Source organism: Leptinotarsa decemlineata, unplaced genomic scaffold (genome assembly GCF_025532065.1).
Source record: "Leptinotarsa decemlineata unplaced genomic scaffold, Ldec_3_MD MMD2_tig00004433_RagTag_RagTag, whole genome shotgun sequence".
Classification (NCBI taxonomy): domain Eukaryota; kingdom Metazoa; phylum Arthropoda; class Insecta; order Coleoptera; family Chrysomelidae; genus Leptinotarsa; species Leptinotarsa decemlineata.
The window spans coordinates 1,352,366-1,424,454 of NW_027412608.1; the positions used below are offsets into that span (position 1 = coordinate 1,352,366).

At 33.1% G+C, this 72,089-nt stretch overlaps 2 protein-coding genes and 1 long non-coding RNA gene across 8 annotated transcripts; 1 reads left to right on the forward strand and 2 right to left on the reverse strand.

The window, feature by feature from the left end:
- Window positions 1-400: 400 nt before the first annotated feature.
- LOC141484122 (uncharacterized) lies at window positions 401-6,444 on the reverse strand. 2 transcript variants are annotated; one of them, XR_012466486.1, is made up of 3 exons: window positions 5,738-6,444; window positions 5,134-5,339; window positions 401-1,118 (listed from the first exon to the last, which is right to left on the reverse strand). XR_012466486.1 is itself a non-coding variant. In XM_074179197.1 (2 exons), the coding sequence occupies exons 1-2, from the start codon at window positions 6,355-6,357 to the stop codon at window positions 1,029-1,031; spliced, it is 1,314 nt and encodes a 437-aa protein (XP_074035298.1). In that variant the 5' UTR covers window positions 6,358-6,444; the 3' UTR covers window positions 401-1,028. The 2 variants fall into 2 exon arrangements, 1 of the variants encoding a protein (XP_074035298.1); XM_074179197.1 differs by having other exon boundaries at window positions 5,134-6,444.
- Window positions 6,445-9,591: 3,147 nt separating this feature from the next.
- LOC111507063 (mitochondrial translation initiation factor 3) lies at window positions 9,592-53,949 on the forward strand. 5 transcript variants are annotated; one of them, XR_012466487.1, is made up of 7 exons: window positions 31,858-33,361; window positions 37,952-42,574; window positions 42,894-43,157; window positions 43,308-43,372; window positions 43,504-43,572; window positions 44,230-44,325; window positions 44,390-45,167. XR_012466487.1 is itself a non-coding variant. In XM_074179200.1 (5 exons), the coding sequence occupies exons 2-4, from the start codon at window positions 42,434-42,436 to the stop codon at window positions 43,347-43,349; spliced, it is 447 nt and encodes a 148-aa protein (XP_074035301.1). In that variant the 5' UTR covers window positions 31,858-33,361; window positions 37,952-42,433; the 3' UTR covers window positions 43,350-43,372; window positions 43,504-44,199. The 5 variants fall into 5 exon arrangements, 4 of the variants coding, with proteins under 4 accessions (XP_074035300.1, XP_023018073.1, XP_074035299.1 ...); XM_074179200.1 differs by lacking the exons at window positions 44,230-44,325; window positions 44,390-45,167 and having other exon boundaries at window positions 43,504-44,199; XM_074179199.1 differs by lacking the exons at window positions 31,858-33,361; window positions 42,894-43,157; window positions 43,308-43,372; ... (1 more) ...; window positions 44,230-44,325; window positions 44,390-45,167 and adding an exon at window positions 9,592-10,184 and having other exon boundaries at window positions 37,952-39,474.
- LOC141484124 (uncharacterized) lies at window positions 26,531-28,582 on the reverse strand. The gene is made up of 2 exons (XR_012466488.1): window positions 26,939-28,582; window positions 26,531-26,769 (listed from the first exon to the last, which is right to left on the reverse strand). It is a non-coding gene; the product is annotated as an uncharacterized lncRNA (long non-coding RNA).
- Window positions 53,950-72,089: the final 18,140 nt, after the last annotated feature.

Here is a 72,089-nt window from a genome sequence, read left to right on the forward strand (position 1 = left end):
AAAGCCCAAGGGCGTGTTTAGAAGAGCTTCTTCTAAATAATGTGTGTTGCCAATAGAAACTGTTCCTACTGACTAACAATTTTTTGAAATAACCTTTTTTTACTATATGTAACTGATGTTAGTTTTATTGTTTTTATTTTTCATTTAAGTTGAAAGTAGGTTCTTTCAAAGGGGGCGGCATGTACGGTGAGAGTTCATTTTATTCATATTTTCTTATGTCTCTTACCACCCTGTACAGGCAAATGGCTGCATTCCAGAACACTTGAACCTCTCACAGTTCATCCCTCTCGAGCGAGCGTTGATCGGTTCAATGTATATTAGTAAGTGTCAGTTCTGTCGTAAAAGGCAAACACCTGTTTGTTCTCTTCCATATTCACATACTGTGAAAATATTCAAATATCTGCTATCGAAGTAAATAGTTGAATGTTGAAGTAGTGTTTCATCAACAAGGTTAACGCTACAAAATTGAGTTTGATCATACAAACAAAACTTTGATAAAATGACAAAAAAAATGTTACTTGCTCAAAATGCTTGTTATTATTATGGTGGGAGGACTATATAATAATTGGAAGCAGCAAGTAGCATATTTTTTTGTGTATACACAGTTTTCTGCTGTAGAACTACATTGTGTGATTGATGAGTGTATATCAAAATTGTTTACAGCTGGTTTTTATGTGGATGCACTTGTAAGTGATATGGAATCAAATTTTATTCAGTTATATAAGATTCTTGGTGTCACACCTAGTAATTGTGAGTTTGAAGTTGGGGACATGAATATTATATATTTATTTGGTACATGTCATTTGATGAAAGCCACGAGAAATAATTTGATGCAAAAAGCGTTTTGTTTTCTCTCTCTCTCTCTCTCTATTTTGGATGGTCGTTGCTTCCTATCTTCAGGCGCATATGACCAATGCTCCTCCTGTTACGTAACTGGCTGTTACATAACAAAAGCTTCGTCGGGGGACAAAGACTATCTTGCAACTTGCAAGCCTGTGCCCGGAATGATGTGCTCTTCGTGTTTTTGACTAACTCGGCTGGACTGCTTTGGAATGTCTGGATAAAGCGGTACACGTAGCGTCTACTGGAGTGTCGAACGTTGTCTTGTGTGCTGGAAACTGGGGGATAAAAAGACAGATAGTACGTACATTGGGGTGGAGGGATGGGAAAAAGGAGAGAAATAAAAAGGAGGTGAAAGAAAGGGAACCATCCCTCCCTCCCCTGTTAACTTATAGTGTGATATGATTATATGTCATAAAATATACCAGAGTTTTGATAATACCGAAGTGTAAAGAGCCAAGTACTGTTGACATATTCAAGGGAGCCGAAATGCCTTTTTTGACAAGTTGTTGGTAAATGTCATATCCAGGGATACTGTTAATTGGGCATTCTAGGAATATGTGTTCCAATGTGTCTAGTTGTCCACACTCGCAATGTGGACTTGATGAGACGCCAATACGAAATAAGTGAGACTTAGTCCAACAGTGGCCGGTTTTCATACGGATGAGGTTAGAAACATGTCTTCTGTCCATAGCTGGAATTGTCAGATACCAAGGCCGTTTGGGGAAGGTAGGGTGGATTCTACAATATGTCTTACCTTTATTCTGTATCTCTTGTTGCCATTTAGTACAAAAGTGTTGATTGATGTTGTTTTTCAGGAATGGTAAGTAATTATGTTTATCTACTGGAATATTCAATGGAACACTGAGGATCGTGCCAACTTTTGCCAACTTATCCGCCTGCTCATTACCATCAATATGCGAATGTCCTGGAATCCATGTAAATTTGAAAGTATAATGTGGAGTTGTAGTAGTGATAATGTGTTTAATGCTCAATGTAATAAAGTCTATATTCGTCTGAAAATTCGCGTTCTTCAATCGTTCCAGTGCACTTGCAGAATCGGTGAAAAGAAAGTTATGTCGCTGGCCGTTTTCCATGCAGATCTTCATACCTTTATACAAGGCAATCATCTCCGCGTCACAGATGTTTAGGTGATCATGTAGTCGTGCTGAAAATTTATAGTCTAGTTGTGGAATATAAATGCCTATACCAACCTTATTGTTAGTTTTTGATGCATCCGTATATACGAAAATGTAATCATTACGATATTGTTCAGAGAAATGTAAAAAGTTCTTGTAACAATTAGGATCTTGTTTTGTGATTTTGGCATCTATAATATCTACATGCTGTAAATATGTTGCCAAATTGAAACTGTAACTTGGTATGACTGCGTTTGCATACAAATTTTTTGTGATCAATTTACTATAATGGAAGGCCTCGACCAAATATGGAAGTTGTTTATTTTTCCAGTAACTATATTGCTGGTGGTATATGATGTCAATAATTTCCAAGATCTCAAGTAAAGGTGGCCTGAAATCCATTCTTTTCATGATATATTTATGGGCAAGCCACTGTCTGCGATGGTCTAAATCTGTCAAACCTGCTTCCGCCAGTATAGCATTGCGAGGCGTGGATTTCATGCATCCCAGAATAATTCTAAGTCCTGATATATAGACTGTATCTAATTTGTCCAGGTTCTTTTTGGTACAAGGTCTATATAAGAATGCGCCATAGTCTAAGTGCGCACGCACAAGTCCATTGAACGCCAGCAACATAGTTCTCGGGTCTGCGCCCCACCATACTTTGCAAAAAGTTTTTATAATATTGATACCTTTATTTGCTTTAGAAATAACATGATCAATAGTTCTGTCCCAATTCAGATTAGTGGAAAAGAAAGTTCCTAAGTATTTAATCTCTTTCTTGGCCTGCAGGGTATGATTGTCTATCCGAATGTTCAAAGGTCGAACGGAAGCTCTACCTTTGTGAAAGAACATGCATTCACATCTACCTAAACTCAGCTGAAGGTCATGTTTGGTCATCCACATATTAATGGTGGAAAGTGAACTATTTATGGTGTTCTCCAATGTTTGGAGAGAGTCTCCCTTGATTAGCAGTAGTAAGTCATCTGCATATGCTAGCAAACGGCATGGGGACGGTATGACATCGAACAACGAAAGTAAGTAAATATTAAACAGAAGAGGACTAAGCGGGGAACCTTGTGTGAGTCCCTTCGAGGTTAAACCAGGTCCGTAGACAGTACCATGTCGATCTATTAAGTAATTATGTCGGTTATCTAATATTCGGAATATGAGGTTTGCCATCTCTGATGCTACTCCATATTTTATAAGATATTTATATAAAGTGAATATGTTGACATTATCATAGGCCCCCTTGATATCTAAAAACACCGCAATGACGTTTTGATTTAAGCTAAAAGCTAATTGTACATAAGAGGTTAAAAAGGCAGTGCAATCCATCGTACCTAAACCTTTGCGAAACCCTGTTTGGTATCTGGAAAGAAGTTGGTTATGTTCAAAAAACCACTCTAAACGTGTTTTGATGATTTTTTCTAGTAGTTTCAATCCACAGGAAGCCATAGCCAATAGACGGTATGTATTTGTAGCTGTGTGAATAGAGGCTTTTTTAATGCCAATCAATAAAAATTCTTTCCATGAACACGGTATTGTGTCACCCTGTAGGAACCCATTATAGAATTGTAGTAGTGCAAGTTTCAATTTCAAGGGTAAGTGTAGAAACATAGCATATGGGATGCCATCTCTCCCTGGAGCAGTTACTTTCTTGAATTTCAGGGCCAGTTCCAGTTCTACTAACGAAAATGGCTGAGTGTGTGTGGTATTAGGTTGAAGTCGGAAGTCTGGTTCCACATTACAAATGGATATTTGATCTAATAGTGTAATTGCTGTTTGTGTATCTGGCGCATCGTTGGAGTTGTATTTTTTAAGTTTTTTGTCGGAATAGCTTCGGATTATGTTCCATACGTAAGAGATGTTAGAGTCTCGATTTAGGGAAGCACAAAATATCTGAAAACTTTTTTTCTTTTTCTTTCTCAAGAATCGTTTTGTTACCGCTATTGTTTTTTTTTGCTTCTATATAGTTCGTAATCGTTGGGAATAGTTGAAAGTGTTTGATAGCTTGTTTCTTTTTTGTGTTGGCTTGAGTGCATTCACTGTCCCACCAGGGACATCTCGGTCCCTTTAAAGATTTTGGGTGATAGGTAGGTATTGTTGTATCCGCTACATAGTTCATTAAATTAGTTAAAGAATCATATGAATCCAATGTTTGTAGGTCTGCTAGAATATCTAGCTGTTGTGTGTATGTGTTCCAATCCGCTTTCGCAAAGACCCTAACTTTTCTCGTATTATTAATACATATTTGTTCCTCTGTGTTATTATAGTTGCATAGGGTAGGGTAGTGATCGCTATTACCACATTCCTCCATTACTTCCCAAGAACATTTTGGTGCCATTGCACCAGACACCATACATAAATCCACTGAACTTGGATTTTCCAGAGGGCTTGCAAATCTAGTACCTTTACCCGTGTTTAATACTACCAATTCGTCACCGGCCAATAATACACTCAATACATTGCCATTAAAATTACTCGAGGCACTTCCCCATAAGGGATGGTGTGCGTTGAAATCCCCCATCCAAATTATTTTCCCACGCAAATGATGTAGTAATCTAGTAGCTTGGTCTATTGAAAGATGATTATTCGGGGGGTTATAAGAATTTACTATATTTATGTTATTAACATTGACTATTAAGGTTTGGCATTTATTATCATTCAATTCTTGTATGTCCACAATGGAGTAATGGCAGTCTTTGCGAACGAGGGTGGCAATACCCCCATATCCATCCTCCCTATAGATTCGTATAGTATTATAATTTTTTAAATTTAAAGTGTAATCTTTTTTTAACCACGTTTCATTCAATAGGATCACATGTGGCATGTGCTCCTGAAGTAAAAGTGTCAAGTAATGAAAGTTGGCCTTCACGCTACGTATATTCCATTGAATGATTTTCAAGGATGTAGAATCCACCCTATTCCCGAACAGTGCTAGTAAAAGTCTGTGGAATCGAAATCTTTATATAGTCTAGCCTTATCGTATGCGGTTATGACATCAATTATTTTTGTCTTGGTGGTTGCAGGTAATTTGGAAAAATTTGCATAAAAATTTTTTACTATATTTCTATCGTGCTCGTCAGACGTTAGTAATGGTAAACTGTTGTTGAATTGGGATTGATTTATACGCTGTTGCGCCCGTACTTACTGTGGTTTGTGAAGTTGTTTGTAAAGCTATACCATTTGGGGGTTGTGGAATTCTACCATCTGGATACAGCAAAATTTCGTTCAATGCATCCCTGTCATAGCCTATTCTATGTTCTCTATTACTATGTTTGTCCCCTCCTACGCTTTGTGCATATGATCTTTTGAATCTTTGATTGTTTGCCATATAAGTTTCTTTGCGTTGCTCTACTGAAATATCATTATTATTGAATGTATATCTATTTTGCAATATTGGATAATCGTTAGCTTGTGGATTATAAGAAGTTGGTTCTTTTGGAAAGTGTTTGACAGCTTCATAAAAAGAAATATTTTCAAAAGTCATTTTCTCCCTAATTTTTTTTTGACGTTCAAATTCCTTGCAAATTCTATTGTTGGATTTATGTTCAGTACTTCCACAAAAAAGGCATTTTATGTTATTACAAGTTTTATATGTCTCTTCATCTATGTGACTTTGAGTACAAGAAAAACATTTTTGTTTACCTTTGCAATATTTTTTAATGTGTCCATAAAGGAGACAATTAAAACATTGAATCACTGGAGGTATATAAGGAGTTGTTATGTAAGTTAAAAAGCAAATGTCAACATACCTAGGAATGATAGTTCCCTCAAAAGTAATTAAAATCGTCGATGCAGGTACATATTGAATCTTTCCATCTGTTACTATGCGTCTGTTCATTCTTTTGACACTTTTAATTTTATAAGGGCTTTTAATCATCATTTTCAGTTCCTCTTCTGAGTAGTATGTAGTTATGTTTTTTACAATCGCTTTGCAGGTTACATTACTATTAGGAATGTATAATTTATAGCCTAAAGTTTTCAATTTTTCGTTCAAGACTAGAGAATTGGCACTTTCACGATTATAAAATTCTACTCCTATATTATGTCTACCTTTGATTTTGAACTTACTTAGATTTTCCAATTTCAGATCACAAACTTCCTTAGCAATTTTAAGATGTGGATATCGTCCAAGACTGGCTCTAGATTCCTTATTAGTTTCTACAATAACTGTGAAGGGACCCGTTGCACCCTCACCATATAAATTTATCTGATTTTCTTGACCTGATTCCATTTCACTTATCACCGGTTGCGAAGAAGCACCTGTAGGATTGTCTTCTATTTCAATATCATGTGTTTGTGTAAAATTGACTAATTCATTGCTTTCAGAGTTGAAGGTTCTTGATAGCGACTGGCGATCTGCCTGACTCATTATTTTCCATACCTCTTCATCAACACTATCCCTGTTATGGCTTCCTTCATTATCAATATGAATTCGTTTTATGGGGGAAGATGACTCTTCCCCTCTCCCCCTAACATGTCTACAGCACTTCAGCACCTTTCTCCTTTTTTTTTTATAGTAAAAAAAAAGGTAGAAAAACTACAACTAATTATTTAATTCGCAGTTATATGTACTTCCCAACGATAAATCAAAGTATTAAAACTCAAATAACCCACTAGAATAAAGAAATAAGTACAAAGGAAATAGAAAAAGAAATTGCACACCTGATTCGATCTTCGCAGCTCGACCTAAAACTCAAAATACGTATTACTGTATTAGTTTTTCAGATCAACGTCCTAATTCAATTAATAAAATGATGTTCTGTCATCTGATCTTCAATACAATTTTCAGCGTTTTGTTTTGATGAAAAGAAAACATCATGGTCCTTCATAGATAAGTTTTTTCAGCAAGATAAAAAGCAAATCTATAGATGTGCACCTAAACTAACATCTTCACATATTTGTCCTACAAATTTTGAAAAATTGAAAGTCAAACTTGTTACCCAAGTTCTGAGTAACAGTACCTAGTGCAATGAATACTTATGTGAGTTTGGGGGCTCTTCCTGCAGATGCCATGGCAACAATAGACATAATTGAAAAATGTGATAAATTATTTGATTTATTGAATTCTTCTGACAATAATCACCCAAATAAATTCAAAAATGTTTTTGATTAGTCTGATTATCAGATGCAATACATGGTAGAAATGATAGATTTCATTTGTGAGCTAAGGATTTTGAATAAGGATGGAAATGATGTTACTTCTAAGTCGAAGTTCAAACTCTGGGAAAAGTTGCAAGCAGTAAATTTCAAAAATCTGAAAACTCGAAGAGTGAATCAAGATGCAATTGAGCATTTTTTTGATACTGTTAGACAGCAGGGAGGAAATTGTGTAAATCCTACACCCATCCAGTTTGAAAGAGCTTTCAGAAAACTGTTTTTTCAGATTTTTTTTCATACGTCAAATATGAATTGCAATGACATCTAATGATATTATAGTCACTGATAAAATTTCAAAGCCTTTAAAAGACGAAAAATCAATAACTCTTCCTGATTATGATTACAGACGAGAACCCATGCCAATGCAGAATGCTTTCAATTATGTCTGTGGTTATTTAATCAAAAAGTCATTGATTGTTCACAGCTGTGAAGTTTGTAGAGTATACTCGGTAGAGGCTAATAATTCAGATTATAATAAATTATTCACTCATTTCAAAGCGTTTGAGAATAATCAAAGTTGTTATGGTGGACTTAGGTCTCCTAGTGAAGATTTCATTAACTTCATTCATCAATTGGAGATGTTTATTTCAGAATTTGATGATTTGTGCAAAGGAAATCCCATATCACTTTCATATTTGGAGGAAATGAGAAAAATTTGTTTTAGTTTTGTTCTCAGTTTCCGTTACTGTATGTAATCAAATTATTTATCAGACTGAATATATTCTATACACTGAAAGTCTCAAAATTCCCCTTTTCCTATAAATGGTAATAAACTGAGTAGACCAACAACACTTCGACAATAGAATAGACCAGTGTTCGTGTAGCCAGACCTGATGAATTTGGATACATATTGTGTTCTCAGAAGGACATCTGCTCAATTTGTAATTATATTCCTTCCAAACCTGACGAAGAAGTGTTTAGCCTCCTCGTTGGTCTTCGTCGGATGCCATTTATTAGTGATCTCTGGAATATTCTGTATTATCAAACGCATTATGCACAAAACTCAATGCTTTTTCGTAATATAGCTATTGTTGAGGTCACTAGTACCAATGCTAACTAATAAACACGTCCTATTTTCAAATATTATTGTATATATTATATTGCACAAAAGGACCTACTCATGATGTAAATGTCGTCAGTCCTTTAATGATTTTTTTGTGGTACTGATATACTTCTTCATCAAAATGTATCCTCTCTGTGTATTTTCATGATATGTCTAGTGATTGTAATTAATTGATTTTTTTATTTTGGTTAAATTTATTTTTAAACTTTACTTTTCATTAGTGTTGTTACTTTTTACTTGCTAAAAATATATGTAATGTAGTGAAATAAACATTTATCTATCACATATTTCATCGAAATGTATCTATTGAAATAGATTTTATGTTGTTATTGATAATTACCTATGCTTTGAATTAATTATTATTTGAACTAATTTGAATTAATTGAATGTAATGAATAAACAAGTCCGATTGTTTGATTTTTCAAACAAGTCTTCAAATAAGAAGTCTCTTGTTTAAGAAGAATAGATGTTGATAATTTAGAAAAACCTATGTTTATGTTCACCAGTTACTGGATGACAAGGTAGTCTGCTTGCTATTTGTATTGTTCGTTTATCTATGAAATTTATCACAACCAATAAGAAGTGTAATTTTTGTAATATACAAAATGATTAAAAATATTCATAATTTTTATCAAATTTCACTATTGAACTTAATTGATGATATCTACTTATCTCTGTAATCAAATTTGTCAATATTCGAGTTTCTTAATTTCATTATAATGTACCACAATAATACCATCATTTGTTTGAAGGTGATTGACAATGTTTCATGATGAATTTCACTAGTTTGGACTTCCGTTGTCTAATATGTAAAATGATTTGAAATCCCCGAAACAACTAAAAAAGAAGAAATAAAAATAAATAGCTGAAAATAACTATTATATTAAGTAAAAATAACCTGAAATGAAATAATAGTGAAATAAAATACAAGTAAAATTAAAACCATTGAACAAAAAATAAAGAAATACAAATAAATATAAATAAAAAAGTTAAGAGATTCCAAGCCACGTTAGTTCACGACGTTTCGATTGTTAGTATCTACAATCGTCTTCGGGTGATGACTGGACTGATTCCTCCCGAAGGAGGTTATTTTTGCTTAATATAATTGTTATTTTCAGTTATTTATTTTTAAATCTTCTTTTTTAGTTGTTTCGGGGATTTCAAATCATTTTACATATATTAGACAATGGAAGTCCGAACTAGTGAAATTTAATAATACCATCACTTTTTCTGTGAATAGCGAAAGTATGTTTTTTCAGTGTACATTGAGAGGAAATCGTTGAAATCAACCAAACCTTTTTGTTTGTGTATATCGAGGTGGTATACACATCATACTCAAGGTTACGAATTTTGAGCCATCGAACATCAAAGGCGGCATCAAAGCTTTCGCGTACTTAATCTGTGGCAAAGGTGGCACTATCAAGTGTTCTTCTGATTGTTTAGTATTCTGTGGTCCAATTTTCATTATGTCGTTATGTGTATTTTTCTCTAGAGCTAAAAATCGAGTTAAGCTATTTAATGTGAGAAATGAAATTTCGAACTATTTTTTATGTCGATATATCCGTCATTTGTCGACTGAAGAAAACGAAGGAAACGTTAAAAGAAAGTCAGATCAGGCTACTTTGATTACTCTGATAAGAAATAAGCAACAGTCAGTCACCACTTTAGAAGAAGCTGAAAAATTATCCAAGAGAAGAGACCTTATACTGGTTAAAGTTATTGACTTAGATACAAAAACTCAAAGACCTATCTATAAACTAATTACACTCAGAGAATATCAAAATGAAGATCATAAATGCAAAGAATGTAGAACAAAGAATCAAAATTGCCTTAAAGGAGAGAAAGTTCTTTTGATTAGCCCAAATATTGATAAGAATGACCTAAAAACCCAAATAAGAAGAATCAATAAGTGGATTGATAAGTTTTATGAAGTTAAAATAGTAGTGACGGGAGACAATGTTGAGACAGACAAAGCTGTAAGTAATCTACTCATTTCTGTATTCATAGGAAGCCCGTTCTGAAAAAAAAATAGTATAATTTTCACTTTATTTGATATAACAATTATGGCAAATCATCATATTCAAAATTTATGGTACTAGAGTTACTTAGAAGAAAAATAGTATTTTGCGTATTGAGACCTCACTGAGATAAAAAACCCAGTCTCAACCACAGAAGCTAAAAGCTCTTTTATTTTCTGTTAGAACCCTTGGAGACAATCATAACTACTTGTGTGTTATGGGAGTTAGATATAATGTAATAACTAGTCAACGAGCAGAAATGTCTTTGATCAAACGGAAGGAATTTGTAGATATAGCTGAATATATAGATACATATATATTTTTTACTTTTTGGCCTTTCAACCAAATAGCCAAGTGTAAAGATGGATCTAGTGATGGTTGAACTTGGTTGCAATATATTCATACATGAATGGAGTCATGTTATACACAGTAGACAATATAAGTAAACAGTGTATGTTTTTTGAATGGGACAAGCCAAGACGTCTGTGAAAAGGTAATTTTTGTTAAGAAAAATAATATTGTTGCATATCACTCGTCGCCAAGAGGGTGCTACCAACGTTTGTAATTATAGCAGTTTTATATTTATCCTAAACCAACACCATTTAATAATGAACACAAGCTACTCTGTACACTCATTCTGGCCGAATGTATTTAACCTTTCATCCCTCAGGACACAATTTTAGGGGTTGTTTCACCACTAAAAATTATAATAAATATGATTTGGTCTATGGCCTTGATATATTCGATTTTTATTAACGTGAAGTCAGCCACAGATTTCCAGTCACACTTTCTGGTGTAAGGAAACTCTTATGTGGGATAGGTGAGCAAATACAGGTGGTGTTGTCAGATTGTTTTTCTTACTCAACTTCTTACGATCAACATTTCTTAAGGTAATTGGAATCAGGTAGTAACGTATTCCAACACGAAGCCTATAATACTTCACAATATCTGTAATCTCAGTATTTTTCAAGTGCCAAAGTTTCTTGAGCTTCACATATATGGGTATATTCTAAGATGATATAGATATATATATATATATATATATATATATATATATATATATATAGCTAATTAATCTGTTTAACCCTCAAAGACAGAAAAAAATAATTCTTGGGGTGATCAGCAATCTACCTGAAATATTTTGAGTGTCAGAAATTCTAGAGTGTTTCAAGAATGTTTATAACTATAGGGTCAAATGGATGAATCACAACAAAAGTGGGTGAGTTATCAGTATCTGAATTCGTTTTTGCTACAAAAAATTAAATTACTCTGCAAAAGTTGTAACGGCAAAGGTTATATGTACTAGGTCTATTCCATCTGTATGGTCGTAATAAAAGAGGAAAAAAAATTACTTGAAAAACTTTCAGTGATATAGCGGAAACCTTTCGAGTGCAAAAAGTCTTTAAATTTATAAAGTAGGAAATATGCAAAATGATAGTGTATTCTATTGAGTAGTATGTAGTAATGTTTTCATTACTCCACGTTTTAGACAAATGTTCTTGGTGGAATATTATCAGCTGTAATCTGACCAAGTGGTATTTGATGCCGATTTGTGTCGTACTGATAAGGAGAATATGAGAGAATTGTAATATGTATTTCTAACAGTCCAGGAAATATAGGACCACTGCATCATACTGAGAGTAATAAACATGTCACCAACTTTTAAGTGCTGCAAAACCAAAGAGGGTTCAAGTGTATGCTGTGTACAATGTTTGTAAATATTTCATAACAGTTGCTTGAACCGAAAATCGCACATGTTGAAATTAGAATGATATCATGTATTAGGTTCAAAAAAAAGTGCAATGAAGAAGAAAATATGCATGCCTGAAAAAATGAACTTAGGAAAAAGCCAGGAAGAAAAAATGGAGCACCTCTCAAATATGATCAAAAACCTGAAGGAGGAATCTGAAGAAAAATATTCTTACATTCAACGTTTGCAAAGGGCTTCAACTGACTTTCGTGATGAAGCTGTGAACGCAGAGGAAACTTTTGTTTTTGAAGTAAATCACAAAAATAACTTGGCTAAAGAATTGCATGACTAGATTTACACTGAAGAACAATGACCTACTAAAGAAACTCGAATCAGCAATATTGAAAACAAACACCTTGCAAGGAAAAATATAAGAACTGACCACCAGCAATGAAAGATATGAACAAGAGTTTGTTGAAATTTCACACTCAAATGAAGCTATGATTACTTCAATTGACGTCTGAAAAAAACCTTTACTCGAAACAACTGAAATTTCAAGAAATCCATCAATTCACCAAGTCATGCTCCACTTATGAAGTGACCATCAACGAAAATAAACGGAAACTAAGTAAACATAATGACAAGGATGGTATTAAAAAATCCAAAGAAATTCCATCTGATTATAAATATAAAACACATTGGAGAATAAAACCAGATTCTTCAAAACCTAAAATTCTGATTGTGGCAGGCTTTCATGGAAAAAATTTAGCATTACCATCACTTAAGAAAGCCAATTTTATTGGATTGAATTATTATTCAGCTGGTATTGATTGGGAATATCATTTGAGAAATATAACAGATATGAATGCGACTCCAAACATTTTTTATAATTTTTTGTATGAGGGTATATGTAACTTTGTACCTTATGGTAGGTAAACCAAGTCAAAATTTCCCTGTTGGTTTGACAATGATTTAAAGAAACTCTTTATTGAAAAGAAAAAACTCATGAAGCCTATAAACTTAGTAAATATTGGGATGACTACCAAATATTTTCAGATTTCAGAGCCCGATGAGAACTGGCGCCAAAAATTTGCAATGATGATTATATTAAAAGAATTGAAAATAACTTGACATCAAACATGAAACACTTTTTGAATTTTGTAAACAACCTACGGGAAAATTATGGTTTTCCTGATACTATGTATTGGAAGATTGTGCAAAAATTCAAATGAACCAAGTTCACATTTGTCAGACAAAGAGTAAACACCTATTTTGCTCCTGCTTGTTAGTACATGTGATTATATAGAACTCAACTATGGATATCGAAACAGAGGAATATTACTGTGAAATAGAAATTCAGGATGATGGACAATGAAGAAAAGTGATGCATAAACGAAAACCAAGAAAACGTCTGGAAAGTGCCTCTAAAAGAAGTCATCGAAATCCAGAAGAAATCTAACGAATTATTTTGGCTTCACCCAACTGTACTAATTCCAATCCCTCAACCTTCACAAAAAAAACAGATGATGAATTTATTCCAATCCAAAAAACCGATAATACAGAAACTTCTCACCATTGAAGAAAGAAATTACCCATAAAAAATACACACTTTTTTTCTAGCTGGAGATACAGGATATTCCAGAATAGCATTCTGTAAAATATGGGAAAAACTATTTTCTCAGGTCACTGATGAAATAATTAGAACACAGAGATTCTACTACAAATTTCGATACTATCCAGTTTATGCAAGTAAACCTCCCCCTCCAACTCCAAAACCTTGCAACAAATGCCTTTTCTTCTCTAATTCAACAGAAACCTGTAACACCCAACCAAAATGTCCGAAATGCCAGGGTTTACATCCAAGAAACCAGTGTACCTCCACCTTATCACCGAAATGTACAGGATGTGGTTCCGTGGAACATCAAGCGTGGTCATTTAAATGCCCGCTGAGACCACCGCACCGATTCTAGGTGTACCTAATATACAAATTAAATCTATCAACAAAAAATCTCATGAAATACCAGAAGAGAAGGAAAACTTCAGAATTCACCAAGCCCTAACATATCATGACTTTATCATCAACTCATATGTCAATGAACTGAACAAATTTTTATTTTTTTTCAAATTTCAAATAGCACTATATATAACAGAAGTATATTCTAAATCAATATTGATAAAATAAAATAATATTTTGTCAATCATTATGATTGTCTGTATAACTGTTCAAAAAAAATTTTTAAAAACTTTTTAAACAACCCAATATACACCAATAGACAGGAACTAATTCAAAAATTGAGAAACAGATTTGTAAACAATTTCCATGTAAATTCCACAGCTGTCTTTTCCGGTCACCGTGTTTACATACTTATCTTCGATCTTGGATCTGAAGGCCCCATCTCTCCAACAAAACCAGTCAACAATAATATCCAGCATATTCATGTCCAAAATAATTAATCTCCTATGTTGCAACATAAACAGCTACTCATACAGAAAATACACCATTTGCAACTACATTGAGAATAATAGTATTGATTGCTCATTGTTTGTGGAAGCAAAGACCAAAGTTATACATCTAAATGGTAATCAATTACATAACCGGACCAGAGGGAGTACTCTAGTCCAAACACACCCCCGACTAAAAGCCAGACGAGCAGATCCTCCAGCCATAAACAATCATTTAAATGAATGCATACACTTCAAATCCCCTTCCTAGATGACAAACTGCACATTTTTTTAATGTACATACATCCATCAGCTCGTATTGAAGAGGCCATTTTTACAAAAGCATGTCTCTATAAATATGCTATCATTATGGGAGATTTCAATGTCAACAATAGAATGAAGAAGAGACAGCTAATACCTTCCTGGAGAATGCCCCTTTTCAAAAATGGGAAACTCCTCCAACATTTATTATGCCAAACAACAGCGACACAACTCCAGATGTATTACTACATACGAATAACATTATATCAAACTAGCTTTTGCCTGCGGCTTCGCTCGTGTCAAGAAGTATTATTATTAATTAGGTATAGTTTTTGGGGCTTTACTTTTGTTTAGGGTCTACAAAACTTCTTTGTACACAATATTCTTAACTAATCTGTCATTAGGCGCTAAAACTATCAAGCTATTGGGTGAACTCACTCGTGAGCAAGCAACATAAAACTGTCCATGAGAGAAGCAATATTCTCTCAAGTCAATACCCGCAAATTTGAGAGTTTGCCCCTGAGACTTGTTTATTGTCATGGCAAAGCAGACTTTTAGAGAAAACTGTAATCATTTAAATTCGAACGGGATATCATTAGGTATTAATGGGATTCGTGGTATGAATAGTTTCCCCTTTCTCACACCCAGTTTAGTGGCTTCTACTATATTGCGATGTAAAGCTTTCACTTGCAGTCTCGTACCGTTAGAAAGTTTTGGTGGTTTCAAATTTCGCAACAACATAATTGTAGTGCCAACACGCAGAATAAGCTTATGACAAGGCAAACCTGGCGGTTTCAATGAATTAAAAAATTCTACAGGGTAATTAGTAGCGTCATCTGTATTAAACACAGTATCAATCGAAGTATAGACATTTTCTTCGCCCTCAAACGACATGAGCAGGATATCGTTGATAGCTGCTGCTTGATCGTTCTTTGGAGTAAGTATGGCACGCTCACATACCCATTCAATAGACTTGTCATGTATATGAATTATGTCTGGATAAACTTTAGACAGCAATTCTTGAACCGTAGTAACAACTGTGCACAATTTTGAGAAGGAGATCTGAAAATCTACCAGCAGACTCATCCCCGCCCAAATATACTCTCATATTTTCAGAGAGCTTAAGAATATTAACCTGGGGCCACAAATTGGATTTCTTAATGCATGACTTTACTTCGTCAGCTCTGGTTCCTTTTGGCACCACTGGTAGAGTCTGCCGAAAGTCTCCGGCCAGCAAAACTGTTACGCCACCCACCCATTAATTTTATATTATTCCTTATATCCCTTAGTGATCTGTTTAAGGCTTCATGAACCGTCGTTATTTCGTCCCACACGATTATTTTTGTACTCTTTAAAACTTCAGCAAAATTACTTTGTTTGGAGATGTTGCAAATGGGAGTCTCGGCAGTGATTAAATTGAGTGGTAACTTAAAAGTAGCATGAGCAGTTCGACCACCTTCGAGTAATGTAGCAGTTCGACCACCTTCGAGTAATGTAGCAGTTATGCCGGACGACGCCACAGCCAGGGCAAGCAATGCCGTGAGTGCTTCTTACTTTCGCCAAAAGTAAATTAATAAGGAAGGTTTTACCCGTTCCACCTGGGGCGTCTGAGAAGAATATTCGACCGTCATTTGCATCTACACTTGTGATAATTTTATTGTAAACTTCCTGTTGCTCGTCATTCAAGGATGCTTCATTTTTTCTTACTGCGTCTTCTAAGGCCAATGTATCGTAACTGTTCTCCTTCACGTACTCTCTATTTTCAAAATGTATTGTTGTTATTGGCTGAGGTAATCCATACTCTTTAAGAGGACGGCCGCCTAATGATAATACGGCATCCTCTAATACCGACAGGCATTTGTTAAATATCAGGTCCGATGAGTGCTCTACATCCACGCCACCTTGCCTTTCCAGTTGTTTTTTGAAGTCTTCAGAAAGGTATGGGATAACCATCAACACCGGTTTGAGTTTCCTTAATAAGAGCCTTAGGATAACGTTTGCTGCACGAATTATCTCATGCATGGAGAATTTCGGTTTAAACTTCCACAGGGGCCATGTATCATATTACTTTTAACAATTTCGTAGAGTTCAGGATCACGATCGGGGTTAGGTATTTCAGCACAAATAATATTGTCAATTTGATCCGAAGTGATGCGATGTTGAAGCCATAAAAGTATATGAATATGCGGAAGACCTCGCTTTTGCCATTCCGTCGAATACATATAGCATCTCACTTCACCGAATATTTTCCCTTTTATCAACAAATCCATGACCTTTTTTACCTTTAATCGAAATACTCGCGAAATAATATCGTATCGAACATGAGATTTTTGTCCTGAAAGTAAGTGCTCATTTATGTCACTCCAGCGTGGGTTACATGAAAAGTAACAAAAAGGTCGGGACGACCGTAATGTCTAACATAGGTCATGGCGTCTTGCGTTTTTTCGTGCATGTATCTTGGTCCACCAGTAAAAGATGATGGAAGTACTACCATTTGTCCCAGCTGATTTGCTTCAGCATCTTTCAAATGAATATGATTATCTGCGCGCAATTTGGCTTGATTGTTTTTTATGTAGTTTAGTCTTTCAGTTTTTATTTTTGCGTATTCATCTACCATTCACATTGACTAAAAAGAGCGCGATATTTAACCAAAAAGTTATCTTCTTCTTTGATCATTATTCAGTATGAATAAAAACTTACAGCAGAGACTATTTTTTTCTAGGGCAACTTCGTTGTGGGATCGCATTGTGGTATGTTGACTGAATAGTCATCATTCCCCCAGCAAAACATCAACGGGTACTGCAGCGTGTCATAAGCTCGATGTATCTTACTGATACGCTGAAGTGATGATGCCTCTTCGGTCAAAATGCTGATCTACCAATACAACAGCCACTTCATTTGCCGTTGGTGCATTAAATCTGCCTGTGTTCTCTTTGTGGTTTTTTATCTGCATGTATCACGACCTTGAATGACTCTGAAGGCAATATTTTATCAATGGCTGTTTTTAGATCTTTTATGTATGGCTTCACCTCATGTAACATAAGCTGCAATTGTTTGATTAAATTTGGTGTCAAATCAGGAAATTTAGAACATCGAATATTAGCTCTCTATCATCTTCACCGACGACATAAATTTGCAGAAACTGTGCATCCTGCCCAGGTTCCGGTAATATACTTCCAATTAAATGATAGACTTGTCCTTGAACTTTAAAAGTTGGTGAAAAACCGCCTTCTTTTATTTGTTTTCCACCAAAGGAAGTCATTTGAAAACAGGCATTATATTTTCGGATATTATCCATGAAATGTACATGATTTGGGTGTAAATCATTAACCAGACTGTAAAGTGGTTCAGGCAGTTCTTTAAATGGCTCAAGTGGTACTTTACCGGCGCTACAACACATGCCAGGTGTCTCATCTTTCCACTTCAAGGCATACACCATTGACACTTGTACGTCATAGAACCTAAGACTACACTGCTGTCAGTTCCATAAGCAATATGTGGGTCATACGCCAAACCCGAAAGGAACTTGCTTCTCCATACACGCTGAATTGTATTTTCTCTATACCGTGACTGAATCACTCTTTGCACATCGGTATTCCTGGCCTGATATAGTGCAGCAGATTGCCTGTGTTTTTCAGGGTTGCAGCCTGGTAGGTGGCGATAGATGGCCTGTGTTTTTCAGGGTGTGCAGCCAGGTAGGTGGCGACAGCTTGCCTCTGTACATCGGTTTTTTTCTTATATTCAGAAAAAGCTTTACAGTGGGATTCAGGTAGAGTCTGTCCATGTTTTTGTGCCTTTTTTATTTTATTTTTTCGTGTGTAATTAGCAAACATTGCCCTACGTTTGTTTTTCTTTTTTCTATTAATGGCACAGACTCAGATTGGGACAATAAACTTCTTATTAAATGTTTATCATAATTTATTGAAAATACAATAGGTGAATGTTCACGCTCTAAAACAGGTACCTTCTGACAACCCTTATCAACTTTAAGTTGCGAAGGTGTATCAATTCCAAAATCATGTTCTTCTACAGCTACCTCCATACGACGCCGAGTAATTTTCTGTGCTGCTATGGGAAGATAGGCATCAAAATGCCCACTGGACAAGTCTTTGCTGAATCGTAATCGTCTTACCGGTCGTTAGATCCAGATTCCGTATATATGAGACCGTTTCTATAAACTTCGAACTTAATCCTGCTGCTAGAGCACTCACAAAATCCGCCATAAGTAGCATTTTTCATCAGCAGGTGTTATCGTCAGGTGTTACGTAGTTATCACCATTCCTGTCGTGGGTCATAATTGAAATCTTGCTCCAGTCATTAACCACATATCTGACAATTTCTGAACGCACCTCCATCGCTCTATCTTGTGTTTCGTACATTAAATAAGAGAGAGCACGAAACAAACATGCACCGTCACCAACAATAGGGACGACAGTACATTCTTCTACTTCTCCATTAACGTTCAGATTTTCTTTAGTCATTTTAAAAAAGTCTAACCGACAAAACCTATACTTAAACCAAACGAAAACAAAACAAATGCCAAATACAAAGCAGAGTCTATAACCAAAACTACTAAACCGAAACGAAGCAAATGCAATCCAAAATATACCAAGAAAAGAACAGCCAAAATCGTCAAATATAATCCGCTAGAAATATTTAGGTAAAGTATGTACTATTAGATACGGTGGCCACTCATCATCGGGTATATGTAACTCAGTAAAAACACAACGATAGCGCGTTTTAAAATATTACTAACGCCATCTATTGTCAACATTTAGAACTAAAAATTATTTTGTTCGTCATAATTTATTCGGACCATTAGGTACTGATAGGTTCAAATTAATACATTTACATCCTCCATCATCCCTTATTTTATCCCCTTAGGGGTGAAATTTATCAAAATCCTTTCTTAGGGGATGCCTACGTCATAGTAGCTTTATGCATGCAAAGTCTCAGCCCGATCGGTTCAAAATTGACAAAGATTCATACAAACTTTCATCTCCTATTTTATCCCCTTGGGGGTAGAATTGATCAAAACCCTTTCTTATCGGATGCCTACGTCATAACATCTACCTGCATGCCAAATTTCAGCCCGATCCGTCCAGTGGTTTGGGCTGTGCGTTGATAGATCACTATGTCAGTCAGTCAGTCATCTTTGAGTTATATATATTTAGATATATTTTAGAACCAGAGGTAACACCCGATCTAGAATCTGATCATTCACATCTCAAAATAACTTTCGACATTGGAGAAAATGACAAGCAGAAGAAAACTTCCAACAAACTGATATGGAGAAAGCGAATGACTACATGATGCGGTACATATATACTTTGGAAGATGAAAACAACCATCAACAAATAATAGACTTTTGTAATGAATTGTCGGAAACATTTATAGAATATACACAAAATAAATATAATTTCTGTACACATGAACTTCGCCCATTTATTGTGAGTTTGATTAAGAAAAAAAGTAAGACGTATCATGAATATAGAACAGAGATTCAACGTCTAAAGCTTCAATTAATAAGTTTAACAAGGACATTCAGAATTTGATTCAAGAATACAGAACCCACAAATGGATTCAAATATGTGAGGCCATTCCTAAAAAGAGGGGCAAATCCTATTGGAATGAAATACGGAAATTATCGAAATACAAAAAGGATGGAGTACATACTAAAAATATTATAGAAAACAATATTGAATATGAGCTAACTTCCGAAAAAGCTTACATATTTGCTAAAAACTTCAAAAAAAGCTACAAAGAAAGCGTCAACTTGAACTTCGACCGCAATCATTATGAAAATGTAAACGATTGTTACGAAAACTTCTTTTCGCAGATACCCGTACAAAAAAATAATACATTCAATTAGATGAAGAAGAATATTTTGAAATATTATATCCGGGAAAAAAACTCGGCTCCAGGGCATGGCTATATCACACGAAACATGTTGAGAAAGCTGGATTACGTATGATAAACAACACAACATGAATGTGTATTACAATAATCCTTCTGTGTGTTGTGAATTAATTACACATTTAGTATTGAAGTTGAGATTGTTTATTGTTTTATAAAGTTACCAATATTATTATTGTCAGTTTTGTTTTTGAATAAAAAGCAAAAAGTCAAAATAAAATTTTATTTTGCTGAAAATAAGAAGTTTGCCCAAACACTGTGCACAGGGAACTGAATTTATGCCAAATTAAATCCTTACATATGATTGATTGTAATTCTGGGCCGAGAAAAAGTAACTTTTATAAAAATGGACAAGTCATCAATGATATGGGAACAATATTCTTGGCAAGAAAGATATTGAATCACATTAATGACCATTTCTCCAGTCATAGTATTGTTGACGACCAAACAGAAGACAGAGCTACACAACCTATGGGTGAAGATGAAGATTTCAACTTTTAGACACCAGTGCATACTCAACATGATGTTTCACTGCCAAATAGTAATAATGCCTCTTTTTTATAAATTAGCAACTCATCACTGATGAGTCACATCTTACTTTTTTTTGTGTCTAAATATACAATCAATTAGAAACAAGATAGACGAATTGTATGTATTCCTGGGAGACCAGAAATGCCGTAAAGTTGTTTTCCTGACAGAGCACTGGCTCAAAAATGGTGAGTCATTAATAATTCCTGATTACACAGTAGCTTCTATTTTTTGCAGAAATAGTTCTCCTTCATAGTTCAGTTCTTTATTCAATGTCTCTCAAAACTTGTTGAATACAACTATATAATAGAGGAAAAAACTTTTGAAATGTCCGGTACACATAACCAGAAAAGAAATATCTTTGCAACATGAATATAGCGTACGCCGTCCTTCAATGTTGATATTTTCTTATATAAGTTTGGGTACCTTCTTTCGAAAATCCTCCCAAAATCAAGATAAAAATTCATTAGACACTCAAAAATTAGTTTCTCTATTAAATTCGTTTAAACTTGTTAATGCATGTTGAATCACCTACTCGATCATCCTGCTATTCTTCCACCTTGATATATTACTTTTGCACCACTTTTAATGAGCTTGACATAGTTTATAATGTCACTTCATGTAATCTTTCCGATCATGATGCCATTCTGGGTTCTTTGGAAATGAACCAATGAAATAAAAATATCAACATTCAGTTTGGTCAACTTTTCAGTAAAACAAATTATACAAAATTGCACACTCTAATTTCAAATGGGAGACAGTTTTCATGAACGAAGTTCCTTTCGAAATCTATCACAAAAAATTAGTGTATTTTTCGAAATAGCATTTCCACTTCAGAAAATAAAAATAAAAAATAAGAAACCTTGGATCACCTCAGGAATTAGAATTTCTTCAAAAAATATGAAATCTCTTCATTATATAAGGAATCCTTGAACAGTATTGCTTTTGAAACATATTTCAATAAGTACAGAAAAATCTATAGAGGAGTAATACGAAATGCAAAAGATATATATTACAAAGACAGAATGAATAATGCTGCTAATAAAATGAAAGAAACATGGAATATTGTCAATAAATGAACAATAACCAAAAATTTCCACATATTTCCCTACATCCTGACACTATTAATGACTTTTACTGTTCCATGTTTGAGAAATTAACTGAGAGCTTGAAACCTATACGAGATCTATTAATGTACCTTCAAACAGTATCAATCAACTAACCATGCATTTTTTATAACACCGATGTAAGGGAACTGAAAAGAATCATCATTAACCTGAGCAACAAAAAAACACCCGGAACTGACAATTTGTCTATCAGAATATTTGAAAACTTACCAGATTGCGCTCTACAGGTTCTTGTTCAACTCATAAACGAAACTTTCAGGCATGGAGTATTTCCGCAATTTTTTAAAACATTAATGGTCTGAGGTCTGAGGCCTGAGGGCCGTGATCCTAATGATCCATCAGAGCTAAGACCAATATCTTTACAACCAACTCTTGCAATGATGATTGAGAAATTAGTTAAAATAAGACGTAATGACCATTTGAATATAAACAAATTAATCACTCCTCATCACTTTCTCCGCAACGCACAATGATTAGTCGCGATCCTTTGTTTGCAGGCATGTTAGGCGTACACATTCTCGGACCATCAGTCCACCTTTTCGTAACTGTGAGTGTCATACCAAGTTTCGTCCAAATAGAAAATTTGCTGTTGTTCTTGTCTATATTTAGTTATTTGTTCTAAGTATTTGTTACGCAATTCCACTATTCTTCTGATTTCCATGACTGTTTGACGTTTGTTTATTATTTTAAATCTAAATCCTAGTTTTTTTAATCCAATTTTGAAGAGTTTTGTCACAGCAGCTCACGTATGACCGGAAGTATTCAATTTCTTCCTTATGATTTCAGTTGTAGGAATCTCATTGCTTTTGTAACAGTCGTAGGTATATTGTTTTTTCAATGATTTTATCAGATGAAAATCTAAAGATTTTGGTAATCCCGTATCACACCGCGTCTTGCGTTCATAAGGTTTGTTTTTGATTTGACTATTTCACGTACAGTTGAGAAGGGAATTTCAGTCAAATCTGATTGTTATCACACTCGTTATTACTATTAGTACTTCCAAGGACGCCATATTTTAAACAGATAACAAACATTAACAACACGACTGCTATAACCATCCTTGCATTCTATTCGTCACCGTAACATGACTTCAAATTTAATTTTATGACTCTTCAGCAAATCATAAAACTCGGTTAGTAAAAATTATCCAATACGAACCGCCAATTCTTCAGTCCACGTGGACTCGTTGGCAGCGGCTTTATTTCTCTATATTGGTTTTTTGGCCTTTGAGAACGCCGACACCTTTAACTATGTACAATACCGGTTACTTCGACTATACCTTTACTTCTGAGCCTCACCACATAACTAGACAAGCTTGCCAATTAAAGGTTCCTATCCCAGCAAGTAGTCAAAACAAGAACTCTGTTATAAATAATTGAGTGAAAATGTATAACAAGTTACCTAAAAGTTCAATAGAATGTGTCACTACTATATTTTAAGATAAATTTGAAGGCAATTCTGGTCAAAAAGACTTACTATAATTGGATGAATATTTTGAGGATAACCTCGACATAAATTAACATATGTCACAAAAAAGATTTGAAGCTTTATAACTTCTATTTATTATATGCGAGCGCTTTCGATAGCTGGCTGTGCTATCATCTTCTTGGTTCTACTCAAACTGAACGTTTCATCTTCTTGTTTGTTCTTTTATGCGGTTAGAATCCTTGGTGCAGGTACTGAAGGTAAATTTGCCTGTATTTGGGTTACATCAGGTAAATATCCTTTGTGTTAGGATTTTCTCTAGGTTCACTGTTTTTAGGAATGTGTATTGTATTGTGTAGTATATTCAATGTTAGGTCTTGTGTTTTGATTTGTATTTGTTCCTCGATAAGTGAATTATGACTTGAATTTATGGATGTTTAGGTTTTCCCAGATGTCCATACGGTTTCCTTTATTGACTTGTTTTATGAGTTTGATGTTTTCTGGTGGGGGAAAGTTTTCTTTTGTATGGCGCGTGTTGCGAGGTTCGATTTATATGTTATGCTTTTTTGTGCTCGTCGTACCTTTGGATCTTTTTTTTTTTGGTTTGGCCGATACAGAATTTGTTGCAGTCCGAGAATTCTATGGTGTACACTCCGTTTCGGTTTTTGTCTTCTTCTTTTTCATAACTGTTTATTTTTTGTGTTATTTTCGTGTTCGGCTTATAAGTGATGTTGATGTTCAAGGATTTGAAGATGTTTGTTAATGTTTTCATTTGGTGACCTATGTAAGTGAATGCAGTCCATCGTTGTGTTGTTTTATCTGTTGGAGTGGTAATATTCTTTTTCTGTATTTTTTGTTCGATTCTATTTTCTAATTTATGTGTGTATCCAAACAAGATACATTATCCTAAATTAAAAAAAAGTTTTTACTGTGTAAATTTTAATATGGAAATATTTGCTTACTCATACCATTTATTTGATTTCTCACACTTCCAGTAACCACACATTTTCTTGTTTCCTTTCTGTCAAATGCACCACAGTCCCTCAAATTCCTTTCTAATCGTCTAAACATTTGGATGTTCGGAATTCGACGATTCGGGTATAGCTCAACATACATATTCCTTGCCAAAAGAGAATTTCTATTTGATTTTGCTTAACTAAATAACATCTTTGATATGTTCATAAACGTCTGGCAGTTCTTAACAGATATCAACAACACATTCATTTGTCCTGCCATAGAAACCAAGCAAAGCCTACACGTTTAAGATGGTAAATGAATTGAGATGCTATTTGATCATACCAAATTATACAACAATCAAATTTTGACCAAAAACTGATATTTTTGGTACTTCCGGGATTGAGAATTATAAAAATATTACGAATTATAATTGATTAGGGAGAAATAAGCCTTGAAAGAAGGATTATGGCAATACAAACATTTCCAAAACGAAAAAGTACGAATTTTCATTGTGTTAAGGTACCTACCTGTCGAATTTATTGGGTTGTCCAAATTATATTTTGAAGAAATCGAAACAAATGACATTAGAAATAAATGACATTTCCAAAAACAATCTTTTAGATGTGTTTCTTCCAGTCGATAAAATTTTTGTTGAATTATAGTCCATATTATGACCTTCTTTGGACACATGGTTACTGAGAGCACATTTCTCAGGATGTAATCTACTATCACTTTTATGTGAACTAATTCTGTCTTTGAGCAATCTTGACGTTTGACCAATATATTCACTACCACAGTTTAAGCATGGAATAGAATCGATTATTTGAGACTGTAAGTTAATTGGAGTTTTATCTTTAAGTTTAGAAAATAATGTATTGATGGTGATGGCTTTTAGAACCATATTCACCATTGATTACTAAAAATTTCTGTTGAGTCCTCCACGAATATTTTTACCATAGACCGGGAGCCCGTGAGAGAAATTTTGACCTCATTTTTTACCGTCTGCCTTTTTCAGAGGACATATTTACAGCTATAAGCTACAGTATTATGCGTTAAACGAATTTTTTTTCTATGTTACACATGCTTAAACATTAACTCTAGTTTGCATTAAAAAGAAGCTTCTTTGGCAAACATTTTACCGTCTGCCATTCATGCGACCGGAAGGCTCGGTTACGCAACCTACAAAAAAAATAATTGACAGACGGTTACATAGTGTTCTGGCTAAAGCATGAATTTTTTATTTAACAAAAAAATGTTTATTAAAATCAATCTTTTACCTTCTGCCAAGCACAGCGTAGACTAACAGTAGAATGAAATGAACGAATTTTCACAACATGGACGGTTTGCCGGTGTTTTAATAATTTATAGGCATTTATTGAATAACAATTTTTTTACAGTGTCTCTGAACAAATTGGCAATGTTTTAAGTATAGAAAGACGCGAATGAAAAAAAACTTAAATCAAGTAGATGAATTGTCAATTTGCAAACGAATTGACCGTGTTTATACAACTGAAAAAAATATTTTTCAATTTGTTAAAAAAAGTAATAACTTTGACCAAAGTTTTACCGTCAGCCATTGTTTCCTTGCAATATATATGATTATAAAGTAGACTAATTGTCAATTGTCAAACAAATTAACCGTGTTTATTCAACTGAAAAATATTTTTTAATTTGCAAAAAAAGAAACGTAATAACTTTGACCAACGTTATACCGTCTGCCATTGTTTCCTTGCAAATATATAATTGTTGAATAGATGAACTGTCAATTGGCAGACGAATAGACCGAGTTTAGACGAGAGTGGTAGACAATTTTTTATGACTCAATTGTCAATGTTACTTCATAAGAGATTTTCATCAATTTTAGTGTTGAACACCCTTAAAACGACACAACTTCTTTTACAATTTTTTTCAACAGTTGTTTTGATGAAGGAGGAATAAATAATGATAAATGTACGAGATTCATAAATACTTAAACAATAATTTTATTCCAATATCGACATAAAAATTAAATAACTTCCATCTGATTCAATGGTTTCTTGAGAAATATTCAAATCAACGCTAACGTGGCTCGTTATACTGCCTTCTGAATCACCATCATCATCATCTTCATCATCACCAACATCATGATCTTCAGCAATACTTTCATTTCCCAAATTCGCAACTTCCTCATCATTGAACTGAGCAAATTCAGTACGATCTACAACAAAAAATAAGGTAGCAATCTAATCAATTTTCGTGATACAGTTTAAAGGATGTGAAAAAAATGCAAAATTATTTAAACAATATGTGAATATATGCTTCTGCATTTATTTTCTCGATTAATTACGTAAGGTAGTGTTTTAACAATTTCCTAAATACTGACGTACCTGCAGATGTTAATTATATTAACATTCAAAAAAATTATATTTTCTTGAATGTTTTCAGGCGTATCAGGTCCTTCGAACCAGTTAAATGTATACTGTCCATTACTATTGTGACACCAGCCATATTTTAATGGGTCTAATTGAGATGGATTTTTTTCAAAAGAATTGGTCCATATTTTTTTTGTATATGTTGTTCATTAAATTCGTTGCTGTAACTCTCTGGCACATGGTGGTAGATTGGATGCGTCAAACGATGTAACTTGTTTCTTGAAAGACTCCATGTCATCTATCACTCCGTAATGTCTTTCAAATATCCGAACTTTCGCTTAAAAAAAAAAAAAATCTGTTTAAAATCTGTTTTCCCGATAACCAGCTGTTGCACCTCTATGAAAGACAACCCTCAGAAGTCGAAACTTGTGCTAGCCAAGGATTAACCAGGTCTTAACGTGTGATTCCTAACACGGGTTGGACGATAGCAAGTGAAAATCGATCGTTCAGACTAGGGCTTGAACCACCGACCAACACGGCAGTCAATTCGAGTGAGTGAAGAAAACACCCACGTCGAAGCGCCTGGCTACCGTCGAACCGCTTGGCTACCGTCGAACCATTCTTGAGACTTTGGATAACTTATTTTGGTTGTTGCATACATACGGCACACAAATTCTTCTATTATTGTGCAGTGTCGGCAACCAAAGAAGCAAAAGCTTCTTCAAACTTTTCATTGCCCATTAAAATCGACGAAGGTTTTTTTACCTTTTTTGTAAAGAGCTGGTGTAAAATAACAACCGGTTAAGGCATGGAATGCAGGTAAACCAGCGCAAAGCTGAAAGCCAAGAGCCTGGCCGATTTATGTGGCATTTAAGCATCTGCAATTGTTTCCAAAACCAAATTGTGAAGTAACAGCTCACCTGGACTTCCCGATTTCCAAGAATTGAAAATAGAAAGCACCACTGAAAAATTTGTCATACTACCTGTAAAAAAAATTAAATACTTGGGAATCGTCATTGACTATCGCTTAAAATGGGATCTTCACATAGCATACGTATTAAAGAAACTAAGAACCATTCTATTCAAATTTAGAAAACTCAAAGAAAACATACCTGTGGGCCTGATGAGAATGTTATACCATGCATTAGTAGAAAGCCATCTACGCTACGGGATTCTAGCATGGGGTGGAGCTTTGAGGACGCACATAAACCAATTAGAAGTGATACAGAGGAGATTCATAAGGCTGATATACTCTAAAAACCTCAGATATCCTTCTGACAAACTTTATTCTGAATCACAGATCTTAGACCTGAGGCAGTTATACTTCTTCATCACAAGTATCAAATATCATACTTCAAAACACTCCAACCAACTCCCTGTTCATAACTATAACACACGAATTAAAAACTATTACAAACTTCCTTCTATGACTAAAACAACAACACAAAGATCGTTTTCTTACATTGCACCAAAATGCTATCATCACATTCCGGAAGAGATTAAATTTCTGAAGAGCACTAATATGTTCAAAAAACGACTGAAATGCTTCATAAATAGCAACCCGAGAAATGTGATAAGCGAATTGTTAGATAAATAATGCTCACAGTCAGTCTGAGTTCACCTAAATCATGCCTCCTACTTTTTGTATCAAAATCATCATAATCGACTCCCGGTTAATTATATTATATTATATTGTTCATTGTCATATGTGTGTGTGTATATATGTGTATGTGGATGTATGTATACAGGCTGATTCACGGTGGATGGCACATTAGACGTTTCTGGTGAACCAGACAACGGATCACTTTGAAAATTTAATGGAGGGCATATTCGGACATTCTCTAGCCAACTAAAATATTTTCGACAATGCGGTGTTGCCGCTTCTATTAGAAAGCAGTAGCAACTTTGATTTTTCAAATGGAACACTCTGTATATAATATTATTTTTGGAATCTCCAACAATTGCCCGACAACTTTTCTTGATATTTCCCTATACCTATCTGTTACCGTTTTCGAAATAAAAATTAATTTCAATTTTTTTCTTCGAAAATCATGACTTCTAAAAATGCCGATATCTTTTAGTTAAGAAGTACTATGATATCGAAATTTGGTTTGAAGTTAGGTGATACTTGGACACTTCCCACACGTCAGCCTAATTTCCGTTACTTCAATACAGGGTGGTAAAAAAATACAGTTTTTTCGTTTGCTTGAAAAAGTTGCTGAAATTTGATCATTTTAAATGGAACACCCTGTATATTATTGAAAATTCGGAAAGCTGCTGAAATTTGCCTTTCTTTCTATGTATATCATACCTATACCTAACTAGTCAAGTTTCGGACTTATGAACATTTATTTGTGAAAATGTCCCTTCAGAATGGTATTTCCATTCGGTATTTGGTAAGCAGGCCATGATTACTATTTGACAGTAGCGTTGTGACATTCTCCTAATAATATCGACATTTTCGTCACTTCAGAAGTTGCAAATACCTTCAAAACGATGGAACAAAACTATTCAAACGAAGTTCTTATGAATTCGTTTATTATTTTTGGACAGTGTGACAAAATTATCAGCAGAACATGTAGAAAGTTCAATGAAATGTATCCGAATCTACCGCCAATGACCTCAAGAAATTTATACGAATTCAGAACAATTTCAATATGTTTGGATAAACTTTAAAAAAGCATCAAGAAACTTGAAATTGGAAATATTGATATGTAATAATTATAAAAAAGTAAAACAATCATGTAGAATATTTCAAAATATGTTCGAATCGCTGGCCGTTCACTTCCAAGCACTTTAAAATGCGGGTGTTGACTGCTTTCGTGGTGGCAGATCTGATTTCATTGGGATCCAAAATCTTCAAATGTTTGGGCAATCCTTTCTAACAATTCATCTCTCGAACGCACGGGTATTTTGTAAACTTTTTCTTTAAACATTCCCCACAAATAAAATCTAATGGATTAAGATCGGGTGATCTCGCTGGCCAATTCCATGGTCCCAAGCGCCTCATCCACCGATCGTCAAATAGTCTATCCAGTTCTGCGCTCACTTCTCTTGTGCAATGTGCAGGAGCTCCGTCTAGTTGGTACCAACAGTTTCGATAATCTTCGAGTGGCAGATTATCCACGAAACTGTCTACAGTATTCTCCAAAATATTCAGGTAGCTTCTGGATGTTAATGACTCCTCGTATATCACGTACCTCAATTTGTTGTCCATCAACATGCAGAAGACATTAAAACTAAATTTTTCTTGAAATCCAGCTTCTTTTGTGACGTGAGGATTTTCACTGGACCAATAATGACGATTTTTTCTATTGAAAATCCCTTCTCTCGAAAATTTCGATTCATCAGTCCAAATAATTTTATTTAAAAAAAGTGGATCTTCTTGAATGCGTGTCAGCAACATTTCACAAAATTCTACTCTCTGTTGAGGATCTTGAGGCTTCATTGCTTGAATTTTGGTGAATTTATAATCATGTCTTCGCAAGATTCTTTGAACCGATGAATATTTTATACCCAAATCTTCTTCAGCACTTCTTATCGATGACTCGGGAAATGCGTGAAAAATATACTAAGACATTAATCTGGTTGTCTTCGAAAGTTACGGGTCGAGGCAAGTTTCTTGGTGCTTTTAAAGTTGATCCAAATGCATTGAAATTGTTCTGAATTCGTATAAATTTCTTGAGATTCATTGGCGGTAGATCGGATACATTTCATTGAACTTTCTACATGTTCTGCTGATAATTTTGTCACACTGTCCAAAAATAATAAACAAATTCATAAGAACTTCGTTTGAATAGTTTTGTTCCATCGTTTTGAAGGTATTTGCAACTTCTGAAGTGACGAAAATGTCGATATTATTAGGAGAATGTCACAACGCTACTGTCAAATAGTAATCATGGCCTGCTTACCAAATACCGAATGGAAATACCATTCTGAAGGGACATCTTCACAAATAAATGTTCATAAGTCCAAAACTTGACTAGTTAGGTATTAGGTATGATATACATAGAAAGAAAGCAAATTTCAGCAGCTTTCCGAATTTTCAATAATATAACAGGGTGTTCCATTTAAAATAATCAAATTTCAGCAACTTTTTCAAGCAAACGAAAAAACTGTATTTTTTTACCACCCTGTATTGAAGTAACGGAGATCAGGCTGACGTGTGGGAAGTGTCCAAGTATCACCTAACTCCAAACCAAATTTCGATATCATAGTACTTCTTAACTAAAAGATATCGGCATTTTTAGAAGTCATGATTTTCGAAGAAAAAAATTGAAATTAATTTTTTATTTCGAAAACGGTAACAGATAGGTATAGGGAAATATCAAGAAAAGTTGTCGGGCAATTGTTGGAGATTCCAAAAATAATATTATATACAGAGTGTTCCATTTGAAAAATCAAAGTTGCTACTGCTTTCTAATAGAAGCGGCAACACCGCATTGTCGAAAATATTTTAGTTGGCTAGAGAATGTCCGAATATGTCCTCCATTAAATTTTCAAAGTGATCCGTTGTCTGGTTCACCAGAAACGTCTAATGTACCATCCACGTGAATCAGCCTGTATGCGTATATATGTGTATATGTATATATGTGTATATGTATATATGTGTATATGTATATATGTGTATATGTATATATGTGTATATGTATATATGTGTATATGTGTATATGTATATGTATATATGTGTATATATATATATATATATATGTGTATATATATATATATATGTATATATATATGTATGTATATATATATATATATGTATGTATATATATGTATATATATATATATATATATATATATATATATATATATATATATATATATATATATATTGTCAAGTTATTTATTCATTTTATTCGTTTATTTATCTATATATTGTGGATTTATTTATGTATTGTGTATTTATTTATGTATTGTGTATTTATTCATGTATTGTGTATTTATTTCATGTTTTTACGATACTCGTGTATTTATCTATGTATTGTATATTTATTCATTCATTTATTCATGTTATACTAGGCGATATCACGCACAAGAAACTTTTTTTTCGAAAATGTTTCTTTTGTGATGCCTTTGTTTGTTCACCCCTATTTTATAATATTTTTGTTGTTATCATTATAGTGAATAAACTCATTATTATTATTATAACATTGACACTTGTGTCATCACAAATTGTCTACCACTCTCGTCTAAACACGGTCGATTCGTCTGCCAATTGACAGTTTGTCTACTTAATAATTATATATTGCGAAGAAACAACGGCAGACGGTAAAACGTTGGTCAAAGTTATTACTTTTTTCTGCAAATTAAAAAAATATTTTTCATTTGTATAAACACAATCTATTCGTCTGCCGATTGACAATTTGTCTACCTAAAAATAATATATATTGCAAGGAAAAAATAGCAGACGGTAAAATAATGGTAAAAGTTATTACTTTTTTGAACAATTTAAAAAATATTTTTCAGTTTATAAACAAGGTCTATTCGTCTGCCATTATTTTTTCTCCGTATTTATTACACTGAAGTTTATATCTTACTAAGTTTTATACGGTAAAAAATGGTTCAGAGGCACTGTAAAAAAATTGTTAATTTACAAATGTCTATAAATTATTAATACACCGGCAAACCGTCTGCCTTGTGAAAATTCGTTCATTTCATGCTATTGTTAGTTTACGATGTGCTTGGCAGACAGTAAAAAATTAATTTTAGTTGACCATTTTTTTGGTTAAATTAAACATTCATGCTTTAGCCAGAACACCATGTAATCGTCTGCCAATTATTTTTTTTGTGGGTTGCGTAATCTAGCCTTTCGGTTGCATGAATGGCATACGGTAAAATGGTGGTTAGAGAAGCTTTTTTTTATGCAAACTATAGTTGATGTTGGAGCATGTGTAACATGGGAAAAATTTTGTTCAACGCATAATACTGTTGTTTATGGCTGTAAATATAATTATGTCAACGCAGTTAACGACCTTCATATCGCACAAATATTCCATTATGGTTGATTATCTCCTAAATAGACTTTCGAACTTTCCAAAATATTTACTAACTATCAAGATTCGATTTAGATTAGCACTTGACACTGCAACACCTCAATGTTCATTATTCATCTTGGTTTTTAAACTAGTGAATGTACCAAACTGTATTGTCACGAAATAAATTGTTTTTAAAAAAGTTTATTTCCGAAGCAAGTTATTTAATTGGCGCTGCGAACAGGATTCCAAAACGGAGTTATACTACGGTTCGTTTCAACGATTTATTTGGAATCATCGATCACCTGTAGATCAACGTTAACCTAAGAAGATTCGGTCAACTGCTGTCCACCTTCTATTGGAACCCCAGAATTCGAGAGAGTCATCGCTTGAGAATACTTCATCGAACTACCAGAGACGAGTTACGCCTAGGATCCACATGAAAACTCCTGATTTTCCTGTAAGTCCTCTCCTTTCATTTTTGAATAAATTACAAGTAAAAAAAAATGTTTTGAATTGAAGTCTATGAGTAGAAGTAGATCAAGATCACCAATAATTTTTGAGAATTCAAGACATTCCGATAATATAATGGCTGCCCCTACTCAAGTAAAAACCGATATGGCAAGAGATATGTTGCCAGAATACTCAGGAAGCTCACAAAACCTCGCTTATTTTATAAAACAAGTAGAAACTTATATTGAATTATTACAAAGTCAAGAAGAAGATTGTTTATTCAATAAATTACTCTTCGAACAAGTCAAATCTAAGTCAACCGGAGAAGCTAGAAGTATATTGATAACCTCTAATTGTACTGAATGATCTGAAATTAAAGATGCTTTGTTGTGTAGATTTGAAGATCCGCGATCGGAAGAACTTTTATCTCATGGTCTGAGTACATGCTATCAAATACATTCAGAGACTTATGAGCAATATTTTGAAAAAATTAAAATAAAACTACAAGTACTATTAGATCACATAAACATACGTACACCCAATAGAAATATACGAATTTGTAAAGAAATAATGTACAATGAACAAGCCTTGAATACTTTCAAATCAGAAATTTTAGAACCGTATTGTTCACATCTATTGAATTTGCCTATTAATTCTATCGAACAAGCCCTTTTTGAATGAGGAATAAACCAAAAAATCCAGTTAATACAAGAAAACCCCATATAAATATTAACAACTAACCTCAAAGACCACATTATCAAAATTTCACTCCAAGATATCATTTTCCAAATAATCAACCACGATTCCAAAATACCCGTTCCTAGCGCTATGAGAACGCCACAAAATAATAATGATTTTCTTAGAGGTCCAATAAACTTCAACTCACGGAATCAGAATTCTAATAATAATAATCCTAGACCTGTACAGAATAGTTCTAATGACCCCAGTCCCATGTCAATTACGACCAGAAGAACATTACAACCGCGTACAAATAATTTCTTTACACCAAGATCAAGACCGACTTTCAATTCAGAAAAGCTTTTCAATGCGGAATCTCATGATGAAAATTATTTGCAAAACAATGAAATAGAGAATTTTGAAGAAGAAAGTTTTCAAATACCTGCCTCATCAGCCCAAATGTGACTTAAATTATTTGTTCAAAACCTAAATTACCTTTTATAATAATACCTCAGTGCAACTTGAGAATCTTGATAGATTCCGGAGCTAGTAATAGTATTATAAATCCAGGTTCCGCTCAACAATATTTCTCCAAGTTTGAATTTCTCCAACCGTTCACAATTGAATCTATAAACCCAACAATAAAAGACGACAAGAATATCTCATATCCAATTTTAAAAGAATACGGAATAAATAACAAAATAAACTTTCATGTAATTCAATGGTACGATAGATTCCACGTTTTATGAGGAAGTCATGATTTTCAAATGCTCAAAGCAAAAATAAATTACGAAAACCAAACCCTTGAGATTGCAGGAAATGAAATTCCATTATTTATAGAATTAAGTCCTGACAATTTTATACCTCAGACCACAAAAATGGAAAATCACTTAAAATTCCCCATTAATATTGAAAACGGTCCAGTTTCACTTCCAGAAATGAAAATTGGAAAAACCTATATTCCCGAATCAATAGTTAATGGTGATAGAGGATACTGCGAATTACCTATCGAAGTAAACGAATCAGAAATTCATTTTCATCAGCCGATTAATGTTGAACCAATTGTCGATATGGAAATTAGAAAACCTATGAAAATAAAACAACTTTGATTTTAAAAAGAATATCAGAACAGAACACCTCAATCCAGAAGAATACAAAACTATTCTTGAATTGTGCCACGAATATAACGACATATTTTATAATAGCGATTCTCAATTAACTTTTACGAATGCTATCAAACATAACATAAGGACTACTGACGACGATCCTATATATTGTAAATCTTTTAGATAACCTTATCATTTGAAAAATGAAATTCAAAACCAAATTCAAAAATTATTAGAAGATAAAATAATAAGACCATCTATTTCACCTTATAGGTCACCTGTATGGATAGTTCCAAAGAAGCTTACGCTTCAGGACAAAGAAAAATGCGAATTGTAATAGACTATATAGAAAACTTAATGCGAAAACAATGGAAGATAAATATCCATTACCACGAATTAATGATATTTTAGATAACCTTGGTAAATGCCACTATGAATATACCCGTATGCCATTTGGTTTGAAAAATGCTCCATCAACATTTCAAAGAGTTATGGATAATATCCTTAGAGAATATCTACATAAAACATGCCTTGTCTACATGGATGATGTAATATTTTCAAAATCGCTTCAAGATCATAAAATTCATTTAAAACAAATATTTGACAAATTTCGTGAATTCAATTTGAAAATTCAATTGGATATGTCAGAATTTTTCAGAAAAGAAGTTGCTTTCTTAGGACACATTATTACACCTGAAGGAATTAAACCTAATCCTACAAAAATCAATGCTGTACAAGAATACCCGTTACCTACTACAACAAAGGAAATAAAAGCCTTTCTAGGATTAATAGGTTACTATCGTAGACTTATTAACAATTTTGCTAAAATAGTTTCACCATTTACTAGATGTTTGAAAAAGGGAACAAAAATTAACCTGAACGATTCTGAATACATAGAAACATTCCATAAATGTAAAGAATTATTAACTAACGCCCCTGTGTTAGCTTATCCAGATTTTTCCAAACCTTTTCAACTTAATACTGACGCTAGTAACATTGCATTAGGAGGAGTTTTATCACAAAATAATCACTCTAAAACTACTACTCTAAAACTCTTAACTCAGGCGAAAAAAATTATTCAACTATTGAAAAGAATTATTATCGATAGTAGAAAATACTAAACATTTCAGACCTTATCTTTATCTAAAACGATTTTTAATCGAAACTGGCCACAAACCTCTTGTTTGACTATTTTCATTGAATAGATTTGTTAAATGGAGACTGAGATTGGAAGAATTTGATTATGAAGTGAAATACCGCAAAGGTAAAGAAAACTTTGTGGCTGATGTACTCTCACATATCGAAATCAATGTTAATAAAAAATTATGTTCTGATATAACAAACGAAAATGACGATGATTCGGTATCATTAATTCCAAACGTGGATACAGATGAAGATACTAAGTCAATATTAGATAATGCCGACGAAATACTCTCAAATAGTCCTGAGATACCAGAAGGTGCATCTACCCAGCATACAGCGATAGAAAATCCAATTTTCACGACACCAATATCAGAAAAACCACTAAACTATTTCACTAATAGAATAGAATTGAAAACAGGAGACCGGAACGGAATTTCATTGTCGAAACTATTCAATAAAATACATTATAAAATAATTGTACGAATTGGTCAAGAAAGAGAAAATATAAAGAATTCACTCAAAGAAATAATCAACCCTTCTAACGTGTATGGAATTTACTTCCATAGTCCCGATTTTGAAAAAATCTATATTGAAACTGTTCAAGATTCAATTAACGAAAGTGTGAACATTTTTAAATGTAATATAATTTGTAAAGACATTAAAAAGAGTGAAAAACAATACCGAGTAATTGAAGAGAATCATAACGGTATCAATGAAACATTCAATCAATTAAAAACTAAATATTATTGGCCAGATATGAAAACAAAAATCAATTGAAGTCATTAACGAATGTGAAACATGTCGAGAAAATAAATATGACAGACATCCCTACAATACTTCATTGCAAGGACCAATGCTTGCCAAAAAAACCATTCGAAGTAATCCACATAGATATATCCGGTATCGAAGGATCAAAATTCTCAACAATTATAGACCTATTCTCAAAATACGCACAGTCCTATCACATTAACGACGCCACAGGAATAACAATCATCAATAAGTTGAGACATTATTTTTCACATCACAATCACCCTACTAAAATAGTATGTGATGGAGGAAAGGAATTTAAAAATAAAGTTGTCGATGAATATTGCAATCTATTCATAATCAAGATACACTATGTTACTAACTATAATCCAAACTCTAATTCGCCAATTGAAAGACTACATTCAACGCTTTTGGAGAAAATTAGAATTTTAAAAGAAAAGAACGAAAACGAGACCCCACAAAATCTAATGATCACCGCCTGCCTTCTATATAACCAATCTGTACATTCAACCACGGGGTATACACCTTTTAGTTTACTTTACGGACCCTACGACAACCTTAATGATCACGCAATAGATTTAAAAAAGAAAATTCACGAAAATTATAATGCTAAAAGAAAACAAGAACTTTTACCATTCTATGAACAGCTATATCATAAACAATTAGAAAAAGGCACAGCTATTTTGAATAAACGTAATGAAAATACAGAAAGTCCACCTTTGAATGAACCTCACTATTACTTTAGAAAACCTAGAACTAGGAAAACAGGTCCCGTTTTTGAAAAAGTTAATGTAACCAGTATTGAAGGAAACAAAGTAACTGGAATTAGAGAAAAAACACAAACAACAGCAAATATAAATGTAAGAAAAGTCAAAAGAATCAAGAAAAATATTTCTTTACAGGACGATCCCCCTGGGAATCTCCCTGGCCCTTCAAGTAGAAGAGATTAAATCAAATGGATTTTTTCCAGAAGAATTAGGCCTAGCAAAAATTCTTAATCACTACCATAAGTTTTATTTCTATTTTAATATTAGTCAAATATCATTAAATTATAACACGCTAGTCACCAATACGTATTTATTAGACATTCGAGTTAACAACTCCCGATTGCAGAATACATTATCACCTATACTTCATAAACTTTGTTTACAAATAGAAAACATTAAGTATTGAACTGATGATGCAATAAAACGTTTTTGATGCCCAGAATCTTTTAGAAATTATAAAATCAGTTCAAAGAACAATCTCTCTAGCCTTCAGCGAAATAACTAATTTAGAAATATTCGAGAGTGATGAATCGAGAAAAATTACTAACCATTTAGAAGAAACCTATCAGCCAAATCAATTAATCGATATTGACAGAAATCACCTATTTAAAGTGGTCGAATTCTCGAAAATCAAATCAGTAATAATCAATAACACTATCCTTGTATATTATTCATTCCTATCCTGAATTCTAATAACTACACCTATCAACGTATTTATCCTCTACCTAATATTCAAATTCCAAATCTTACATTCACCCTATCCTTATGAATTACTGGAGAGTGGAAATTCAAAAACATTATGGACAAGTGAACAGTGCAAGAACATTAACGAACCCTATATTTGTATGGAGAAACCTTACGCAAACGATTGTCAATTATCTGATTTAAAAACCTGTAAATTCATTGAAGTCATTAATGATTTCGAAATTGTAAAGCAATTTTGGAAGAATGCAATGACCATGTAGAAACAAAAATTGTTCAAAATAATAGCATAGTATCGTCACCAAACAAATGTACTGTAATTATTGGAGACCAGAAATTTGAAAATCATTATTCAAATATCACTTTCAAAGTACCACGAATCGACCAAGATAAATATCCCATTAGTTCAGTCATATCATTGAAACAAATTCATTTGGAAGATTTAGATAAACTGAGAAATAAGCTCAGCTACTAAATGACAAGTTTAAATACTATTGTACACATGTATACATCTGTATTAACAATAATCTTAGTCATTTTTGTGATTGTATTGTTAGTTTACTGCACATGTAAGAATAGGATCAGTACTCAATTCCTCAAACGAGAAGCACAAAAGGAAGAAGGACCATTGATTCAGATGACCACCATACCTCAAGAGAACCGTGGATTATACCCGATTCTACCAAAAAACGAGGACGTTTTATCTTATGGAAGGAGGAATTATGTCAACGCAGTTAACGACCTTCATATCACACAAATATTCCATTACGGTTGATTATCTCCTAAATAGACTTTCGAACTTTCCAAAATATTTACTAACCATCAAGAATCGATTTAGATTAGCACTATAAATACTTGACACTGCAACGCCTCAATGTTCATTATTCATCTTGATTTTTAAACTAGTGAATGTACCAAACTGTATTGTCACGAAATAAATTGTTTTAAAAAAAGTTTATTTCCGAAGCAAGTTATTTAATTATAGGTATATCCTCTGAAAAAGGCAGACGGTAAAAAATGGGGTCAAAATTTCTGTCATGGGCTCCCGGTCTACCAGCAGTAATTTATGAGTGAATCAAGAATTTCTATATAATAATATAAGTCTATATTTTATGTAACAAATTGTCAACCAAACTTATTGTTTCTATTATTTTTATTGATTACAACATATGATAAGATATTTGGAAAAATAACAATTTTATAAATTTTTGTTTGAAATTTTTCGAAACCACTAAAGTGAACGGAAAATAGACAGAAAATTACTTTGTTTTATGAGGAATATTAGGAAAATATTTTTGAAAATATAAAAATTCTGTGTTTTCATTTTAAATATTTTCAAAAAAGATTGAAAACAACTTATATTTTTTAAGTATTTGTAATTACAATCGATCTACTTTGGTTATCAGAGTGGTCCAACGAAAAGTATGCACCTTGCTTTTCTCCTTTTTTTTGTAACTTAACGCAAAAATGCTCGGACAGGTCAATTTTGCTTTTGAGGGGGACACATTTTAGATGTATTTTTCTACCTGTGCCTTCAACCCCCTAGCGAGGGTGAGTAACAACCCTAAAATTTTAAATGGAAAGTGGGGTCGAGTGATATATCATTTGAAAGGGAACAAAATTATCTTTCCAATGATACCTAATTTGTTGTATTTCACTCAAACATGTAGGTATTATGAAGAAAAACAACTACAACCCAGTACTTTGAAATGTGTAATTGACTTAGTAGAATCCTACTTCAGCAAGTGCTGAAAATGTGACCCATTTGCTTCCATACAATGATACAGATTTATTTTTCAAGTGTCCCCAAAGGAAAAAGTCTCAAGGCGATAAATCAGGTGACCTGGCAGGCCATTCGATGAGGCCTCTCCTTCCAATCCACCGTCCAGGAAACCGGTCATCTAAAAACTCTCTTACCGGAGCAATATAGTGAGGAGGTGCTCCATCTTGCTGGAAATGAAGCCGATCATCATTATGATTTTGGTCATTTTCAATTATATCTGTTATGAGAGGATCAATTGTATCTTCAAGCATGTTCAGGTAGACCTCACCAGTTAAATTCCCAGGAATAAAAAGTGGCCCTACGATATGACTACCTAATGCCACACCAGACATTGATTTTTTGAGGGTACTGGATATGGACCTCTCGGAATAAGTGTGGGTTACTGTCATTCCAGTAACGGCAATTATGCCTATTCACAGCTCCATTAAAAAAAAATGTACTCTCATCGGAAAAGCACGTGTTGAATGATAGGTGCGGATCATCAATTAGTAGCTGGCTCAGTTGTTCACAAAATTGCAGCCTTCTATCAGGATCATCTTCATTGAGTTCCTGTACAAATTTAATTTTGTACGGATGAAATTTATAGGCTTTTAATATCCGTATTATGGACGAACGGGAGACACCTGAGGCTGCAGCAATCTGACGTGTACTTTGAGTATGATCCAATTCAACATGTCCCAAAACAGCGACTTCCACTGCTTCATTTGTGATCGGTTTCCGTGGCTGGTGTTTCACATTACAGACAGATCCGATATCGACAAACTTTTGGACTAACTTGGCAACGTACGAATCATTCACATTTTTCCCGGGATGACTGTTATTGAAGAGGCGAGCAGTAAGTCTATCACAACTATTATGTTGATAATAAAGTTTAACAATTTCAACTCGTTCAGGAATGGAATAAACCATTTTTACAGTAAAGTTGAAACAATTTCAAAAGCAACCGAACTGAATCAATGAACGTTTTCCTAAATTCTTTTTGTACACTTATCTGCTGTTGTTATTTGAACCAAAAAACGCACGAGAGAAATTGAGGAATGTAGTAGTGATAAAAATGCCGTTTTTTCCGCATTTTCATCAACACCAAAAATATCGAGTAAATGTTCTTACTTTTTTTATAACTATTCAAGAAAATACAGCAAATTAGGTATCATTGGAAAGAGAATTTTGTGCCCTTCCAAATGATATATCACTTGACCCCACTTTCCATTTAAAATTGTAGGGTTGTTACCCTCGCTAGGGGGTTGAAGGCACAGGTAGAAAAATACATCTGAAATGTGTCCCTCTCAAAAGCAAAATTGACCTGTCCGAGCAGTTTTGCGTTAAGTTACAAAAAAAAGGAGAAAAGCAAGGTGCATACTTTTCGTTGGACCACTCGATATATATAATTTTCAAAATTATTCTGTTCGAGATTTTCACTCAAAATTACTAGCTTCAAACTTTGGCAACAATCTGTGGCTTACAGTGTACGTGAGGTTAGGCGGCAGGATGATTAACTTGTGGAATTTATATAGGGATAAAGTGAATTTTTCAAACTCAGGAAACCTCTTGAAATAGGAAACTTTTGATCAACCTGTATATCGTCGGCCTAATGTGAACATTGCATAAGTCCAATTTTTCACAAAATTAGTTTTTAGCTCTATCTGTTAGCGAAGTAGCGTATCTTTACATTCAAATCAAATAACTATCTAAAAAGTATTTAGATGGCACTAGAAACGGAAGTATGAAATGCGCGTAAGTCCCACTCGTTATACATCAATAAGAAAGTTGCATAAGTCCTAGTAAGTGTACTTTGATGGTTCTGTCTCTGTTCGGTGTCGTGCTGTTTACGGCCGATTTCATAATCAATATCTAAAGTCCACTTTACACCGAAAGGAGACTTTACACTAAAGTCCCCTTTAAAGTAGCTGTTGCCGTCATTTGGTTTCATAATTAATGTTAAAGTGCCCTTTCCATAAAGTATCTTTTAAGTAATTTTTAAGATGTTGGTTAACCTGGAATTCATGGATTTTGACAAGATTTGTCATATTTGGAGAGTATTTAAGTTCAGTGTTTGAATAAGTAAGGTTAAGAGTTGTGGTGTTTGATGTTTTTGTTATTTGTATTTGTGAGGACGATTTATTTGGACAGAAATGGAAATGTTAAATAATAATAATAAAGTTCGGTCGTCAAATTTTTCTCGGGAGGAAGAAATGAATTTAATACAAGAAATTGAAAAATTCAAGCATATTTTAGAATGCAAAACTACTAATAAAGTAACTAATGCAGAAAAGGTATGTATTACAAGTACAAGCAATTTTTTGTGTGTATTTTATTTATCGTAGAATACATGTTAATATAATCATAACACTTAATTTTACCTCATCAAGGGTGAAGGGTGTGAGCTTGAAATAATAAATTAAAACTATATATATATATATATATATATATATATATATATATATATATATATATATATATATATATATATATAATATATATATATATATATATATATAAATATATATATATATATATATATATATATATATATATATATTATTTTTATGTAGTTAGATACCTCAATATAAATAAATTTAAATATGATTTTAGAAAGAGGCATGGCGCAAAGTACTTTCCAGCTTCAACTCCAGAAATATACAAGTGAGAAGTATATCTCAGATTAAAGCAAAATTTGATAATCTGAAAACAAAAGCTAGAAAGGATATGGCGAAACAAAAATCATATATGACGGGAACAGGGGGTGGTCCCGCAATAAAAATTGATTTAGATCCTGTAACAGAAGCAACCCTTAATATAATAAATATGAAAACGATGGTGGGTTTGAATAACAGCTTGGATAGCAATTTCATAAATGTAATTACATTTTATTATAACCAAATCATTTTGTTTTAACAGTTACCAAACTATAATTTAGTTAATGGTTAAAAACATTATTTCTTTCATGAATTTATCTGTATTGGTTAGGGCAATAAAATTAAATATTAATTGTATGTGATATTATAGGATCTTGGAATGGATGCATCATCTTCAGTTTTAAACTTCTAAAAGAATATCCTCAACAATTTGTTGTAAGTAAATATACCGTTTTTTAAATGATAATATATTAGTAACCTGTTAATAGTTGTCAAGATAAATTTGTTATTTTTTCTCTTCGGAACATACTTGTATAATATTAATTATTCTGAATATATTATTACAGGATTCAGATATGACAATAATTGCAGCAGGAGAAGCCAAAGATGAAATGTCAGAGATTTCTACGCAATCAGTAAGTTATAGATTTTTTTCACTACTAATCCATAGTTCGGAAAGACCTTTTATTTTGAATTGAAGGGTTTATATTTTTAGGAGTGATTAATTTTTGGGAAAGAAATTTTTTGGCTTTCTACTACTCCTTCTTGATACAAAAAAAAATGTGGGAATCTTCCAAAGAAAGGAAGGAAGTAATCAATTTGAAAATAAGTAACTCTATACATGGATGTGTACATCATGCAAAGAAACAACTTTCAGATACAAACTGGAAGGAAGTCCTCCTGAAACAGCTATTTTCATATAAACATTGAATTACATTACAAAGTATCTTCTGTATAATTCAGTATTCATATAAAAGTATTTGTTTCGAAAGAATTTTTTTCTGTCGTGTAATTCAATGTTCATATGAAAGTAGCTGTTTCAGGAGGGCTTCCTTCCAGTATGTGTCTGAAAATTGTTTCTTCGCATGATCTACACATCTATGTATAGAGTTACTTATTTTCAAATTGATTACTTCCTTCCTTTCTTTAGAAGATACCTACATTTTTTTGTATCAAGATGGAGAAGTAGAAAGCCAAAAACTTTTTTTCCCAAACCTTTTAATTTGTTATGCTGATTAAAGTTAATATTTAAGTTAGGACCTCAAAAAATGTAATAGTACATTTGCTTTTAGATAGTGCCTGAATTTGCTGAAGAAATTGTATTGGAGGAGAACCAGATATCACCTCCTAGATCAGTGACACCCTCAGGGAGCATGTCTAGTAAAAAAGTGAGTTTTGAATTGTGTGTGGTACAGTTGTAATTTTTATTATATAACTCTTGTCTGTTCCCAGCAAACGCATATTAAAAAAAAATCGATTGGAGTAGTTATGCACCTAATAATTTAAGAAGAAAAGCCAACGGAAAACTACATCCAACCAAAATAAACCCGTTATATAATGCAAAAGAAGATTACTATAAAAAGAAAAAGGAGCTTTTTGAAAAAACAGTAGAAGCAGAGGAGAAGGAGAGATCAAGGAGAAGGGAGAGAGAAGAAGAAGAACATTTAAAAAAAATGACTTTATTGGATTTAGAAATCAAATTAAAAGAAAAACAATTGAATAAATTAAATGTTTCATAAAAATGATTTTTAATTATTATTAGTATTTACAATCTAGATGGCCGATCCTGGCCATCTCACAACAATATCTCTTATTTTCAATTTAGCATCGCTTACTGTCTGAACATTTAATGCAAAATAAGATTTTCTACATCTGAATATTTCTGCATCATTTCCACCGGGAGAATCAATTTTAACTAATTGCTCCAATGGTCTTGGGAAATGAAGCTATTTCATAAAATTTTTTAACTTCTTCTTCCAATTCTCTTTTATTTTCATCGGGCTAGTGGGGCAATAGCAATAGACACCTTTTTGATAATCCTGCTAGCTGAACTTCTAGACACTCCCATACAATCTGATACGATTATTTGCATATTTCCTGATGCGTAGAATCTTAAAGTCAACAATAATTGTTGTAATGGTGTAATGCACCCACCTCTAAAAAATAAATAATTTTTTTTATAATTCTGTTATTAATAAAAATTTTACAACTTACTTATTAGTAGGTAACTCAATTTGCTCTTTTATTTCATCTAGTAGATACAAAGCAGTTTGTTTTTTTTAAGCGAAAACGTTGGTAAAAGTCAAGCTCATCATATTTTTCGAAGCAGTCTGTTCTTTTCCTATACACTTTTGGTCTTCTAGTATAAATAAATTCTTCATCAGATGAACTTGAGCTAGACGTTTCAAAATTATTCATATTTTTATGATTATTATGGCTAAACGAACACAAAACTAGCAAACGTAGCGAGTAGCACAACAAATAACAATTATTAAAATTGAGGTTATGTTGTAGTTAAATGACACTTTAGCGAGTTGAAGTAGAGAAAGCGACACTTTAACTTTGAAGGACGTTTTTGGCTTAAAGGACACTTGACTTATGAAATCAAAAATATTTATTAAAGTATCATTTAAAGTTGAAGTAACCTTTATGTTTCTTTATGAAATCGGCCGTTAGTTCTTCAGACTTTAAATTAGCCGTTATTTTATCAGACTGAGATTCAATATCACTAAGGTAAGTACATACTATATAAATTTAAGCTTTTGAAATGTGTTAACATATATTTGACTGGAGTAATGTCATTTTTGTAAACTTAGGGAGTTGTGCATTTTTCACGCTGTTGATATTGATATTTATAACTCACGGGAGTTATGCATGTTTCAAAGCCTTTTGAATATCAATTATTACTGTAGAGATGAATTTTACCAGGGGCTTTATAACCTGGGGGCTTCTTTACTGGGATGTTTTTACCAGTGGCTTTACACTTTGTGGCTAAAGATAACAAGTATTTTGTTTTAGATATGGATCCTAGGACAAGATGTTTCAAACTGTTGAGTTTAACAAAACGTCCGGCCAACGCTTTGAAGGACATAACTAACGATAGTTCTGGAACATCAATTCGTGATTCTATAGAATTAAACACGACAATAAAACTGTTCGAAGACAAAGATCAAGACAATCATACTGATACAAAGAGCGCGGAAAATGAAAAGTGTTTTGCAGAATAATACGAGGAAAAACTACAGTCGGCTCTAGCAGAATTAGAACAAGAAATTCATTTGACAGAAAACATTTTAGACCTAGGGAAAAATAATGATTTATCATCCAGCTTTCTCAATAATGCAGTAATATCCGGCATAGAGAGAGCAAACGGATACAAACGTTGATGGTTTCATTTTTTCCGATGAGATGCTCAATCCCAATACAGCAAAGGATATAGACACGTCAACAGAAACTACTATGGATTTCGAAAAAAACCTACGAGAAAGAAATATTAGCAATGGAGATAATGATGCAGAAGATGCAACAAATAACCCAGAAGAAGTAGATAATGAAAACAATGACCTTACATATCAAATCGGCAATGATAGGGAACAACATTTTGATGAAGAAAATAATGATTCTAGCGAAGAAGTTGCACGAAAAAAAGAAGAGAAAATTTTCTAATCCTGCAGAATGGAAATAAAATACTAATGAAGTAAATAGAGAGGAAGGGGTTGAGTATATGTGTAGAAAAAATAACAAATTCGACAGAAAGAAAACGAAAAACGAAAGAGAGTAATTAAACCGAGATATATGTGTTCAAACAAACCATTGAAAAACCGGTAAATAAATAGTAATTCAGTGTTGCAAATTGACGGATGAAGAGCGAAAAATAATTTTCGCGAAGTTTTAGTCCCTCCTGCGGCCTGAGAAGAAGTAATACATTTCTGCAAAAGTCTTGAAAAATGAAAGGAAAAGATCAACGCATTGAAAGGAAGCGAAAGTAAGCTAGAAGACATCTTCGTATAAGTATTTTCTTAAAAACAAAAGCGAAAAAAATTAGGGTTTGTAAGCTCATGTTCTGCAATACGTTAGGAATTTCTATGAGAACCATATCAGAGTGGATAAAAGATGAAATGTATAGCCCAGCCAAAAGTGAAAATTAACAGAATAGTGATAAAAATATACAAAAAAACCACGTTTCGATGAAGGAATGCCAAGTTTGAAAAATTCTTTAAAGATCTGCCTAAACTTGAATCACACTATTGTCGAAAATCGTCAACAAAATTATATATAGAGCCAACGTTCAAAACCAAATCAGAGCTTTATTTACTGTATAAAGATAATTGGTATGTAGAATATAATATAACTACATTATCCATTGCCACAGTCTCAAACATGTTTGAAGATCTGAATTTAGCATTGTTTTTGCCAAAAAAAGACGAATGCGATGTCTGCATAAGCTACAAGACAAAAAATCTAGAAGAATCTGTTTGCAGGGAGCACATTATCAAGAAAGAAGAAGCACGAGAAGCAAAAGCAGAAGACAAAAAATAAAAAAGTAGGGTATTTACGATGGACCTCCAGTCAGAACTTTGTGCCCGAAATCGAACGTATCAGCTCTGTACTCTAGCCATCTTTGTACTCTGAACAAAGATATCTATTGTTTTCTCTGGCATGAAGGTCAAGGGGAGCTCAGTGCCAACGGTTTTTTCATCAATAATTTGTAACTTCTTGATAAGTAATGTAATTCCCTACCTTGAGCCAATGCAACAAATAATATTATATGGTAATGGTTGTAGCGCTCAAAACCGTAATTGCACTTAAGCAACGCGTTGTTAAATCTTGCACTCATAAAAACATGTTTGTATCATCCAGAAATATTTAGAAAAGGGCCACACCCAAATGGCGTGCCACTCTATGCATTCTACCATAGAGAGACAACTAAAAAGTAGAACCAATAATGTGCCAGCTGATTATGTCTCCCTATGTAAATTGGCTCGAAAAAATCCTAGACCGTATGAGGTGATTTATTCAGATTACACTTTTTTCAAAGACTTCAGTAAATTCAATTTAATAAAATCAATTACACCTGGATTCAAAGTTGGTGATCCAACTGTTAACAATCTTAGAGCACTGAAGTATAATCCAGATGGTGAAATCGAGTGTAAGATTAAACATTCCGAGGAATTTCAAGATATGCCTATAAGATTAAAACCAAATAAAAATTATGTATCAAATGACTTTCCTCCTTTATTGTACAAAGAAGAATTGAAAATTAAAGAAGAAAAGTTCTTCATGTTGTTTCATTAGTACTTATATTCGATTCAATAAAAATGATGCCTTAGGTATGTAAATAATAGCGTTGTTTCCTTAGATGCAATCTGCATAAGTCCCTCTTCGTATAGTCCTTCGTATAAGATTGAATTTTGCATAATTCCTTTATTTTTCAACAGGTAACTATTATAAAAATAATAAATAATTGATAGCAGTTCCCTAAATGTATTTTTCATCCAAATTTCATTTTCACCCAGATTACATTATTTTTGAAGAATTAAAATAGTTTTTTGTTCTCCTGTAAAATTTAGGTTCTTGGACTTATGCAATTTTCACATTCGGCCGACGATATGGAAAAAAAGGCAATTCTGAAACCGGAAATTACGTGACGTACGACACAAATGTCAATTTCAAAATTTGGAAATTAAATTAATAATTTTTAGAATAACTACAACAGATAGAACATGTAAATTAGGACCTACCAGGTATAAAAATGTATCTGTTGTAGGAAATTTGAGAAGATAGAATAAAATCTTTAGGATTAGTTTTAAACGAAAAAATGTTTTGAAAATAGAGGGTTAGAAATTTTCCTCAGATACGAATGTTGCATGATGCTTTGAAAAAAATAAGTTATTTAGAATTAAGTAGGGACATACAAAAATTTGTAAGTTAATAATAGAGAAATGTAGCTAAATGTAGGTGTTTTTATCAAGATTGTACATGTATTAGAAATATGAATATTAAATTTCATAGTTTGAACTTGTTGAAAATAACCGAGGAAAGTGGGGATTTTCAGTTTTTTTGTTAATAAAATGGGCGAAGAGCGCGGTACGTTGCCCTAACAGAACAACCTCTTTGATGAAACACGTGTTGTTGAATGTTATAGTAAAACCAATAATGATTTATAGCAGAATCAAAATATAGTAAGCAGTAGAGTTGTAGGTTGTGGCAAATTATAGATAATACACAATACTAGTACGATTAAAAGGTATTATTTATGACAAAAATCAGTAATGAGCTTGTAATGAGTAATACTTATACATTTCCTGATTACTGATCAGTCCCTACATCATAGCGTCCCTAACTCACATTATGAACATATCTCTTCAGCAAGGACAGTTTCCTTCGCGACTGAAACATTCTATAGTTTCTCCAATCATGAAAAAAGGAAACTCTCAATTTGGAGAATTATCGTCCTATTGCTGTCTCCTCAGCACTCTCAAAAGTATTCGAATACATAATGTTGGAATTTCTACATAAATTTCTGAATATAAATAATGTTCTAACTCCGAACCAACACGGATTTCGATCGAATCATTCCACTACAACGGCAATAATTTCTTTTTATTCGAATCTTCTACAGGCTGTTGAAGCAGGCGAAAATCCCACTGGAATTTTTTGTGACCTCAGCCGTGCTTTTGACTGCGTACAACACGAAAATCTCCTGGACAAACTGCACAAAACGGGTATTAGAGGTATTCAGCATGAATGGTTCGTATCATATCTTTCAAATCGCACCCAGGCTGTCAAAATACAATATTCGAATGAGAATTATGACGAAACTTTTTTTTCCGATCAGTTAAATGATGACATAGGAGTTCCCCAAGGATCAGTTTTGGGGCCAATTCTTTTTATTCTTTATATCAATGAGTTGCCATCTGCTTTGCAAAAGTCACTCACTTGTTTGTATGCTGATGATTCTTCTCTCCTATTTAAATCAAAAAATTTGCCTGAACTGCAACAAAATATAAATTCTGATCTTGATAGCTTGCAAAATTGGTTTAGTGAAAATTCACTATTTCTGAATGCCTCCAAAACGAAAGCAGTAGCTTTTCATACTGCCCAAAATATTAACAAGGTGGACATCAATATTGAAATATCCGGTGCTGAGATAGAGAGAGTTGATAGCATGAAATTCTTAGGGATTTTTCTAGACAGCAATCTCAATTTCCGTCAGCACTGCGATAATCTCATCAAAATACTCAATAAGCAGTGTTATCTGTTGAGAAACCTGAAAAGAATTCTAGACAAATCTGGTCTACTCTTATATTACCACGGTCAGATACAATCAAGAATCAACTATGGGATTATTGTTTGGGGAAATTCTCCATCTGCGCACAATGTTTTTATAACTCAAAAGAGAATTATTAGAACCATTGCAAACGCATCACGAACTTCATCATGTAGAACATTATTTAAAAAATTGAAAATTTTGCCCTTACCTGGTCTTTACATTCTGGAACTTTTGTTGTATATTCATAAAAATAAAGAGGATTTTAAACAAAACCAATCTTTTCATGAATATAATACACGCATCAGAAATCATTTTCACATACCAAAAACACGTTTATCTTTACGTCTAAACTCGTTTTGGGACTGAGATTATATAATGCACTTCCGGAGTTTTTCAAAATTATAACCAAGGAGCAAGTATTCAAATATAAAATAAAACAACTACTTTCTGAAATTAGCCCTATACAATCGATGAATTTTTTTCTTATCTGCATTGATTGCGGATTGTTTTAGTATCTGTTGTAATTTATGAATGTATATATTATATACTTATATTTTATATCTGTATTTCATATGTACTGACTTGTCCAATTGCTTTTTTAAGCTCTTTCAATGGATCAATAAATATTTGATTTGATTTTGATTTGAAAATTCATTATTTTCTGTATAGTGTTAGATATTTATTACAACTAGTGGCAACGCTGTACGCAACGATATTTCTGTCTTTGTCACTTTACCGTAACTTCCATCTCATCGTTGCAGTCCTCACTAATGTACTTGCAGCCATGAGCGTATCATTGGTTTGTGAATTATACAGCGTGAATTGTACGTTTTACAGTAAAGTTAGTCAGCAATCGACGTGTTGTGATAACAATTGGTGAAAATGATAGTGCTAATAAGTGTTTAAGCGTTACATAATTATATTTCTACACCGTTCTCAAACTACTCAAAAAATGAGAGACATGGTCGGGCCTTCCACGTCGAAAAAGGTAAAACGCTCGGAGTCTCGGTCAGTAAGAGAAAAACAAATTGTACTGCGAGTATTTCACTGTCTTGATAGAGATCATCAGCCACCAAAAGATGACTTTGTGCATATGTGCTGTAATTCTACGTGTGTACCTCCGAATAACCAACCGGGCATTTCTACATCATTAAGTTCCACAATTACAAAAGATAAATTAGTTGATATGTGCTCTGATTATACCGGTGTACCAAAATCATCGATTTACAAAATACTAAGAGAAGCAGAAATTCATGGGGACGTACAAACGCCAAAAACTAGTAGCGGACGAAAAAAAATCACAGTTGATGAAGAAGCCAAAACCAGTATATGCAGAACTATTCACAGTTTCTTTTTCAGAAATGAGCTGCCCAGTGGATTTTTACCAAATGGTGAATTAATATTTAAATCTAAGAAAACAGGCGACTATCATGAAGAGATGAATGCGGAGGTGTTTGAAAAATGGTTTGAAGGCATCATTCAACTTGTGGAACCTGGGTCTGTCATCGTCATGGACAATGCCCCATACCATAGTCGACATTTAGAACCATTACCGAAACAATCGTGGAAAAAAGCAGCAATTCAAGAATGGTTAATTAATAAGAACATCCAATATAACAAAGATAGTTTATAGGCAGAACTACTTCAGCTAACAAAATTACACACAGACAAATATAAAAAATTCGCAGTGGGTGAAATGGCGTTAAGTCGTGGAATTACAGTTTTAAGGTTACCACCATACCACTGCGAATTAAACCCAATAGAATTAATCTGGGTGCAAGTAAAAGGATATGTGGCACGAGAAAACAGAACATTTAAATTAGTGGACGTGCAACATCACCTACAAGAAGCTATTCGAACTGTTTCTGCAAAAGACTGGAAGAAATGCATGCAGCATGTTTTAAAAGAGGAGCAAAAAATGTGGGACGTAGACAACCGTATTGAACCAATCATAATTCACTTTGATGATAGCGGTAGCAACAGTGACGAATCTGAGGTTGAAGATTAGACGAAAATTTGTACATTTACATTTATATTATATTTATATTATATATAATATAAATATAATAATATTTATATTATATTTATATTAAATTTCATTATCAAAAATTTGTAATTTGTATTTTCTAGTACCTCTGACGATGAGTTTAAGTTACTCGAAAGCTTGAGAATAGTTATAAAGAGTTCACTTATCAATTGCTGCAACCCAATAGTGAAGAAAAGTTATATATATATATATATATATATATATATATATATATATATATATATTAATACAGAACTTAAGTTAACAGACGGATACTTACAATGTTAGTGAGATTGGTCGCAATTGAGTTGAGTTAAAATTAAAATATGAAAGTTGTGATCATGATAAAAACACATAACAACTGTAAAATTACAAGACATATGAAGTAAGTGAAAGCTACAAATATATACGTTAAATGCGCTTCGCTGCTATCCCAAATAACTCCAAGGAATTGTTCGTAACTAGTCAGCAAAGACTACCTCTCTCTCTCTCTCTCTATATATATATATATTGTGTTTTTTATTAATATTGTTAATTTATTTGGTACCTACTATAATTACCACGATTATTACACCGTTTTCATAAGGCCCACCTAATGACTACAACGATTAGGTAAATTATGATATTGCAAAGTTTTAATGAAATAAATAAAAAATGTGTATGAATGTTTTAACTAATTGTACGAAGAATTTTTCTTTCATTCTTAACCCTCTCAAAAATTAATAAGCACGCCCCCGATTTGCTGTCAACTGGGCTTACTTCTACTCTCAATCATTATTGGTTTTAGTATATATCCATCCATGGTGATTTGGCAAAAAGACTGAATAAACAGATGTAGCTGTTGGAAGACCTTATTGTAATAATAAAAAAAAAGATTTCAACAAATTGGATTCGCATGAAAGAAAAATATAGCGTTGTTTGAAAAACACAAAGTGAAGCCATTTAAGCTGGATTTTTTACATATTCTTGAACTTGGTGATGATGAATGTTCAAATGACAGAAATTTCGGTAATTGATGAGGCCATATTTACATAATATTTATGATTTCATCGCAAAATGTGCGACTTTGGACTTGTGAGAATCCAAAGTTAAGTATACGTTGCAAGAGGTTATATTCCCATAACGTGAATATTTGTTGTGGTATACTGAATAATAAAATAACTGAACCTTTCGTTTTACACAATCCGTATTAGAAGAGGTTTTTTGAATTACTTGGAAATGACGAGGCACATTATTGAAGACAGCTGTCCTTAGGGTGGAGCGGTAGCTCCAGGCCTCGCGCACAAGATAAAGCAAACATTACGATTTCGAAATTTTTGGTTTTTCCCGTATATCTCCGAAAATCCACTGTTATCCAAAGAAATAACAACTTTGCCATAATTCCATCGACTCTCTATCTCTTACCGTTTACGAGAAAAGAGTCGATTATGAATAACCCTGTATAAACAATTAGATTTAATTTTGAGGACACTTCACCCATATGAAATTTTGTATTTTTTGCAGAAATCTGTATACAACATCTTGGAAAACGCTGTTGGCTCCAATGGAAGAATAGTACAAAAGAGGCAGAAAGGTTTAGATATTAAATTTCAGATATTGCCTTTAAAAAAAATTAAAGAAAATGAGAATGTATGACTGGTGAAAGACAATTATACAAAATTACTTCATGTTTCATTCTTAAAAAAAATATATAATATATAAATTATAATAATTTCACTTCGTTTTATGTTTGTAGTTCAATGATTTCAAAGGAGCATATCAAATCAAATTCGACATCCAAAAGGATGAATAGCAGATTATTTGTTTCAGTTATCTTCAAAAAATTCATCTAAGATATAAACATCTTTTTTGACAAGGAAAACCTACACTTTTTGAAATCATCTGTTATGGTAATATAATTAACTTCACATAATTTTTGGACCCTTATTGCTCAACTTTGACGAGGTTTCTGTACAATTATTTCTTAATAAATCAAATAATGTTGCAAGGCAATTGCCATAGTCAATTTTATTTTTGTAAACAAAAAATTGAGACAATAATTTTACATACAAGTTTTTCTTGAGAACAGTTGACTACTATCAAACCAAATGGATTGTAGGAGATGTTCGAAAAAGTTGTTTAGATCCCAGTATCAATGATATAATTACAAATGATCATTGTTTTTTTTTTTATTCTAGCTTTTGTGTATGTGATTAATGTGATAAAAATACTAATTTGTAACAAGTGATATTCATTTTGAAAATGAGTCTCAAAATATAAAATGGCTCATGAACTTCCGTTCATCAATAAATAAATATGTCAATTATTCATTAACGAATTATAACAACGGGTGAATTTCATGAATTTTTTTAGTACAAAATTTTTAACAACAAATAATGAAATTTTTCTCACGTATTATTCAAATGATAAGCCTTAATTGGTTCACACATAAATGTTCACAGTTCATCTGATATACTTAATAAACCTGCAATTTTTCACTACACAATAGAAGGGAATAGGAATTAAGATGAAATATTACTTACAAATGAAGTTACTGGATGATGTGATTCAGCTCTGGTTGTGAATCAATAAAAAGGTGAATGTTAGGGATGCTCTATTGTCAAAAACATCTTTCAGTGAGTACATTTTCTGAAATTTTTCATAGTGAAGTAATTCTGTTTATCAAAACAACACAGAGTGTGTGATGAAATTTCAAGTGTTACTTGAAGCTTTATGAAAACCCGGAAAAGTGGTGAGGACGATGCTTGGTGTAGAGGAACTTTTATCGAAGTAATCAGTATTTACTTACTCAATTTATGGGCTGTTCAAAAAATAAGGTGAATGTCAAAAAAATGTTCATCAAATTTTGTGTACCTAAAGAATGGAATTGAGTGCTCAAAAACACAATAAATTTCGATAGTGGCATACGGTGATTACTCTGAGTCAGAAAAATGTTAATAAGTGGTACACGCTTTTCAAAGAAACGACGCTCGCCCTGGACGCCCCAGCACATCAACAACCGATGAGAATGTTGAAAAAGTGAAGAAAATTGTTATGGAGAAGAGTCGAATCACTATTAGAGAAGTTGCTAAGGATGTCGACATATCGCTCATGTTATGCACTTTTTTTTGAGATTTTGGGCATGACGCGTGTAGCAGCGAAGTTTTTTCCAAAATTGCTGAATTTTGACCAAAAAACCATCGCATGAGCATCACTCAGGAATTGTTAAATAACGTTAACGGCGATCCCGACTTGCTTAAAAGGGTTATAACTGGCCCCAATAAAAGAAGAGTCCAGGAGAGCCGAAACTGAAAAAACCAAGTTCGATCAAATGTCAAGGTTTTGTTCACTGTACGATCAATAAGTAGTATTATTTCGAAGTTATGCGCCGCTTGCGAGAAGCAATACGAAGAAAACGTCCTGTTTCGTGTAAAAACCATTCATGGCTTTTGAATCACGACAATGCACCTGCTCATTCGTCATTGCTTGTTCATAATTTTTTGGTCTAAAAGAACACTGTAATCATGCCTCAGTCACTGTATTTACTAGATTTGGTTGCCGTCGACTTTTTCCCGTTCCCAATATTGGAGAGATCCATGAAAGGAAGGTGTTTTTTGACTATTGAGGAGATAGAAACCGATTCGCTGAGAGAGCTCAAGAACAAAAAGTACATATCAGAACTGCTTCGAGGAACAGAAAAAACGCTGGCACAGAAAAATGAAAATTTACCCTATTTTTTTGAACAGACAGCGTATTTATTGCCGAAATACCTGGTCACACATAAAATAAAAAAAAAGAATAAAGCTGTTGTTCTGCTGGATTATCCAAATATTATTTTCTTGAATTAAATACAAATGTACGACTTTTCTTGACATCTGCCTAACCATCCTAACTGAACTGTGAAGGCATATTTTCAAATTAATCCGAAAGTTTCTGATAGATTTTTTTCAATAAATATAAACGAGATAACATTTCTAATGGACCAATAGGTGATTTTTATTGATCTGATGTAATCAACTTGCCCAGTTGTATAGCTCCTAATGGAATAACATAGTAAGTGGTCTGGTTGTATTTACAGCTTGTGTACCTTTTTTTTTCGTTCAGTTTCAGATATATCTGGCAGCATAAAGGTAAAAGTTTTAAGAAAAATGGTTTTTCAATAGGAAACATTTCTACATAAAATTATACACTCTTGAATTAAAATGATCCGAATCAACCCAGTTTTTTTTCTTAAAAAAATGAAATTCGATAGATTTTTCAATGTCAGCTTATCGAGAAAAAAAGTTACACTGTATGTACGAGTATGTGTTTATTTTTTAACGTATTCATTTTTTTTTCATATATATTTTTCACCTTTATACTGCTCAGGATTTCCAATCGTGTATCGACATAGGTATGAAAATGTATTGAATATATTTTGGGGTTATTCCGTACAGACCAACAAAAATTGTGTCATCAGATCGACGAAATTCGTAACAGAGCATTGAGAACTTACTGTATCATCTACTGTTCAGTTCTAAATCTAAATAATGTAAACAAGTGTATACCTGATCTTATATAAAATAGTCTTCTGATATTATTCAACATCTGTGGTGTGATTTCGAAAGTTATTTTTCTTTTCTAGTCAGTTAAATCTTAAATCTAGTAGTTTAGTTTTGTATGCCATATTTTTCACATATTTGCATAAGAATTGACTATAGTCATAAATTATAAAATTTTATATTTTTGAATCTTCATTCTGAGGATGGATTCCCATATATGACAATCAACAGTTTTCTGATTGGTGGATGTATTGAAATTATTATTGGCAAGAACCAACCGACTGTTTCAGGCGATGGAAAATTTTGAATTTCTAAGCAAAGAGTACACTAACTACTAAGAGACGAAAAAGTACATTTTTCGGGATTCAAATTTTCAGTGTGCATGCATGAAACAATTAGTATTTCTGTTAATGTCAATCTGTACTTTCTGTCTTAAGAATGTATCGCAGGGTTGCCAATTTTTGATTGTTTTCTGGCATTCACCGTGAATTGATTATACTACCAGATATTATTTGAACCAAAATTCTATATCTAACAGGTACATGCCAAAATATTGTAGTAAACGTAATCTCAGAAATTGCAGAGAATGCTGCACTAAAATTATTTATACAATCCACTTCTAATTTGAATATTACTGGAGTTTCTTCCCAACACCAAATCGTTATTTTTAACACCTCGACACGTGTTTAGATCACCAAGTGATCATCTTCAAAGAGGAAGATTAAACTAAAAACTAACGCGAAGCTAACGCTATTAATGCTATATAGATATCCCATACAGGTAAACCATCCAGGTGTACCGCCCATACAGGTATACCAACCTAAATTGATTTCACAATTTTGCCTTATCTATTATTTTACAATATATGTTTAACTGTTATAGCTGTATATAAAACAATTTTCAGCTATATAAAAATTTATTTCACAATATTGCCTATCTAAATTTATTTTTGCAATGTGTCATTATGTAGTAATCAGTAAATCCAACAATATTATTTTAACAAGCTATATAGTATACCTACTCTTTGGTATAGGTCTGTCATCGTTATTCGCATACTATATACTATAGGTATGAGATTTGAACCCAGGACGTCAGCATGGTAGACGTTATCCTTAGCCTCGACACCAATGTGAGATATTGGATATGATTGCGAATGGTTGGTATTTATAGCGTTAGTTTTGTCGGGACCAAAGTTGACTCATTTTATATACTTGACCGCATTTTTTTGATTTCCGTAGAATGATAGGGAAGTTGTTATCGTCATTATCATGTTGAAGATAGGAAAATATACTTAGATTTGGGAAAGAATTGATATTTCATATAAAGATGTGTAAGTGTGTGTAAGAGCGAGAGACGCATGTGACGTAATCGAGGCAAAGAAAGATGAAGATGGTATCGAGGTTTTACGTTCCTAGCGCAGCAGGTGTTGTCGGTTGTAGAATAAATTGTTGTTTATGGGGCAATGTAGTGTTGCCGGTTTCAAAATTAAGCTCGAACAATTCGATGAAAATTGGAAGCGCGAAAGTGATATATTAATAATAATGACTCAGATTTAAGAAAAAATATAACAACCCAACAGTTTAACCTGCGATTCCTCAATGTGTACGGGGTGTCTCAAAATATATCATTAAAGAAAAAAACATGGCGTCAAAGTGTACAGGGTGCGTCAAAATACATCATTTAAGAAAAAATGTTACAGTTCCACGAGGCTGTAAGTTTTCAACGTGCGATCCGTCAATGTGTACAAGGTATTCAACCTCATTTTGAATATTGCCCTACATTAATATACTGCTTTGATCTGAATAAAATATCCCAGTTGCAGAAGTTACAAAATGGAGCAATGAGAATAGTATTGCGATGTAGTAGGTCAACTCCTATATCATTGATGCTGGAAACTTTACAGTTATTTACTGTGGAGCGAAGACTGACATACTTAACTGTGATCTATATCTATAAAATGATACATGAACTGACTCCAACTCACAAGTTATAACTTACAACTTATAAGTTTATCATAACTGTAAATCAAATCCACACATACAATATTAGAGGCCAGAATCATTTATATGTAAACAGGCAGAGTACCTCATATAGTGTAAAAAGTTTATTTTTCAATGGAATAATTCAGTACAATAGTTTACCACAATATGTTAAAGAGTCAAGAAGTATACCAGAATTCAAACAAAATTTGATTTTGTATTATAATTGAAAAAAAAAAACTCCACCATTATTCTATACTGTATATTAACTTTATAGATATGTATATACAGCGTGACTCACGGTCGATGGTAGGTTAGACGTTTCTGGAAAACGCAAAGCATGATTTTTCTGAAAATTTCACCTCTCACATTTCCTTACCTTTTTTTAATGGAACACCCCGCATATTAATACATTTTTGGAATCGCTCCGGTATTTTAATACTTTTTTGGTAATAATGTCCTATACCTATCTCTATCTGTTTTCGAGATAAAAAATAAATTGTGCTGAATATGGTCCAAAACATAGCCTTAATTGAAATTAAGTACATCAGTACTCTCAATTCATGAAAAGTTGATATTTTGATGATAGTTTGGACAAACTCGAAATATTCAAATAACACCAAGAAATCGACTCCATATCATATAGGGCGTGCTAAAATTACTATTATTTCCATTGTGCATAAAAGTACTCAAAAGTTCATTTTTTCAAATGAAACCCCCTATATATTACTCGGTAAATTGGAAGATGGTGAAAAATGCTTCAAGATGATATATCATGTCCCTATACCTAAATCGTCAAGTTTTCTCAATAAAGTCGCTTCTTCTAGAAACATAATTTTTTTTTAGAATTTGGATTAAGGTAGCAGTGGAATTATCAAGCTTATAGCAGTTCGGTTACTTTTATGAGTAATTTACAAAGATTACCGACGGTGTTTCGAATCATCTTCCAAAATGAATGCAAATATCGATTATTCAAAGTTCTAATGAAATTATTTATTATACACATGAACAAAGTGATCAAATCATTGTCAGAAGGTGTAAAAAATTCAACCAAATGTATCCTGAATTAACACCAATGAACGAGAGGAAGTTTGTAAGGTTACAAAATGATTTCCTTAACTATGGCTCAACGTTTCCAGGGAACAACTGTATCAAAAATCAGTCATTCCTAGCTAAAAAGTAAGATTTTGTGGGTTAAAACATGTGAAAGTACAAAAAATAACAGATCTGGATCCTGGGGATCCAGATCTTCAATACTCCGCACTATTCGCCATCGCAATTCTTCTTTGGTAGGCACTGGAGTACTGTATACCCTTTCTTTTAAAACACCCCATAAAAAAAAGTCAAGTGGCGTGAGATCGGGTGATCTCGGTGGCAAATCCCACGGCCCTAAACGCCTAAACCAACGATCGTCGAAGAGTTCGTCAAGTTTCCTGGAAACTTCCTGGGTGGAATGAGCTGGCGCTCCGTCCAGTTAAAACCACGAATTCCTATATTCCTCTAAAGGCAAATTTTCAAGAAAATCGGTTACAGTCGTCCTTAATATTTGGAGATACCTCTCTGCATTCAGTGTGTCTTCATAAATAAAAAAGCTAATATTATTGTTCTTCAGAATATAGAAAACATTCAGGTCAAATTTTTCTTGAAATCCCATTTCTTTTGTAACATGAGGATTATGATCAGCCCAAAAATGTTTATTCCTTCTATTGAAAATACCATCCCTCGTAAATTTTGATTCGTCGCTCCAAATTATTTTTGACAAAAACTTCCGATCTTCATGTGTATGAATCAAAAGGGATTCACAAAAATGCATTCTACGTTCGAAGTCTTCTGCTTTTGGAGCTTGAACTTTGGTAAATTTATACGGATGCATTCCGTGATTTTTCAAAATTCGTTGTACTGAAGCATGTGATACACCTAAATCGTTAACAGTATTGTCCTCATTTGAAGTAACAGGTTTTGGTAATGTTGAAGGCGCTTTTAACATGGAGTCATAAATGAGGAAATTATTTTGTAATCTTACAAACTTCCTCTCGTTCATTGGTGTTAATTCAGGATACATTTGGTTGAATTTTCTACAAGTTCTGGCAATGACTTGATCACACTGTCCGTGTAAAATAAATAATTTCATGATAACTTCGTTTGAATAATCAATATTTACATTCATTTTTGGCGATTTTTTGAAACACCGTCAATAACCATTTATCAATTACTTATAGGTAAAAGTCACCAAACTGTCATAAGCTTGATATTTCCACGGCTACCTAGAAATCAAATTCTTTAAAAATTATTTTTTGTACAACTGTTATTGAAAATCTCTTTGATAGAAACACTTCAATCAGAACACCTACAAAAATACATTTAGAAAAGTTCACACATGTAGTTCGTGCTATTGGTAATATTAAATTCCTGTGAAGTTACTGACGATGACGAAGTAGTATTCAGTCCAACTGTAGAAAGTCCTTCATGACTAACCAATAATCCTTAAAATAATGTGAGTTGGCGTATGTAGTTGTAACATATGCCTTGTAATCCAAAGATCGTGTGTTCAAATCCCATGGACCCTATAATTTTTTTTATTATCCGCAGTAACGTTATACAAAAAAATTTGTATGATACATTCGTTAAAAGTGATTTTATTTTGCTCGTGAGTCTGCTCCACTTGCTGACGCTCGTTTTGCAATAATCCCCACTCACAAAATAAAATGCCACTTTCAACACTTGTAGGTAAAACGTGAATAACTATTTTTCCACAAAAACAGCTTTATTGAGAAAACTTGACGATTTAGGTTTAGGGACATGTATATCATCTTGAAGCATTTTTCACCATCTTTCAATTTATCGAGTAATATACAGGGGGTTTCATTTGAAAAAATGAACTTTCGACTACTTTTATGCACAATGGAAATAATAGTAATTTTAGCACGCCCTGTATGATATGGAGTCGATTTCTTGGTGTTATTTAAATATTTCGAGTTTGTCCAAACTCTCATCAAAATATCAACTTTTCATGAATTGAGAGTACTCGCTATTAAGGCTATGTTTTGGACCATATTTAGCACAATTTATTTTTTATCTCGAAAACAGATAGAGATAGATTATTAACAAAAAAGTATTAAAATACTAGAGCGATTCCAAAAATTTATTAATATACTGGGTGTTCCATTTAAAAAAATATAATTGCTAGGACTTTTTGATAGAAGTGGCAACGCCGCAATGCTGAAAATATTTTAGATCGATAGAACAGGTAAGGAAATGTGAGAGGTGAAATTTTCAGGAAAATCATGCTTTGCGTTTTCCAGAAACGTCTAACCTACCATCGACCGTGAGTCACGCTGTATGTGTGTGTATATATGTATATATGTGTGTATATGTATGTTATATTAGAAAAATCAATGCACCCTTTGTCCAAGGATTGCACCATAATAAACAAACATTGCATCAGCCACTACGCAGTTACCCAGGAAATGACTCGGCATATTCAGCACATTTCCAAGGTTTTCCTAGAACATTCGAAGAAACGCATATCTACATCAGCAGTTCCTGATCCTATAAATATGGGAGAACAAGAGGACGCCTCATTCTTGAACCACTTCGCGACTATCCAAGTTCGTCGAAATCTTGGATAACTTTTGTAATATTTAATACTTTATTGTAAATAATTATATTCAATAAAGTTTGTTTTTGAAAATATAAATTCAGTGTGAACCACATAACAAATTGGCGCAGTCAGTAGGATCTTGAGAAACGCTAATATCCAAACAGCGGTAGTCTCCAGACTTTCGACAAGAAGAAGAACAAGCACCAACCCAGTGGACAGGACGGTCTCTTCAGCAACAAGAAACCCGCATAAGTCGTCGCCGTTGCCCAGCCGTTGTGAAGAAATCGCTCCAGAAAACACGCGTAATTCGTCGAACGCTGCTCATCTTGCTGTAGCAAGAGCTCATGAAGTAGGTCTTCATCCCGCCACACCAACAACCAGAAGCCACAACGAAAAAAAAACAAAGAAGAATAGCATAAGAAACTAGGATAAGGAAAAGCGTGAGTACACTTTGAATTATCATCACAATTGAAGTTGAAATTTTGTTTAACCCTCGTTCAAATTTTCAATTACAAATTTAAAACTGGCAGAAAATAATGATCCAATTGAACCTTACAAACTTTCTGAAATATTTTCAATTGTTCCCGAATATGATGGTGATTCAATTTCGCTAGGAAATTTCATAAATGCTTGCGATCATGCCGAACGTATGGCCGTAGATCAACAAAAAACTTTACTCACAATTCATATTAGAAATAAATTGAGAGGAAAAGCTGCTCAATTGATAAATTCCAGAAACCCAGGAACTTATCAAAAAGATCAGAGGTTTATTAAATTCTCACTTTGGTGATACGCGAGATCTAACGTCACTAATTCAAGACCTTCAGAGAATAAAACAAGGAAATGGAGAAAATGCATTGACATTTTTCTCTAGATTACAAAGTCATAATGCAAAAATGTTATCTTGCATTCAAACTTCAAACTTGACTCATGAACAAAACATTGCACAATCAGTACTAATCGAATCAATGATATTAAATACTTTATTGACAGGATTAGAACCCAAACTAGGTCACATAATACGAGCAAGTAACCCAACAACGATGTTAGAAGCATCAATTAGAATAAAACGTGAGATACAGCTCTCATACTTTGAAAATCAAAGATTAAATACACGTTTACCCCCAAATCAAAGTCAAAACAGAACAAGACAAATGACAAACACCCAAAATAATTTCCAAAGAAATTATACACAGAATCAAAATCCAGTGAGACCCTTTGGAAATCAAAACCAAAGTTTTCAACAAGGTTTTCAAAGACCTCAAAACTACCAACAATCATATATTCCAAGACCAAACTTCCAAGTACAACAACGAACACAACCAAATCAAACAAACCAATTCAGACAACTGAATTACGGTCAACCACAAAATAGACCCACAGTAATTCAGAAAAATCCCCAAAATCCAATAAATAATAACATGAGAACCCATTATCTCGATTATAATGATTATAATGGCGATAATGAGTATGACCAAAACGAATATCTTCATAATGACAACCAACATCAAAACGAATATAATTCGGAAAATAATTCATTTTATGATTAAAACAATTATTTTCAAAAAAATCAATATGAAGAAGAACAATTCTATGAAGATTTTCACAATACCCTGTCTTTAGACAACCCTCCTATAGACAACCTTCCTATAGAGAACCCATGTATACGAACTACCAACAGTCATTCAGACAATATCAATCCCCAATTACGACAAACCCAGTATACAGACAAGCTATTAATAGACCCATCACACATCATCACGGTTATCGGCACAGCCGATAACCGAGAAATTTGCGGCAGTCATCAAAACGAATATCAGTCCCGTTCGAACAATGAACAAAGAACAATTATTCGTACAAGCCCGATTCTAAGCAATCTTTATTATATAAACAGTCTAAGCAATTTTAAAATATTAATTGATACCGGAGCAGGAATATCAATTTTCAAAAAGAAAACTGTATAAAATTATTCAAAACGATTTAAAGAAAATATTCAAATAACAGGAGTAACTGAAGGAAAAGTAACAATTAATGAATCCGTATTATTACCATTTGGAAAAAACAGAGTTGAACACAAAGTTTATATACACGATTTAGATATCGATTTTGACGGAATTTTAGGATGCGATTTTTTGGAACATTTTGAAGGAGTAGTAGATATAAAAGAACAACAATTAAAATTAAACTATGGCACAATCCCGCTAATAAAAGCAACAGAAATGATTGATGACCAAAAACCGGAAGAGGAACAAAATCAAAATAAAGTCACTCCCAACCCTGAAACATCAATGGCTGAAATTAATGATATTTTTGAGTATGACCCTGATAATTATTTTTTCGACCATCAGTCTCACCTTGGTCAGCCCCAGTTTGGATAGTACCTGAAAAACTTGACGCATCTGGAAAACAGAAATGGCGCGTTGTAATCGATTATAGAAAATTGAATGAACTCACAGTAGATGATAAATACCCTCTACCAAATATGTCAGACCTTTTAGACCAGTTAGGAAAGTGTCAATACTTTACCACACTTGACTTAGCATCAGGATTCCACCAAATTGAAATGGATCCTAAAGACATAGAAAAAACTGCATTTTCCGTAGAAAATGGCCTCTACGAATTCCTGAGAATGCCATTCGGGATGAAAAACTCACCCTCCATCCACCCTTCAACGAATTTTAGACCATATATTAACCGGACTTAGAAACGAAAGATGTCTAGCCTACATGGACGACATAATAATTCATTCCCCAACAATTGACGAACACTTGCAAAATTTAAAACTAGTATTCAAACGTTTACGAAAAGCTAATTTAAAAATACAACCCGATAAATGCGAATTTATAACCACTTCATAACCAAAGATTGAGTAAAACCAAACCCAGAATAGGTTAAATGTATAATAGACTTTCCAGAGCCAATAAACGTTAAAGAAATAAAACAATTTTTAGGTTTAGCTGGCTATTATCGAAAATTTATCCCAATTTTTTCCAAAATTTCTAAACCAATGACACACTTATTACAAAAAGATGTGAAATTTAATTTTGACAATGAATGTAAACTTGCATTCCAAGAACTGAAAAAAGCATTAACGTCAACCCCAATTCTAATATACCCTAACTTTGACGAACCCTTTATTTTAACAACAGACGCATCTTCCTTTGCAATAGGAGCAGTATTATCTCAAGGACTCATAGGAAAAGATTTATCTGTCGCCTATGCATCCAGAACATTATGTCCAGCCGAGACAAAATACTCTACCATAGAAAGAGAATTACTAGCTATGGTATGGGCAGTTAAACATTTTCGTCCCTACCAGTATGGAAGAAAATTCAATTTTATAGTAGACCATCACCCTTTAACGTGGTTGTTTTCAATTAAAGACCCTGGCAGCCGATTAGCCAGATGGCGATTGAAATTAGAAGAATATATATCATTTCAATGTAATTTATAGACCCGGAAAAATACATAAAAACGCAGACGCTTTGTCTAGAATCAAAGTAAATTATTTCAAAGAATGCGCAAAATTTCATTCAAAAATTTTCGCAATTGAAAATGAAGCAATCGAAAATGAAAACGAAGAAATTTCAGATACTGAAACTGAAATAGGCCAAGAAACAATTTTTGAAGAATTGAAAAACTTCACAAAACTTTATGAATCAAAATCACTAATTGACTATTCTAAATTTATTTTCACTAATGACCAATTCTTAGACAAAAAACATAAAGACATAATTGTTTTTCTGCAAAGAAACAAACTTACAAAAATCCATGACAAAATACTCGAAGACATTTTTGAAGAATATCCCGATTTCTTCTATAACAAAATCAATGTTGTGTCTAGTAAAACGGTGAAAGATCGAAAATATTATTTGATCATGACGGAACAATAGAATACTTATTTAGCTCTTTATACAAAGATCAAAATGTATTTGTACCAAACAAAGTATACCAACTTGAAACAAATGTAGGATTCCCAATACAAGAAATGTTATCCTATATTTTAGCAGACAAAGACGACATAAAATTCCAAATATGTCAAAACATTGTAACGACCCCTGACAAAGATCAGATTCCAAGTATATTAGACCAGTTTCATAACGGTAAAAACAATTTACACCGTGGAATAAATGAAACTCTACGAAGAATAAAACAAAAATACAACTAGCACGGTATAACAAAAGATGTTGAAAATTTTATTAAAGCCTGTGAGGTATGTCAAAAAACAAAAATTTGCAGGAAAAACTTAGAAAATCCGTTAGTAATCACGGAAACTACCAAAACAGCTTTTGAAAGAATAAACATAGATATTTTAGAAATTCCAACGAAGAATTATCTTTTTACAATTCGAGAACTTACAAAATTCACTCAAGCATACCCTATATCTGATAAAACAGCGAAATCAGTTGTAAACACATTATTACAATATTTCCAACTTCATGGAACACCACTAAGAATCCATGCCGATTCAGGAAAATAATTTAATAATAACTTATTAAAAGACATATGTTTACTCTATAACATCAAACTAACATTTTCTAGTGTTGACCATCCACAATCAAACGGTTCACTTGAAAGATTCCATGCCACCCTTATGGAAATGATAAGAGTAAATCTAGCAGAAAACCCTAAAGACCACCCATTTTCTATTATACCCTATACTGTTATATGTTATAACAACAGTCTTAATAAAACCCACGGATTTAGTCGTTATGAATTAATATTTGGACACACATCCGGTAGACCCCCAGAAACCTTATATAATCAAAAAGACCTTATGACGAAGTATGTCAGAGATCCTAATAACCGTATGGAATATTATTATAAAGTAGCACGCACAAACACTGAACGAAAGAAAGAAAAAGCTAAAGTAAGATTTGGTAGTAACTTACATCATGAACCAAAAACTTATAATATAGGTGATAAAGTATATGTAAAAGAGTCCCAAATAAAGAATAAGTTAGAAAATAAATTTAACGGACCTTTTGAGGTAATAGAAATTTTCAAATATTCAGCATTACTGAGAAACCCTGAAACTAACCAAATAACAAAAGTCAATTTCGATATACTGAAACCAAGTTTTGTTTCAGATCAAGAATGATTCTTCTACTGCCACTAACGATTCAAATAATCAACGCCCAGTATATGCTAGTACCTGTGAACAACACTATAGGTATTTATTATCATGAAACAGGAAGCATGAAAATATCAAATGAAAAATGGACTTTATTAGTTGTAAAAGATATGGCACCTGTAAAAGAAGCCATTGTTCATAATCGAAACATCCTAAGTAATCTCATTCACCTACTTGAAACAAACAATTTAGGAATGAAAACTTTCAGTTCAGAAATAAGCACACATATTAGCCTTTTAAATAAAGTAGCTGATTCAGTAGAATTGAAATATGAAGAGACGCAAATAGACGCGACTGATTACAATAAGAGTAATAAGCGATATAAACGAGGACTTTTAAATGGAATAGGTTCCGTATGGAAAGCAATAACCGGCAACCTTGATGCCAGTGACGGCGAATATTTCAATGAATGTATTAACAAGATTTATAAAGACGAACACCAAATTGAAAATTTATTAAAAAACCAAATTTCAGTCACAACCTCTGTAATTAAAGAATTTAATACTACAATACGACAATTACAGGTTGATGAACAAGCATTTAATGAAGATATAATTCAAATTGAAGCATGGATATATACGCTATCCGACAGAGTATCTTTAATAAACGCAAGGTTGAAAGCCATCCAAATTTGTGAACAACTTTTAGAAAGTTACGTATTTCTAGAAGATTATTTAAATGATATGCTGAACGCGATTACTTTTGCCAGACTCCATATCATTCACACATCAATTATAAAGCCAAACGATTTAGTTTCGTCCCTTCAGGAAATTGCTCAAACAATACAAAGGAACAATTTACCTTTACCATCAAGACTTTCTTCAATATCAAAATATTTAGACATAATTGAATTACAAGCTTTTCAAGCAGATTCAAGACTTGTCTTTATTTTAAAAATACCATTAGTAGAACCTGAATTATATACTGTTTATAGATTGTACCCCATTCCAATTTTGGACAATCGAACAGGGTTACATCACATTTTACCCACAAATAAGAAATTTATAGCAAAAGATGATGATTCAATGCTGTATGCTGCATGTGAAAATCTAAATTTATGTAAAAACTTAAACTATAAGGTTGATATATGTCAAAATGTAATTTTTTATCCAATTGATAGTAATGCAATGTGTGAAGCTCAAATTTTAAGACCACTTTCAGAACTTCCTAGAATGTGTTCAATTTCACTTTTATTTGCGAAAGATTATAATGTCTATGAAATACAAAGTAATACTTGGCTAATTGCATTATCAGACCCCTTAGCTGTAACAATAAATTGCCAAAAACGTGAGGTTGAAACACGAATTATAAAAACCAATTCAATCTTGAAACTCCAAGATAATTGTAATGCTTTTATTGGAAACACAAGAGTGTATTCAAAAATACTTGCAAATGAACAAAATGTAACTTATAAAAGTCATCCAATTTTAATACCATATCAATGTTGCAAAGATGTACCAGAAAAAGAAAGTTTACCACATTTAAAACCTTTGAAATTGAGTAAATTGAATGTAGACAATCTCAATATTGCTCAACATAAATTAGATCAATATTCAGATCAGTTGGACCAAATTATAAATGAACCATTCGTAAACCGACATGTTTCATGGTTTACTATTTTCACAATTGTAATAATTGAAATAATAATAGTACTTTACATATTTTGTAAATGTAGAAAAAGACGCTCTATGCAAATTGGTATAATGACATCAAGCAATGATGATCAACCACCTGGACCCAGAAGAACTTTCGCTTCATTACGAAGATTACTCTCAGCTCCAGGAAGAAGACCCAGTATCCACCTAGAGGAACCCATTGAGGAAGAAATTGAGTTAAGCTCAAATTAAACATTTGCTTGACTGAAAGTTGCAGCACCGCATCAACTTTCTTTTCAAGGGGGAAGTTGTTATATTAGAAAAATCAATGCACCCTTCGTCCAAGGATTGCACCGTAATAAACAAACATTGCATCAGCCACTACGCAGTTACCCAGGAAATGACTCAGCATATTCTGCACATTTCCAAGGTTTTTCTAGAACATTCGAAGAAACGCATATCTACATCAGCAGTTCCTGATCCTATAAATATGGGAGAACAAGAGGACGCCGCATTCTTGAACACTTTCGCGACTATCCAAGTTCGTCGAAATCTTGAATCATTATTTAATTAAACTCTTGAACACTTTCGCGACTATCCAAGTTCGTCGATGTCTTGAATCATTATTTGTAACATGTAATTCTTTATTGTAAATAATTATGTTCAGTAAAGTTTGTTTTTAAAAATATAAATTCAGTGTGAACCACATAATATGTATATTTATAATACTCAAATTTATTATATATCTATTGTATATTCACACAACAAAAGGTCCAATTTAACTATAATTATTTGTTTGAAGGTGATCGACAATGTTTCATGATGAATTTCACTAGTTCGGACTTCCATTGTCTACTATATAAAATGATTTGAAATCCCTGAAACAACTAAAAAAAATAATTAAGAATGAATAGCTGAAAATAATAATTATATTAAGCAAAAATAAACCTGAAATGAAATAATAGTGAAATAAACTACAAGTAAAAATATAACAATTGAATAAATAAAAATAAAGGAATGAAAAAAGAAAATAATAAAAAAAAGTGTAGAGATTCCAAGTCACGTTAGTTCACGACGTTTCGATTGTTAGTATCTACAATCGTCTTCGGGTGATGACTGGACTGATTCCTCCGAGAGATGACTATTTATAGGTCGTTGAAATACTTTCACTTATCCCTGCTTTCCATTTTCCGCTTCACTGGTTCCGTGGGAGATGACCGTTTTGGCGGGAGTTGGCCATTTTTCGTTTGATGATGGGTTCCCCTCGCAAATCAGGAATAGCAGACCATGTTTGGACCCATCAACACAACATCGAGTGGTCCCAAGCTGAGATCTTGCACAGAGAGGAACATTGGTTTAGGAGAAAATTCAAGGAAGCCGCATACATATTGTCCAACAACGTATTCAGCCAGGCCAGCGTATAAATACGCAACATATGGAAACCCATCATCAAACGAAAAATGGCCAACTCCCGCCAAAACAGTTATCTCCCACGGAACCAGTGAAGCGGAAAATGGAAAGCAGGGATAAGTGAAAGTATTTCAACGACCTATAAATAGTCATCTCTCGAAGGAATCAGTCCAGTCATCACCCGAAGACGATTGTAGATACTAACAATCGAAACGTCGTGAACTAACGTGACTTGGAATCTCTACACTTTTTTTATTATTTTCTTTTTTCATTCCTTTATTTTTATTTATTCCATTGTTATATTCTTACTTGTAGTTTATTTCACTATTATTTCATTTCAGGTTTATTTTTGCTTAATATAATTGTTATTTTCAGCTATTCATTCTTAATTATTCTTTTTTAGTTGTTTCAGGGATTTCAAATCATTTTATATAGTAGACAATGGAAGTCCGAACTAGTGAAATTTATAATTATTTATTATCAAAACTCAGAACATCACAATACAGAATCTGGCCCACGCCATTACCCCACATATTATTTCCAATACCCCCCCTTATTTATAACATTAATTGATCTAATGCGTCCTGAAAATCCGGCGACGAAAGCTTATAAAGATATGGTGAGCGTGTTAGAAAAGCATTTTACTCCAGAAGTATCAATAATTGCTGAAAGGTATAAGTTTAATAGTAGAAATCAACAACCAGATGAATCCATATCTGAATATATAGTACAACTGAAAACTCTATCAGCATCTTGCGAATATGGTAGCTTTCTAGACCAAGCTCTAAGAGATCGTTTTGTGTGTGGCCTCAGATGTGAGTCAGTTGTCCAAAGATTATTGACCAAGGACAATTCACTAAAATTTGAGCAAGCTTGTAAAGAGGCATTGAATTATGAGATGTCAACAGCACAGTCTAAATTAGTCTTTCCACACACAAACGTACACCAAGTCAAGTCACAAGGCAGGTTTATGAATAAGACAAGTCAACCAAAAATGGGTCAGTCTTCAAAACAGTCAAGGTATCAGTCAAACACTGAAAGTCGTTCACAAAAGTCACAGTACAAGCAAGCACAAAGAGATTGTTTCCGTTGTGGAAGGCAACACAATTGTGATACATGTCCTGCAAAAAACTGGGAATGTTTTGTATGCAAACGCAAGGGTCATACATCTAAAGTCTGTAGGCAGTCTAGAGGTGTCAAGTATGCAGAGGGTGAAGAAAACTCAGAGTCAGAAGAGGTACATAATGAGCAGTGTTTGAACCTAGAGTTAGAAGGAATTGTTATTAACAAAATTTCGAGCGAATGTCAACTCGTTCAGGTTTGTGTTGAAAACAAAAACATTGCAATTGAAGTAGATACAGGAGCTAGTGTAAGTGTAATTTCTGAACAAGATTATGTTAGATATTTTGAACACTTATCTTTAGGTGTTAGCAAATTATCAATTAAAACAGTTTCAGGAGATAAATTGTTACTCAAAGGTCAAATTATTGTCAAAGTTAGGTCAAGTAAGGATTATTTTGAATGCTTACCTCTAATTGTTGTTAAAACTAGTAAATCTTTCAAACCATTGTTAGGTAGAAACTGGTTGGATAAGCTTAAACCAGCTTGGAGATC

Excerpts from the sequence above, each read along its gene's own strand:
- LOC141484122 (XM_074179197.1), bottom strand. The coding sequence starts at position 6,357 with ATGAGTCAGGCAGATCGCCAGTCGCTATCAAGAACCTTCAACTCTGAA. Across the intron at positions 1,119-5,133 it reads AAACAACTTCACAAACCACA|TTTCCAGCACACAAGACAAC; the intron begins GTAAGTACGGGC and ends TTTATCCCCCAG.
- LOC111507063 (XM_074179198.1), top strand. The coding sequence starts at position 9,675 with ATGTCGTTATGTGTATTTTTCTCTAGAGCTAAAAATCGAGTTAAGCTA. Across the intron at positions 10,185-53,739 it reads ATGTTGAGACAGACAAAGCT|AAATCTGTATACAACATCTT; the intron begins GTAAGTAATCTA and ends TATTTTTTGCAG.